The sequence below is a fragment of the Dioscorea cayenensis genome, chromosome 18 (assembly GCF_009730915.1).
Source record: "Dioscorea cayenensis subsp. rotundata cultivar TDr96_F1 chromosome 18, TDr96_F1_v2_PseudoChromosome.rev07_lg8_w22 25.fasta, whole genome shotgun sequence".
Taxonomy (NCBI): Eukaryota; Viridiplantae; Streptophyta; class Magnoliopsida; order Dioscoreales; family Dioscoreaceae; genus Dioscorea; species Dioscorea cayenensis.
In genome coordinates, this window is record NC_052488.1 from 5,275,369 (window position 1) to 5,347,457 (window position 72,089).

At 35.1% G+C, this 72,089-nt stretch overlaps 2 protein-coding genes across 2 annotated transcripts; both read right to left on the reverse strand.

Annotated features, from left to right (window-relative positions):
• Positions 1–16,541: 16,541 nt before the first annotated feature.
• Positions 16,542–19,859, reverse strand: LOC120283016 (uncharacterized protein At1g66480-like). Its single transcript, XM_039289838.1, has 2 exons — positions 19,066–19,859; positions 16,542–16,911 (listed from the first exon to the last, which is right to left on the reverse strand). The coding sequence occupies exons 1-2, from the start codon at positions 19,594–19,596 to the stop codon at positions 16,867–16,869; spliced, it is 576 nt and encodes a 191-aa protein (XP_039145772.1). The 5' UTR covers positions 19,597–19,859; the 3' UTR covers positions 16,542–16,866.
• Positions 19,860–30,086: 10,227 nt separating this feature from the next.
• LOC120281770 (U-box domain-containing protein 10-like) lies at positions 30,087–33,358 on the reverse strand. Its single transcript, XM_039288465.1, has 4 exons — positions 32,910–33,358; positions 32,321–32,437; positions 31,797–32,240; positions 30,087–31,690 (listed from the first exon to the last, which is right to left on the reverse strand). The coding sequence occupies exons 1-4, from the start codon at positions 33,261–33,263 to the stop codon at positions 30,617–30,619; spliced, it is 1,989 nt and encodes a 662-aa protein (XP_039144399.1). The 5' UTR covers positions 33,264–33,358; the 3' UTR covers positions 30,087–30,616.
• Between the last annotated feature and the right edge of the window lie 38,731 nt (positions 33,359–72,089).

Genomic DNA, 72,089 nt, shown 5'->3' on the forward strand with positions numbered 1-72,089 from the left:
ATCAGATGGTGGTGAAGATCGTCTAGTGGTCGCCTTAGGAAATCCAAGCTGAAATCCCCCTCAAACTTGAACTTTGGGGCTTAAAAACTAATTCTCGACACAAGCACAGCCTTGCTTAATGCCCATGCACTTACAGATTGGTCTTAACTTTGTATCAATTCTAACATTCTCTAGGAAGCAATCTGCACTGTCAAGAAGCATGCACGTGCTTGGGCCATGCTTACATTTGCACGCCCGCGCTCTGGCCACTGTGCACATGCTTATCTTCTTCTAATAATTTCTTCAAGTTCTAGGATTTGCACTCGGTAGAAGCATGCTCTTAACATGCCTGTGCTTCTCCTGAAGAGTTGTAGATGAATTTTTTTGATGCCGAATTTGCTTTGACTCTTGTTCTTTTATCCTAAGACTTGTTAACCTGCACAAATACGCATGTATACCCAAAGTAGCATCAAAATATATAAATTGAATGCTAAAAGACAAGCAAAACATATATAAGAGTGATAAACGCCTAAATGTACATATTTTATACTTGTAGAATATATGCTTTTCACCCATATTTTCATGAATCGATGCCCGTTTTGTGTTTAAATTTGTTTTATTTATATTTCAGGCATCAAAGGAGCCAAGGAGAGCTAGAGAACGCAATTGGGGAGAAATCGACACCAAAAATCGCGTTTTAGGGTTCCAAGCATTAGAGAAACTAAATTTTTGGAGTAATGCTAAAAAGACAGTGAGCTTCACGGGCTTCATGCGCCTGTGAGACACCTGTTGTGGAGGCCGGTACTACAGCAGGATTACTGTAGCACCGGCAATGATTTTTTGGGCGAAAAAAAAAAACAATGAGCCTCACGGGCTCCATGCAGCCGTGAAGCACCCGTGAGGCTGGGGCGGACCTTATTTAATCCTATTTCTGCTAGGGTTTTAGAGGAGGCCACTTTAGAGACATCTTAAGCCCTAGGCGGAGTCATCTTCACCAGTCATTTTAACGACCAGATCAACTGATTTAGAGGGAAAGAAGCAATAGGAGAGAGTCGTTTGGGCAAGATCTGCATCGATTTTACCTTGAGGAAGCTTGGAGAAGACAAGGGAAGCCGCTCCCATTGCGGAGTCCACGCAAGCCACTCCGAGTCATCCTTTCTCCTCCACGTCTTTCCATCATTTGAGGGAGTTTATTATGCTTTTTAGTGTAGATTACATGAACTTGTTTTGTGTTTGTGTTTGTGCTTGTATGGAAGGCTAAGCCCCAAGGTCGCTTGATATCGGTGAACCTTGGGGTGAACTTGTGTATTTGGATGCTTTAATGCATGGTGTGTTCATGGTTTAAGCTTGGTGAGATTTGATGTGTTGATTTACATGAGAACTCTGTTTTACAACTGCTAGGTTGTATTAGGTTGCATGACTTTAGCCCTAATACTAGACACACCTTGCTTAATGAGGATTCATGTATGAGTGCGTTGTAACCATCACATAGTTCGTACCCTCTACATATTAGGGCTGAACCTAGGTTGAAAATCGGTCTTAATTGGGATTTCCCTTTGCACATTGCAATTTTAGGAGAAGGTTGGCCGGAAGAGATTCCGAGTCAACACTCATATGGAATTAGGGGTTGTCACTGTGACCATCGGGACAACCTACTTTCGGAATCTCTTGGCCTGAACACCCCTTTTACTTAGCAGCTCGTGCATTCATTTACCTTGACTAACCCTAAGGGGATCCACATCCGGGACCCCTCTCATCTCTTGATTTTCACCCTCTTGTTTGGCTTTGCACTGTGGTTCTTGTTTTATTTTAGTGTTTTAGTCATCTCAATTTTCAACTCAAATTGGAAGGTTAGACAACGAGTAAAGAGGACGTAAGGGTAGCTCTTTGGGCCCAGGGAATATGACCCTCTCGTGCTTGCGCGAGAGGTATTACTTGACGACCCCGTGCACTTGTTGGCAGTTACCATCAAAGACGTATGTGAAATATCTATATAATATACACTCATCAATATAATTAAAATATAATTTATTTTTAATAATGTTATTAACTCTTGTTCAACCCTGTTCAACCCCTTGACCTCTGAACCTTGATTTTTTTTCTAGGCCGAAGCCCTGTCAAGTTCTAAAAATCTTGATTTTAGGGAAAACATGAAAGTAAAAGCCCTAAAGAGTGGAAAAACACAGCTTCCTCATTTCTAGTCAGATCAATGTGATCTTAGGCTTGTTGAGAAAAGTGCACGAAGTTCTACAAGGTTTTTTTTTTATGTTTTCTAAGAATATTTATCAATTTGAAAAATACTAGAGAAATTAAACTAGCTTGCTAGGCCAAACAAGTCCTTAACCCAAGCCTATAATTGAAACTTAGTAAGAGAGTGAGCTATATAAGCACATCGATTAATTGACAACTAGCCTAACTAATTAAATGAATTGGTTAGGAATAGTGGGATATTTAAATTTGAACATCTTCTAGAAGTTAGATTGCTATAAAAGCTTCAATCTAACTAGAGTGAGACTTTTTGGCAATTGGCAGAACTTTTGAAAGGCTTGGCTTGAAGAAGACGGAGATAAGGGCCACCATTGGAGGGGATTCAAGCTTCAAGGAGAGTTTATGATCAAATTTTATCCCCAAACCCCTTATGTTTGTTTCTTTTATCTTTTTCATCATGGATTTTTAAGTCACACCCCTATCTTTCATGAATTTCAAACTTTCTATAGAGTAATTGCTTGTTGTTATGGTGTGATTCCTTTTGTGCTTCATCTTTCAATGGATTTTCATGTACAAAGAATTATCTATAAGTTTATGCAATTGATTTGATCTTAGGAAAGTTTGTGATAGTGAATGGATTGATTAGCCCTTATTAGTTGTATTTCTATGATTTATGAGTTTGAATTGGTTTTGTTCTTAAATTATCACACCCCAAACCCAGATAGGAACATAGACAGATCGACACATATGTAAGGGGATAGGCCTCACGGTGTATGCAAGGCCTCAAGTAACATGTAATAGAACAATTTACAATCGAAGTACATAAAAATTATTAAAGGAGTCAAATAGTCATTAGAAAATCAAGGAGATGTGCATGTAGTTCTTTTGAATTAATAAATATCCCAATATTGCTCACTCAATGTATTTTTACAAATAACATGTAAACCCATCATTAGATATTAGAAAAGGTCACACTCCATTTAATTATTAGAGAAACATGAGCTATAAATGTAAATATTTAAAATAGTATCTTTCAACAAAGAAGCTTCAAGTAAATTGATACAAATAGCTAATACTTTTCAAATATTTTAGAGCAGAATTAAATATAATAATAAACCACATCTTCTATTAAACATAACCTAGTCCTCCCAAATGTGCCACATATAGAACCCCTTCTGGATTGCACTAGCCAGAATGACAGACACCATCCGCACCATCAATATAGTCTACTAAGGGTGAGCGAAAAAAATATGGATGTGATGATCAGAATTTTTCGGTTACCTAATTCAAAAAATAGATCAGGTACCCAATCCGAATTTTAAAGATGAAAATTAAATTGGGCGTGGGTCTGGAGAAAACAAAATTCAGGTACTCGAATCCAATATGGCTTTGAACATACTCTATATGTTGGACTTTGGAAATAATATGAATATTAAATATGAAAGGGCCATAGGTTGTATGGGTAGTGCAAATAAATCCAAGGTAGCAAAGTAATCTGAGCATACACGAGAACCTATGGAAACAACTTTTAATATATTGCAATGGTGGAAGAATTCCAAAAATAGATTTCCCACTCTTGCTTTAATAGCGTGAGATGTGCAGATGTTTCTATAATTGCTTAAGAGTCCCTTTTTAGCATGGAAGATCGTGTTCTTAATTCTCTTCGCACTTCTTTGACTACAAGAATGATAGAAGCTTTTATTTGTAAAGAACGCTTCTCATGCTCCACTCTTCATAGTGAAGAACTTATTTGAATCGGAGAGAATGTAAGGTTAGTTTAATTCCATTTGTTAATTATTTTTTGTTATTTTGTGTTTATTTTTTTATAAATAGTCTTAATTTTAACTTCATGTCTTTTGGATTGTAGGTATAAAGGACTTGACTTTGGAGCAACCAATGGTCAATATTGATGAGATACTTTATGTTTCAAAAGACATTTAAGTTCTTTTCTACATTGGTTGTGACTCATGAGATTCTTTATTGTTTTTGGTATGGATTTTTTTTATTTTGTTGTGTAAAGAAGAATAGAAGACTTCAATCCTTTTACAAGTTTGTCATATTACCATTATGTAATGTTGTTATATAAAAAATCCCACGAAGTAGGTAAAACTTAAATTCAGATCCAATTTTTTGACATCCGATCTAGTTTAAAATGGAGTGGATATGGGTTGAGTATTTGCTAATCCAAAAAAAATCTATTACCTAATCCATTTTTAAAACCAGATTGGGTACCCTGTTTTGCTCATCTACCACCATCCTGTCACACTATCACATCATCACATCATCACACCATCTCCAATCACACCATTACAAAATTCTCATAGCAAAATTCAAAACAACTACACCTCAAACATATACACAAAACATGTTACTTCTCCCACATATGTCAAAGCACTATCATTTTTTGTTTATCTAACATATACACACAAAATGATACCAAAAAATGATACCACATATGTCAAAGCACTATCATGTTTTGCTCACCCCTATAGTTAGATACCAGAATCAGATTATCAATACCTATTTAGATTATCAAAATTTCAGATACCAAATATTAGATACCAAAATCATACTACCAAAATATCGCAAACCAGATATCAGAGTTAAATTATCGAATACTAGATCACCAAATACTAGAGTCGGATTATCAGAATATCAAATATCAAAGTAGACCAACAAATACTAGATTACTAGATTACTAGATATCATTAGTGGTTCCGAATAGGATCAAGTAGGATTTCTTTGGTACCTTAATCATAATGTTGGATATATATATATATATAGTTGCATCAAAATAATAGGATCTCTTGAAAATACAGTCACATACAACACACTTTCCAAGAAATAAATATAAACATTTATATACCCACTATTCTAAAGTACCTAAATGAGACAGAATCCAAAAAGTCCCAAGACTGCCATCTAATTATACTTGAATGTAAGGATCTATTAGCATATATATATATATATATGTTGAACAACTTCCCAAATATGATAGAAAGAGCACAAACATATGTGACTATAAATACACATTTACTAAGTCAAGCAATCGAACAGTTGGCATAACAAGTAACAACATTGATTATAATTATAAAAATGTAAAAATTCACTTTATACATCAATTTAAACACTACAGAGCAAACAAATAATTATAAAAATGTTCTAATTCACTTTATATGACATTGAAAAATTAAGAAATAAAACCTTCTTTAAGTTTGCCTTGCATTTAATTTGTCTATCAATCGAATCAAGTTACTAACAAATTCACCTTGGGAGATGAATCAAGTCTCATGTAGTTCTTTATACACAAATTATTCAAGTATACACATATATATTTATGCATGCGACCTATACAAAAAGTAAAAATAATCACCTACTATTATAGTGACACTCCACATCAACTACTTTAGCATCTTGCTATAATAACATAGTAATTGGCCAGATTGAAACAATAATACTATATTGTAAATTTAGGGGTACTACCATATACTCAGATGTTTTGTTGGACCACTCTCAACTTAAGGTCTTCAACACTTTTCACGAGGCTCTTAGAGATCTAATTCAGGGTTCTCTCCATAACTTCTTGACTACATGCATGCACACAAACAAATGAGAATCCAAATAAGCAATAACATCACATGGAAGTCACACCAACCCTATGAATTCACGAGCAACATCATATTAGCCCTAGTAGTTCCTAGCTTCAACAAGACCAAATTCTAGCGACCGTTAGTAGCCTCACCTTTGACTTTGACTCTCTTTTTCTTCCTATCTTCCTATTTTCCTCTCCTCACTCTTCTTCCTTATTTCCTCTTATTGCTCCATCAAGACTAGGATTTCTCCCAAATAAACACTAAATCCCAACTTTCACTTAAGACAAATCAACATTACCTGGTGCTCCAGCCAACATTTCCAATATTCTTGTGAAAAAAGAATTTAAGACCACAGTAATCTATGTGCTAGAATACTATATACTACAATGCTATAGGTGAATCTAATGCTATAGTGTAGTATACAATAGTGCTCATAAGTAAGCTGTTATAGCATTGCAGCAATGGATCAGATCAATAATTTATTATAAATCACAATAATAACCTACGTATAGGAATAGAAATTAGTTGTAATTACAGCGTCAAAATATGTATGGAGTCATATATATATGTATATATATATATATATATTGATGGTAAATATATTTCTACATGTATATATATACTTCTACTAAACAAGGGGGCCAAGATAGCTCAATTTATGCAAATAGTTTCCTTATTCAATGCATGACTCTATATCTACGCATTTCACTTAATCATAAGCTTTCCCTCTAAGTTAAACATACAAGTACATGCAAACACGTTTTCTAGTTCTTCAGTGCATACTAACACTCATAAATGCATAGTCACACTTATGCTTCAAATTATAGTCCTCTACACCCTTATGAAGCCTCTCGAGCTTCTAGGCCAATAGCATATAGGAAACATTTATAATTTTAACTAAAGAGACTTAAGAAGCAAAGTTAAAACATATAAGCCACTAAAGCCAGTAACAGTAATACTTTGAACAATAATAGAAGGAACACCATCATTAGTATGGCGATCATTCCCCATATACATCAAGGATTTACTACTAAGTTTACCTAGCTACTAAAGACACTTGGAGATGGTAGCTTCCAACTTAGGTGGCCTTCACTCTGAAGTGTCGAGTAGCTACATTGCCCTCTGATCTCCCAATTGGCCTCTCCTACCTTTGCCTCTCTTTCCCTCTCACTCTTTCTTCTTTTCTCTTTTTAATGACATAGTGGAACTAGAAAATCCCAGGCTATAGTGACTGTGTACTACATTATAGTATAGTATAATACCATCTACAATAGCTTGCTATAGTGTTACAATAATGGGTTGAATCAAATATACAATATGATCCATAACAACTAACTGCAATGCAGTTATACAAATCACTATAATTGCTATGCCTAAATATCACCATTTCAACTCTCAAGGTGCAACTCACTCTTAACCATATCACTAGGCTTTAGGAGTTCCACGAATATTCCTAGAGAAATTTATTGCATCAAACCATAAAATTCTAATTGATAAATAGCCACAATTCATACTTATAGGTCATGCTTGCCGATGTATATAAGGCAATGCCTATTGACCTCCTATCTAAATATACCCATACCACCACCCTAACATTATTAGTATTTTCATCATTCTAATCATTCTCAATATCAACATTATTTCCATTTTAGCCCTAGTTCTCACTTAGCCATCAAATACTTGCATTCAAACCTTAGAGGCATATCATCAAAAGCCCTAGATATATTCCAACTAACACCCATGTTAATACATAATCTCACTCATAAATTTTAAACATATGTATTTCTACTTCTCCACACCATCTCCCATTCAGACATTTCAACAAACACCTTATACATGTGATAGAAATGCCCAACTTATGATGCTCTTAACTCTATGGTTAAAACCCTTATGAGCATTCAAGGGCGGAACCAAGGGGAGGCAAGAGGGGGCTTCAGCCCCCCGGCTCCGGCACCTGTGAGTTTATCATCAAGTAGTCATAAAAAATTTTATGGTTGTTCAATTAAATAAATCAATAATATTTATTTGTATGGAAGTTACATAAAAGAATTATGCATGTGGTAGAGTGGTTAGTGGGCTCTATTCTAAATCAAATGCATTTTTATGACCTTGGTTCGAATCCTACCACTTTCAATAGGCCATTAATTTTTAAATTCAATATTTATTTTAAACATAGGTCATTATTTTTTAAATTCAATTTTTTTTATTTTAAGCAAATTATAAGAGTTTTCAAATTTTAATAAAAATTTATAAACCTTAAAGAAAATATTATTAAATTTATAAAAAAATATAATGTAAAAAAAAATAATAATAATGCCACTTCCGTAGTTTTTGAGTTCCAATTTTTACTTTAAAAATATTGCATGAATTTCTAAATGTTAATAAAAATTTATAAAAAATTTAAAAAATATTATTAAATTTTTATTAAATTTATAAAAAAAATTTAGTAATTAAAAAATTTAAGTTGATGATGTTCTATGGCAAATTGCAATAGTTGTTATAATATAATAATAACATAGATATTAAAGTAAATGAACAATAGCTTGATTGTTTAAATCAAGAGTGATTGATTCTATAATATTTTAAAAAAACAGAAACCAGTGAGATGCATTGTCTTCTCTTAGCTTGATTGTTGAATGATTTCTTTTTTTAAAATGCTTTGCCTTCAACTCCCCCCCCTTTATTTGTTATAATATAATAATAACATAGATATTAAAGTAAATGAACAATAGCTTGATTGTTTAAATCAAGAGTGATTGATTCTATAATATTTTAAAAAAACAGAAACCAGTGAGATGCATTGTTTAAAAAGACACTCAAGAACTCACTCTAATATTGGACACACACACACATACACAATCAAGCAAGAGAAAGAAGACAAGCAAGTTGGTAACCCAGTTCGGCACAACCTTACCTACATCTGGGGGCCAAGCCCGGAGAAATAATTTCACTAAAAGAGGTTATAGAATAAAGAGTACAACACTCCTTTCCTCTCTCAAGACAAAGAATACCTTTTTAAGATTGCTCGATGCTCACTCTCCTCAACCCTCACCAAAGGGTCTCTCACTCCGTGGCTCATCCTAAATCTTCAAGCAAAATATCTTATATAGACGCACCGACGTCCAAATAAACCTTCATCTTTTAGAATTCTCCGCGGTTTCCTAACTTGGACACCTTCCAAAGTCAGATATTGCAACACCCAGTTGCAATATTGCCCATTTTACTGAACATGATTGAGTTCTAGCCAGTTACATCGGAATCTGTGACCTTCAACCTTCCAGGTTCCTTAAGTCTGCCTCGTAGCAGTTGACTCGACCCGAGCTCCTCCTGCCTACAACTGCTTCTTTCCTCACGTTACTTCAGCAAGTCTCCTCTTGCAAGGAATGTGCCTACCAAGGCACACGCAATCATCTCACCAAAGATGGTTACCGAAGATCTCCCGATCTTCTTTCCAAACTTGGCCCAAGTTTGGTCTTCCCAAATAATCTTCGTTTAACTCATGAAAATATTGTTACTAAACTTAATCTCATCTTCATCCAAGTTTAGCCTTCAAAATCTTCAAGCATGATCTCCAATCTTCCATGCTTGGATCTTCAAATCTCTAATCATATCTCATGTAATCTTCAATCAATCTCCATATATGGTTAATCTCCTTGAATAGTTCCACCCATAATTAGCTCTTGAATCTTCCTTCAAATTGTGTTGCTAAATATGGTTTTGATAATATCATTGGCTTATCCTTGCCTAACTTAGTTTGTGTCTTCAAATAGCTTCACACCAAACTAAGTTTGTCCTTTCCTATCTTAGTTTGTGCCTCCAAATAGCTTCATACCAAACTAATTTCAATTCAATCTTCATGATCTTTTATTCTTGCCAATGATAGAATATTCCTCTCCCTCTTTAAAATAGATCTTTCCAAAAAAGAGTTCTATCAAAGATATGATTTATCATCCCGGATCTTACAAAGGATAGATAAACATACTTTAAATAATATTTACTTTTCTTGAAGAGATTCTTTAGACTTGATGCACTTTCCAAAAATAGTTGATCATCACATGACTCTATTGAGAGGAATATCTACTAAACATAATCTTTATCTTGATCTTCTAACCCTTATAATTTCACATGACATGTCACCAAGCTTTAGCCACATTATCATCCTAGTCACTTCTCCTTGTTGTCAAGTCATCATTGCCACATCATCTTCCTTGTGCCATGTCACCTCTTGGCTTGTCAAATAATGCCAATCCACGTCGTCAGACCTAACAGTTCTTATCTTCCTCCCACCCATATCACCTCCACCTTCTTATTATCCCACTACAAACATGGAAACAAATATATAATTATATTTGCCTCTCAAAATACATGAAGATGCATCCTTTCTAACGCCCAATCATATATTAACAATTAAGCACGCACCCACATCACATATACTCAACACCGACAACAATAGCCTTATATAATCGAATTTTAGATACTAAAAACAATAACCAAATCTTCACATACCTTTGTCTCCTATATTGCAAGGCTATCGTTATCATCATCATCATCATCATCATCATCATCATGTTCTCCTTCTTCTCTTACTATTTATTGTTCTTAATTTTTTTTTTTCTCCCCTTCTATTTATCCAAGCCTCCTCATCTATTTTAATTCCCAATCCTAACTCATCCATAAAGATCCCCCAACTTTAGAAGCTTAGAGAAATTAAATAACAATCTTAGGTCTACAATGGCAATGATACAATATAGAATCTACAATATTACAGTAATGCACCAAAGTTAAATACAGTAAATTTAGAAATATTTATGTCAACTGAAAATGAGTATCTAGGATTTTGATTTAAGGTTTTGAATTTGATTTTGAGTTTATTCTGAAGATCATTCACAATTCCAAAATCCTCTTAGCTAAATTTCTCTGATATGAGAACATTAAAGCTTAGGAGACCTTAAAAAGGTAATATGCTAGGAATGCCCAATATGGAAACCCTAGTGTTTGAACTAAAAGGACAGATTATCTCGATCGAACTTCTATCACAAGCTGGGTATTTTAACCTACTTTGCTCGGATATGAGGATTTAGTATTAGACTAGATCCTATGATCAATTGCATGACACTTCAAGAATCAAGATGCCTGAATATGGGAGTTGATGATCTTAATGATGCGGTCTAAATGAAGTTAGTTAGGTTACCCGAATATAAGAGGTTAAGGTTCAAGCTTCACATATATCTTCTCAATAATTAATCTAAGATGGTCAGATATGGGACTTTTGTGTTGATTTGAAATTTTTAGAGAGTTTTATTTTGTTTAATGCTCTATTTGGATGCTCTATATTTACAATTGAACTTAATATGCTTGTATATGAGACTTTGAGTTGAGATCTTTTTAGAAAATTATGTCAATTCATAACCTGATTTTGAAGTTCCAATACTTCAAAATCATAAAAGGTGAGTCAAACCCTAATACTTTTTTATATAGAAAATCTCCTTCAAAAGCCTTCATGACATTTTTTTATTTTTTATTTTATTTTACTTATGCACAATAAACTGTGATTCAGTTTCTCAAATCATATAAAATTAGTATTGTATTGACATCTTGGATACTATTATCCTCGTGGGAGTGATAAACTTGACTCATCTTATATTAATAAATTGACTAGTGTGCTTGCTAATATATGTAGATTATCGCATCAGCTACAAAATCTATTACTCGATGTGGAACTATCATTGTAAATAAGGATAAATTTTGAGGGAAAGAGCTCTTTGAGCTATTTTATTAATATAGAAAAAAAAAGGTACAAAAGAGTTTAAGAAACAACAAAAAACAGAACCAACAAACAAACAAATACAAATCAAAACCCAACAGACTAACACACAAAACCAAACCAACCTGCATGAAAAACAAAGAGCAAATTACAACAAGAAACCACTAAGCCTAAAAGACTTCATCAACCATTTGGGAAGCTCCCTGCCAGAGTGAAACAGAGAAATATCATGGTGATTGAGGCCAAGAGTAGCCAAAGAGTTAGTGGGCCTGTTCCAGGTCATGGGAATAACCCCCAGCTTAGGACAGTTTGCCTCCTCAATAAGTCCTTTCATGATAATTATCTGCCATTGAAGTCTCCATAATTCAGTCCAAGAATCAGATGCCACTGCATCGATCAGCTCTGCACAAGGGGAAAGGATGGTTTTGATGTTCAGTCCCTTGGTAATCTCATCCTGAAGAGCAAAACAAATTGCCTTGGCTGCTGCCTCCAGGTGAGAGTTTGCAGAGCACCTACAGCATCCAGAACGCAAGAAGTTAGCTTTGTAATCAGCGACAAAGAAGCCAATCCCAGCTATAGAATTGTCTTCATTGAAAACAGAAGCAGTAAGGAGAATTGGGCTGTCAGCAAATGTATAATTATTCAAAATAAAATTCCTCCCCAAATGGAGATATGAGGCATAATAAAACTCCCTGACATGCCCAATTGCCCATTGGGAAATCTTAATGCCATCCAGCTGATCATTGTTGAAAATTTTATTACACCGAGCTTTCCAAATGGACCACAATATGGAAGCAATAAGTGACTGGATATACCGATCATTGCCAGACACCTCTTGATTAAGCCACAAACCAGAAGAAATCCCATCATAAAGGTTAATGGGCTTACCAACCTTAGTGCAAGCGATGCTCCAAATTTCCTGAGCTTTACCACAGTTTAGAAACAAGTGCTCCACAGATTCAGTGTATAAATTGCAAAAAGTGCACAATGTTTGATGACCTAAGTTCAGCCGATGTAGATAATCATTGGCCTTAACAGCATCATGGAACAATAACCAAATAAAATGTTTTACCTTTGGAGTGACCTTGAGCTGCCACAAATTCTTCCAACCCTCCCAAAACTTACCAGTACTCTTATCAAGTTTCAAGAATGTATAAACGATTGTGGATAATTTAGAACCATTTGATTTGGGTAACCAAACCCAATTATTGCCTGATTCATAATCAATACTGCTATGACTCAAAACATTATCATTCAGGAACATACCAAAGATATTATGCATGCAAGAAATATTCCAGTGAATATCAACCAATAACTCAGAAATTTGCACTTTATCATAATCAAGATCCATATTAAGATATGTAGGTTTAAGAGCTAAAGGAACCTCAAAGTACCAAGGATCATTTAGGAAAGACGTCATACCCGGATTAAAGGAATTCATCCAGAGATAAGGTCTGATAACTAGAGCAGTGCGAAACATACCTCGGTAAACCCAAGAGCATTTCATGGGGATATTACCTCGCCAGATATCCATATGGCCATATTTATCTTTCATAATGTCCACCCACCACTTTTTATTATTGTTTAGCAAACTCATGACATTCTTAGCCATAAGAGCAATTTTAGAAAGGCCCAGATTCCTAATTGACAAGCCCCCCTCAGATCGATCAAGCATAATTTCATTCCATCCAACTGAGTTGATGCCCTTTCGATTGCTATCCTTAGCCCAAAATAGGGTCCTGGCTGCCTTGTTGATCCGATCAAGAATAGATTTTGGAACAGGGTATACCGACAAGTAATACAAAGGCGCAGTCATGATAGAGGCATTTATAAGAATGGTTTTCCCTGCTGGAGTAATTTTAGATTTTCACCAAAAAACAATTGACTTCTCAATCTTGTCCACTATAGAGGAAAAACAAGAGAGTGCCAATCGTTTAGGAGAAATTAAAATACCCAGCTAAGTAAAAGGGAAAGAACCAATCCTATAGTTAAGAATGCTAGAAATTCTGAAGGATAGGTATTTATTGAAGCGACTAGTGAAGATGACTTCTGATTTCAAATTATTAACTCTTTGCCCCGTCAAATTACCATAGAAAGCAAGACATCTCTTAATATTCCTAGCAGATTTTCTAGAAGCATTCGAGACAAGAATAATGTCATCCGCATACATCAAATGGTTGAAATTACTTTGGAGATTGGAGTTAAAACCAGGGATGGCATTGATACGTAAAGCATAATTAAGCATGGTAGTCAAGTTTTGAGCAACGAGAATAAATAAGTAGGGGGAAAGAGGGTCTCCCTGTCTAATGCCCCTACTAGCATTGAACCAAGAAGTATGAGTTTTGTTGATCAACAAGGCATAAGAGACATTACAAATACAAGTCTTAATCCAGTTAATCCATCTACCAGGAAACCCCATTTTGGACATAGTAGCAAGAATTGCAGACCAACTCAGTGTGTCATAAGCCTTAGCAATGTCCAGCTTAATCAACATCCTAGGGGGAAAGCATCATTGTCAATAGAATGGGCCACTTCTTGGAGAGTAAGAATGTTATCAAAGGGAGTTCTACCGTTAACAAAACCGCACTGTTCTTTACCAATCAAATTAGGAAGGATCCCTTTTAAACGATTGGCAAGAATTTTAGATATAATCTTATAGCAAACATTGCACAGGGAAATAGGACGATAGTCAGCAGCCACATTAGGATTTGGTTTTTTTGGAATTAAAGCAATAAAGGTCTTACCCCAATTGTTAGGTATGACCGAGTGACTGAAAAAATACCTCATAGCTGAGAAAAGGGCATCGCCAACCTCAGTCCAATAAAATCGATAGAACTCTACGTTGAAACCATCTGGACCAGGACTCTTACCAGCCGGTAAAGATTGCAGTGCCTCAAACACTTCTTTTTTTGTTACTTCTCTGATCAAATCCTCCCCTTTAGTCTCAGTTATCTTCGGGAGATCATCCGGGAGATCAAATGCAATCTCATGTTCCAGCCGTCTGTCCGGATCATTCCAAAGATCTGAGAAAAAATCAATAAGATTCTGACTAATACTCGGAAGATCAGTATACACTGTACCATTCGAATCAGCAATATTAGTGATAGTGTTGGAATGATTGCGAAAGCGAACAGAATTAAAAAAGAAAGAGGAGTTATTATCACCATTTTGAACCCACATTAATCTGGCCCTTTGGGCCCATTTAGTATTGTTCTGACGATGCAAAGCTGAGAGGTTATTATACATAGCTGTAAGGGAATGAGGGGAGAAATCATTAGAAATACCTGCTCCATCCTTACCTTCAGCTTCCACGATGGACTTCTCCAGTTTCTCTATACCAACCTCAATTGGGTGAAGACCATCTTTCTTCCAATCCAACAGAAAGTGTCTGGTACGAGATATGAGATGAGAAACTCCCTGCATAGGGTTAGAATGAGGCGAAAAATTCCAAGCCTTTCTAACACTCGCATGGCAATCCAAGTATTCCATCCAGAAGTTTTCAAACCTAAAAATTTTCTTTTTACCAACATTCCTGGGAACAAAGGTCATAAGAAGAGGCGAGTGGTCCGAAAGAAACCTAGGAAGATGGCGAACGAGACAAGAATCAAAACTGTTAGACCACAAAGGATTCACCAGACATCGGTCCAAGCGGGCCCAACGCCTAGCAAGACCCTGTTGATTATTGCACCAAGTATAAGAAGAACCAACAAAATTAACATCCAGCAAGTTATTAGAGGCAATAAATTCAGCAAAAACAAAAGCCTTTCTACTGTAATAATAATTAGAGCCACCCCGATGCTCCTCATTAGAAACGACCGAATTGAAGTCTCCCATGATAACCCAAGGAAGGTGATATAATTTTGTTTTAACTTAAAAATTTTGTTTTAATCATAAATAACATAACCAAGTTAAAGATTTTTAAGTTAAAACAAAATTATATCACCTTCATATTAAAAGTATGGTAATTTTTTCTCATGCCAAGTGAGAGATTAAGGGATCAAATTCCTCTACACGCCGGTTGCCAAGCCCAGAGTCCGATCACTTTATGTGTTTTCGTTAATAACTTTAAGTATTGCATTGAATTGTTAATTTTTTTAGAAAATTTCTAAAAAAAAAAACCTTGGCGTTGTTGAGATTTGTGAAAGAGGGACTGTATGTGTTTTTTTTCATTTTCAGGATATGTGGTTTCTAAAATTAACAAAAGAACAAAAAAACATTAACGGTGTTCATTTGTTCTTATTTGGTAAGAACAAATTTGTCATTTCATTTTAAAAAACTGTCTACGTGGCATAAAAATATTTTTAGTGAACAATTATAAGCCAAAAAATACGTGAATATTGCTCTAAGTTAGATTAACTATAATGAAAAAAATTATATTTATTCATGTCAAGTTATTGCATCTACCACAAAGTTTTTTAATCAATTGATAATTTTTCCTTTGCCAAATAAGAAAATATTCACATTCACAATCCCACTTTTTCAAATCTATAAAACAGTAAGGTTTTTTTTTTAAAAAAATCCATCTTTTATAATATAATTAAAATTTCAAAGGTTTTGATGTATGAAGAAAATTTTAAGATAATTTTAACTTTTGCTTCTATTTTTTTTAAAAAATTAACCTTTTATATTAATTTTTAAACTTAAAATAAAACCTAATTGACCCTAAAAGATAGGTACATGGAGATCCCTAATTTAGATTAAAATACTTGCAACAAAAGGTCCACTTAACCCTTATTATTATTTAAAGGCACTAGTGGTCGGTTATAGAAGGGAGATAATTGCTTAGTCATGCTAATCAAATAATAAATATCTAACTTTGTCATAAAATTAAATGGAATTTTCAATTGAGTCCTCATATATCCAAATCCACATTAAAATTAAAATGAATAAATTTACTCAATTTAGAAAATAATTAATATATTTTTATTTAAGAAGTTCACAATTTTTTTTATTCTCTCCGTCAGCAAGCATGCTGGAATATACTTAAAAGAGAGATGGAAAGAACTCTGAAATTAGTATATATTTAAAAGGTCACAGCATCAAACTCTTATCACATGGGTTTCCACCTCTCAACCACACAAATCCTCTTCAATACATGTTTCCTTTTTCCTAATTGTACAAAAGTATATACTTCAAAGAATAAAAATAAGGAAAACTACCCAGTAAACTCCAGTACAAGCAACAACTATGGAGTAGGAAGCAACTAGCAGCTTCTCATTCTCAACCGTAGCAAATTATTATGCTTATAGAACCTAGAGATTCATTCTGCTTCACTGTCTTTACATGATTGATTCGTATGCAGCTCGATGAACTGTTGATTATTTAGGTGATAATCTCTTCTGGCATTGGAAGGAATCTTGTTCGTTTCTGAAAATTAGCAACAAAAGTCAATTAGTGACTGCATTTCTTGAAAAAGTATGGGAATAAGTGAATCATGTAACAAGTAGCAGCAATACAGAATAAAATGGCCAAAGGAAAGCATGAGAATTAGTTCGAAATTACCAGTAGATTTAACAGCAGACTTTGTGTTAGTTAGTTAAGAACCTAGAAAATCAAGTAGTTTCCAGAAAAAGAAGAGTGCCAAAACACATGCGACCAACTGATGGAAGAGTTAAAACCCAGCTGCCCTTCATGCATGATCATGTTCAACCATGACATGTGAGGCATCAACAGATTTGTAGGTGATTTTTAAATTTTATATTCATTAACCAGTCGGAAATGTTTCCTTATGCAATAGTGTCGACAAACTTAGGAATTGAAAACACGAAACTAGTTTAATGATGAATATTGAGTAGGCACAACAACCACCCATATGCAAGACTCACATGTTATAAGGAATGCACAAAGGATCATTACATATTGTTGTCATAATACTTGAATGATATACTTTGTAGTCACATAATTTTAAAAAGTCTAAGAAATAAGAATATATCAAAAATAAAAAATATAAATAAAAATACAAAAACTACAATTTCATAATAATTCTTTAACTTTCACTATGTACCAAAAGGAAGTGGTGTTTGGCTAGCAATGGTCCATGTTACTGTAATAACTTGGATTTGGTCAAAGATAGAACAAAATCGAACAAAATCTCACTTTAGTCCTCTATATGTTGACATTGCACAAAGACATAAATAAATTACTGCCTTTGGTGTAAGCATAGCGTTCACCGCCAACCCAGAACTTGCACCATAATGTAACAATTTGTGTGCCCCATTACTTCATTTAAATCCTTTGAGGTTAGGCCATTTTCTCTTTAATGAATTTCAGGTAACTTTAGGAATAGTCAGCAAATGGATCATGCACAAACAACACGCGATTGCACATATACCGACAAAAATAAACCAAACTAACGCAAATGGTATGCTTCAAAATCAATTTGATCTAATAATATAATAAGAAAAAGATAAAACCTAAAACTTCATCTTGGACAAAAGAAAAATCTCAGGTGTACAATAAAGGGTTTTCACTAAAACACTCACACATCACTTGACTTAGAATTGGTCATACACTAAACATCAATACGTAAGTCAGTCTACCATGTTCATGATACAAATACATTCTCAGGCGTCCATGTCTCATGTCAATGCTAAATAAAAGTAACCTAAATAAATAACCTCCGTGTAAGCTTCTTTGACCTTTCTTTCTTCTTCTCCAGTCACATTCGAGGTCCTTTCAAAGGTTTATCCTCGATGAACAAATCAAAGGTGTACAAGTGAACTTAACATGTGCTAGCATTCATTTATCCAGCCCCACAAATATGAATAATGAATATAACCCCTTTGTCGAATGGCCTTCTAGTGGTTGTCTCAAAAGCCAATATTGAACCATTCATGGCAAGCATTAAATCACACATTAACAACTAGACAACCCCCAACAGATTAGAAAGGTACCCATATCAGCAATAACCATGCATCTCTAAACAAGTTGTCAATCTTTGAGCACTAAATGATTTCTCACAACTTGTGACTAAACTGTGAAATTTCCTTTTCTGCTTCCAAAGTTAAAAAGTTTCAATCAAACTTTTGTCTCAGCCACTTGAAATATCAGTAACACAAATTTCAAACGTAGCACTAACCTTTTGCATATAAGATAGGCAAATTGGCCACTATGTCTCTCTCAAAAATACATAAATAAAAAAAAAAAAATACACTTAGAGTAAAAATGCCTTCAAAATAAACTAGATTAGCATATATACTAAATTAATCCACAATTTAAACTCCTCTCAGGAACCTGTATTCTCACAAGCACAATAATCCATCCATACAAAAACAAATGACAAAAATTTCAAAATCAATATAAAATTAAAAAATTTATTGAGTACAAACAGACAAAAAATAAAATAAAATATTCTATTTTTCTATTCATCGGAAACAATACAGCCTAACGAATTTGGATCTTATCCTCACGGCAAGCAAAAACCAAAATTAGTAACCCTAACCCTAAACAAACAACGGTATCTCTACCACCAGGTAAGCAAACCGCTAAACAAGGTACAAGATTCAAAGAAGAAAGCCATACCGGAGTTCGATGCGCCGGCAGAGACGACGGAGAGGCTTCGTTTCCGGCGACATAGAGCTCCATGATCTTCTCCGCAGCATCTGCAGGGCTAGCACTGCGCTGAACGAGCTCAGCGACCTGGGACTTGGGAAGCCTCAACTTTACCCGGACGGAGCCCTCAGCCATGATCTCCATGGAGGGTTTACCAGGTGTGAGATCAGAGATTGCGCGACGGGAGAGCATGAGGTTCTCAAGGCGGTCCTTGGCGGTGACATGGAGAGCACCAGACCAGGCGCGACGAGGAGCGTGTTCTTCAGGGAGACGAGGGAGTTCGACCAAGAAGTAGACCTTGCCGGGTTTGAGAGGGTGGTCAGGGTGGAGAGGGCGGGCACGGATGCCGAGGAGACGGACCTCATCGGAGTCGAGGAGGGAGTAGGAGGGGTGAAGGCGGAGAACATCGTTGGCTTGGGCGGGAGGAGGGAAGCGGAGGGTGGTGCCATCGATCTTCATGACCTTCGAGGCTTTCTTCTTCCCTCCAATGTGATTCCCCATTCTCGCTTGCTCTCTTGCTCTCTTGCTCTGTGTCAGTGCTATTTGGTTTTGGAACTTTTTCTTTAAATTGTTTTTATGCTTTTTGGGGGGTTTAAATAGAAAGAATCATTGGGAGTGAAAAAGGTGAAAAAGGAGGGTAGTCGAGGAAGTGGTCCGAGACGAGACGAGACGACAAACAAACGCGTTGCTTAACGTTATGTATGGGGGTCGATGGTGGGGACTGGGAACTGTGGAAAGATTATCTTTTTGAGCTTTTTACTTTTAAACCCTTGAAAGATTGAGAAATTATTTGTTGCCTCTTATGTTATTTTGGGATGTGGATAAGCCATACAGTAGTAGCATTTATGGAATTAATATTTTAATAAATCCATGTTATCAAATTTGTTTTTATAATTTCTCTAATTTTTTATTTATCTATTTTAATTAATTGATATGGTTTAAAAAAATTGGTTAATGTTAATTGGTAATTTAAATTTTATATTAATTTTTTAAATATTATTTTATTTAAAATATGATTTAATAAAACAATTAATTTGAATATAAATATTGAAAATTATAAATTAAATTAAAAAAGGAAAAAAAATCAATAAAATATTGAGAATATTTTGTATTTTTATCAAAACCTAGTGATTTTTCATTAAAAGTCAATAAAATCGTTTTTGTTTTAATTAAACTAATGATTTATTTATTTAAATTAATTATATTCTAATGTTTAATGAGATTTATTATATAAAAGATTTATGTAAATACAAAAAGGGGAAAATGCATTTTTTTTAACTAAAGTTAAAACATCAAAAGTTTTTATGGCTAACAAATATTATTTAAAAGTCAAAGACGCGTCAATCATTGGATAGCCCAATGGTATGACATCAAAGTGTAAAAGGGAGGTCATAGGTTCAAATCTCTCCCCCAACAGTACTGTTCCCTGTACTGTTCATACATTGTTCACCCGGGATTCTTATACTATTCTCATATTGTACATATACTGTATATCCGGGTTCCAGTACTGTTTAGTACTATTTATATTAATAAAAAAGGGGCGCTTGTCGTCTATTATTTAAAAAAAAGTCAAAGACGCTTCCTATTGGTGTGAGTAAAAAATGGGATCTCAAATTTCATAGATTTGATCTGTATTTGGTCCGCATTATTCTTAACATGACCAGTTTATTACATTTTGGATTGGATTTGGGATTTACTGTGAAAATATAGATTTTGGATTGGATGCCCCAAACCCAATTCGGTTGATATATTTCGATAATTTCCGGCATGAAACACATGTATGCCGAAATCCCGTAAAATGCAAAATGTAACACTGCAATTTTAAGGCTTTGGTGATTTGCCGAACAGAAAATAAATTGAATCGAAAATTTGAGGGTGAGACATGTATATTGCCTTTCTCTAGGATGAAAATGGTAGCTCCATTTGGTCCAAAAATTTAATATAAAAAAATAAGGGGGACAGGTGGTTCAATAAACAAAGAAGAATTGTTGGAAACATGATCTGTGACTCTTGTATCAATAACTTATTCAGTAGGCAAATGAAAAGCAAAAGAAAAGGCAAGCGACTTACTAGGAAGGTTTGCTTTGGGTTCATTTACCTCCGGAAGAAGATGGAGCAATTGTAGAATAGAATCTAAAGAAAACATATCTTTAGTTTTAGTGATAGTCTGAGCGGTTGTGGCATGGGAAGCCTAGGTAATCCTTTTTTTTATAAACTTGTGACCTGGTGGATAGTCATGTAGACAGTAACAAACTTGGTTAGTGTGACCATGAAGGCCATAATGAATGCAACGTGGCTTTGAACAAGAAGAATTATAGTGAGCAGCAAGGACTTGATGAGAGCCAGCAAATTTATTTGCAGGCTTGAGTTTGTTTCATAGGTGCTATGAGTCTGGAGGGCTACGTGCTTAATAGGCTGAAATGGTTAAGAGGGGTGTCGTGTTTCATCTTGGATCAATAAAGAATAAGTACAAAAAACAATAGTGAGTTCTACAATGAGTGATAATTGACTCCGAGGTTGAGAAAATGTATCATGCAAGCCCATTAAAAATTGCATAAGCATGTGCCGCTTAATCTAGGCAATATATTTGTCTTTGGCTTCACAAGAGTAGGGATGGGCACGGGGCGGGCCAGGGACGGGGAGTATCTCCCCACTCACTCCCCCATTTCGGGCGGGGATTCCCCGTCCCCGCCCCGGTTAGGGAATCGGGAAGGAGGAATCCCCCACTCCCTGCCCCAGGGGGCGGGGATCCCCGCTCCCGCCACCCAACACAATTTTTTTTAAAAAAAAATCCACTAATCTAATGTTTAAATTCATGAACTTAGAATCTTAGATACCAATTAAGACCCATCAAAAATCCATAAAATTAGGTATTAATTGAGACTAATCATTATTAATAACATACATTGTATTATATTATATATATTTTTCATTTTTTATTTCAATAAATATATCATTATATATATATATATATATATATTATATTTTGGGGCGGGGACTCCGCGGGGTGGGGAGATCACTCCCCGCCCCCGCCCCACTATGGTGACCGGGGAATTTTATTCTCCGCCCCCGTCCCAGCGGTGGAGAAAACCGGGGATTCCCCGCTCAAAACGGGGCGGATCCCCTAGTCCCTGCCCCATGCCCATCCCTACACAAGAGCATTGTGGTGGAGAGTCTTTGAGATTCAATTCATCCCAATATCCTCTAAGTTTGTTATAATAAGCTATACTAGAATCATCATTTTGGTGTAACATTCCAATGCAACATTCAAGCTCATAGATGTGAGGACCATTGATAGTAGAAAACCAAGATTTGAGATCGACCCATATAGTTGCAACATCTTTGGCGTAGAGAACTATATGAAGGGAACGACAAATGGAGTGTAGGATCCAAGACATGACAATATTGTTGACACGATGCCATCGAGTATAATTAGGATGAGAGCTATCTGACACAGGAAGACTACCATCAACCAAGCGGAATTTGTTACAACGTTTGAGAAACATGGTCATTGCAAAGGCCCATGGATTGTAATCGTCTATGCTAGTAATTAGCACGTCGTAGACCAACTTGTCCACTAGCTGTTTTACATCAAGCAATATGTGAAGTAACTCCCAATATAACAATAAAGCAAGACGTGCACACTAGTGCTTTCAGATGGGTGTAGGTAGTATGGATTCTCCAAATTAAGGGTAGCAGGTGCTATGGTGGTAGTGGAGGAGGCTTCGGTAGTCATGGCATGGCATAGGATGTTGATTCGTTTGATATAATGAAAGACTTGTGGGAAGACGGAGATTTACATTGATTTAGTAATGAATATATCCAAGCATAAGTACAAATTAGTTGCTTTAATAAAGAAGAAAATAATACTAAGTCATTCTATCTTAAGAAATAGCCTACTATGTGTGATTACCAATCTTTATAATTATGTACGTAGAATATATGGTAATAAGAATAAATCTTCGCAGAATCATATATTTACAACTATGATACATCGCAATCAATGGTATTCAAAAACCAATTGGAAGAGCAACATCAAGAAGCTCCTCTATTAAAGGTAAAATTATCAGTGGAGTTTCTTCCGGTGTTGATTTATCTTTAACAAAGATATATGGAATGATCTTTAAGATGAATCAAGATGAAACTTCATATCTAAGTATGGACGATCTTGTTGATTTTCATCTACATTAGTTCTTCATAATTTCTTGCTTTCTTCTCGGGTTTGGGAATTATGGAGGTTGGTTTTCTCTTGGCCTTGTAGGAGGTCTAAGGTTAGAATATCATCGGTTAGAAAAGCTCAGAGTAAATATCTTTCTATAAAATTATATTCTAATTTAACAACATGAATAATAACAAACAAGTTTATTTTAACACAAAAATCTAATGGGGAATTTATTAAAACATATTACTGGACAAAATATAATATTAAGCTAAGATATGTTGTACTAAAATATGTATGTCAAAGTTATTTATTAAGGATTATGACCTCTTTGTTGGCATGTTAAAAGAAGGAAGAATAAGTCTTCTCTTTTGAAAACCAAGGTAGGTTATTAATGGTCTTATCGACTACTTATATATATGAATATCTATCACTGTATATATTGGATAAACCAATAGGAATTGGTGCATGTGGAAAAGTAATTGTAACCTTGCTACTCTCACCTCCCCATACATAGGTTTTAATTTAGATATCTTATGTTTCCTTGAAACAGATACACCGCTCTGATGATTAATAGTTTTATCAGCCAGTATTTTGTTGGAAATTAAAGTAATTTTAGCTCCAAAAGCTAAATAAATACAAATTTTTCATTAAAATTCATTCTAAATATCTTGCGCATTAAAAGCTTAATTTCTTTGCTTATTTTGAAGTCTCTCAAGCAAAGATACTTGACTTTCCTAGCAAAAAGAGGACTTCTCTTCAACTATACAACATCTATTTTCTTCTCATTGACAATTATGGGGCATAAAAGGTCATTATTCATTAATTTTTTTCATTTCATTGATTGGGACAAGGTTCAAGACTTTGGTTTTGTTCCAAGTATGAAAAAAATATAAAAAGTAAGTTTTCTTATCATAAAAGCATATTTGAATTGAGATCAGTTTGAAAGAGTGAACCAAAAAAAGTATGGATTAGTAGATAATAGACTTGAGTGTAGCTTTTACTATTGTATTTATGTATTATCCATTTTGATCCTAGAATTAAATTTTTTTTTAATACAGTATTTATATTTTGCCATTTTGTTCACTTTCATCTTAAAAGAGATATAAATTAATATGCCTATTACTCGACATATGATCAAAATCAAACTATTTTTTTCTACTTTCCCCAATATGCCTTTTTGATTTCATTATTTTTTTCCTATCTTTCTAAATTCCTCACATAAACTTTTGATATTTTTCTAAAAAAAAAAAGGTGTTCATGTATTAGAAATAAAGTAGAGATTATTCAATTTTTGTAGAAGTTATTTTAGTGAACATAAAGTAAAGTTTTATCCATCCTATAGTGCTTTAAAAATCTTCTCCAAAGCTTTTTTTTTTCCTTTCTTATAAATTTTGTCCTCACCCGAAATCTACAATTATTTTCAAACAATCTAGAAGCTAATAAAGAAAAAGAGTATATTGGAACAAGCACTTTCAAATAGTCATCTACTCTAGAAGCTAAGAAAGAAAATAAGCAAATCTAAATCAGTTTTTGATACCATCAGAAAAAGAAAATTTGCTATAAACACTTTTTTTAATAAAATAAATTTATAGTTTAGTATATATTATAACATTTGTAATTTTACCAACGTTCCACATAAGAGATTTTCAAATTGTCACTTTCCTTTATTTATCACAGCATTACTTTAGTGTTTATATTTTCAAATCGTTCAATGTAGTCTATTTATTTGCCTAGTCAAAACATATGGGCTATGTGCTCACCAAGTTAAAAGATATTTATATGTACACTTTTCTTCTCATTTGACAATAGAAAGGAGATTAGAAGTCCCTCCAAGGATTTAGGAACATCCATAAAAGTCATTATTACAATTTTTGTTTTTTGTTTTCCATTTTCTATGATTAGGATAAGGGTTAAGACTTGCCTTAGCTTAAAGACATTTAAGAAAAAAAAAACTTATTCTAATAATAACGTGTTTGAATAAATGATTTTTTTTTTTTATTAATTTTTATAACTTTGTTTTTGTCTAATCTCATAAGAATTATTGCAATAAAAAGCTATCATGTTGAGGGTTAGATGAAGGTACAATTACTAGAAAATGCATAATATAATGAATATAAAGCTAATTAAATAGTTAAATAGAAAAAAATAAGTTGAATGTTGAGAAACTAGTGATAAACTCACATAACTAGCTTATAATGTTACGTTTCTATACATTTCCCTATTGAACCTAAAAAAATTCAAGGAATAAAATATTACTAATTTAATTTGATAACGAAAATGATTTTAAAAAAATGAATTTAAAAAATAACTATATTTTAATATTTTTTTCAAATTAAAAAATATTTACAAGTTACTTTCAATGAGGGAGAATCTAAACCTTGATATTTAATTAAATCAAAGAGAAAGGGAGTGAAATATGAACTTTTTTTGTTAAGGAAATGGCTAGTGAAATACAAATGTATATATATATATATATATATATATATGTATATCATTTGCATAATATGAGGAAGTGGTTCATAAGATAAAGATTTGCAACATATAAATAAATGAGATTATAATTAACAAACTAGATTCTTTGTTATTACTTATGCAACATTATACAAATTAAATAAGACTTATACAAGTTTAATGAAAGCAAGCAAGATATTATTCCAGTCCACATGATGTCAGCCATTCTACTGGATTCTATATTATGACTAATTGATAATTTCTTATATATTGTCTGACTTGTAAACTTCACCAAATATTCCAAACTCAAGTTGGACGGTTGGAAAGAATGAAATTGGTTTAGAATTATAAAAGACTTTTATTAAAACAAGGCAAGAGTTGGAAAATAGTGGAAATATTATTTTTGAAAATGTTTCTTTCTAAAACATCACTTATTCAATACCGGAGAAATTATTTTTTGAGTATTTAATTCGTACCAAAAATTATATTTTCTTTGTTTTAAATATCAATTTATAACTATGAGTCCACTGATACCATATTTATTTGAATTTTACTCGTTTTGTAGAAATTTGATCTCACATTTTTTCCTCTCATGGTATTTTTGGTTATTTTATTTTATTTATTTATTTGATAAAAGATACTCCTTGCTAAGGTGGCATGAGTTCTCAAATAAATAATGACATTAACTCTAATCTTTTATTAGCAACATCCAGATCCGAACCTCTTTCTTTTTAAAAAAATCATTTGTTAATAAGTGATAACAAATATTGCGATCATTTCTCTTTGGTTCACCATTGTGTTAAAATGTGCTGTCTTTCCACACCAAACATCATGCTCCTTGCAATATGATCCAAATCTATTGTCCCAAAAAAGAAAAAGACAATAAAATAAAATAAAATAAAATTGTACCTGAAAGGTTTCCAGCTCTTTATAGAGGTAAATTTTTATTAGGTCACTAAATTTTGACTTATCTTTATTTTGATCACTGAACTTCAATTTTCATCAATTTAGTCACTCAACTTTAATTTAAATTCATCGGGCAATAAATCAAAAATTTCAACCTGCAATTGATTACTTGGCCGTCTGAAAATCAGAGTCAGTCCTCCCCATGACACATTATTAAGTCTATTGGAGGTGTCCATATATTAAAAAAAATCACACCATTCATTTAGGGTCAAAATCTCTTGATTTACTACTCAGTGAAATTAAATTAAAATTTAGTGACCAAATTGATACAAATTGAAGTTAAATAATGATAATAAAATTGAGCCAAAATTTAGTCACCTACTAAAAAATTTACCCCTTTTTCTAAACATTGATATAAAAAATCCTTATATATATCAAGAATTTTACTTTTATGGTTGAAATACAGACAAATATTCATATTTTTTTTAACTTGTGGTTTTGCTAGTTGTGCAAAAAACTATGTGATTTCTCGAGTCTAAAAAAAAGAAAAAATTCTTAACAAATCTTTAATGGTGTTAACTTACAAGGGCTAAATAGCCAATTTATTATAAAAATAGCACATGGCATAAAAAAAAAACATGATTTTTAACATGATTTTATTTGGTTTTTGAAATTCAAGGTTTTTTTTTTGTTTATTAAAATTTTGGGAAAGATTAATAGATTTTTAAAAAATATATTTTTTATACCAAATGAGACTGCTTTTAAATAAAATGACCATTTACCCCAGTGAGTTAACACCGTTAAAAACTCATCAATGATTTTTCTCTTTTTTGCAAGCTGGAGAAATCACATAGTTTAAGAATTAAAAAAATAAATAAATAAATCTCTGTTTTTTTTTAATTGGGAAACCACAAGTTTTTTTTAAAAAAAAATTATTGGACACTAGATTAAACAAAGCCTAATGCAACAAATAGTTCTCGAAAATCTCATGGTTTTTTTTTTAATTGGGAAACCACAAGTTTTTTTTTAAAAAAAATTTATTGGACACGAGATTAAACAAAGCCTAATGCAACAGATAGTTCTCGCTCCAAGCACAAACATTCAAAGTGGGCTTGTTGCATTCCTTCCCTTCTCTTGGTTGAGAAGAACAACACTATGGGGGCGTTTGGTTGAATGTAGTTGAAAATGTAGTGGATTTGTATTTACAATTCCTTGGATTTGAAAATTCAGGAGAGTCAAATCCAGTGTTTGGTTAGATGTATTTGTAATACTGGATCACAGAATATTGTGTTTGGTTGAAAGGATTTGTAAATTTGGATTTAGAAAACATGTGTCTGATTTGATATAATAATTAATATATACATTATAAAATATACACTTAATTTATTATAATAATTTATTAAAATAATTAATATAATATAATATATCAATTATATATTATATTACTAATATTAATTACACTGTATTATATTATATTTCATATTTTACAAAATATAATTATAGTGTAATTAATATTATGAGTAATTAAAATAATTAATATATACTTACTTTTTTATAATAAATATAATTTATTAATAATTTATTAAAATAATTAATATAATATAATATATCAATTATATATTATATTACTAATATTAATTACACTAGAATTATATTATATTTAATATTTTATAAAATATAATTATAGTGTAATTAATATTATGAGTAATTAATATAATAAATATGAATTCAAATTTTAAATATTATAAGTAATTAATATAATTAATATATACTTGCATGTGAGGGATTCATTGGATGGGATTTTGGAATTCGGTCATTTTGGCCGAATTCCATAATCCCATGACTTTTGGATTTGAAAATACAAAGTAAATTCAAATCCTTTGAAACAAACAAAGGATTTCTAAAATCCAAGGATTTTCAAATTCTTTGACTTTCAAATCCACTCAAACAAACACCCCCTATAACAAAATGGGAGAATTGGTTATAAACCCCTCAAAAGTTCTATAATTGCATATTTACCCTCCGAAAAAACATAATTGTATATATACCCCTGAAAAATATAGATAATTGCGAATATGCCCTTACTGTTAGATTCCGGTAATCAAACTTGATTAACTATAGTTATAACTTGGATTAAGATATACAAAAGGTCCAAAATAACCCTTGTACAACTTAAAAAAAAATTTCAAGGGTATATATGCAATGGTATAATGGTAATTATATATATATGTTGTTTGTTAATAGATGGTTTTTCAACTAATTTGAACCCCAAGGGTATATACGCAATTATGTATATTATTCAAAGGTATGTATGCAATTAATTTTTATTCATGAGCAAATATGCAATTTCAAAATTTTTTAGGGATACACCTGCAAAAGCCCCTAACAAAATCTATCTGCAAAAAAGCTTCCATTGACAAAAGAACAAAGAGGATGACAAGAATAATTAAAAGAAGCGAGGCAAGGCCGATCTCAATCAACAATGAAATTATCATTAATGTCATCTTCATCACTTCAGCTAACTTGCAGATAGTGATCTGTCCCAATCCCTCATTGGACAGATTCTCGTGTCAACAATGTCCATCACGAGAACCATAATTTTATGAAAACATTTGAAGTTATAAAGTAAATAGCTCCTTCAATGGATTTTACTTGCATGGATCTTTAAACATCCGAATGAACAAATTTCACTTTCTAAAATAAATATTTTAAAGGAAACTCTATGCTACATACCAAGAATCTAATGTGTGCAAAGATTCAAAGAAGTACATATTTCCACCAAAAAGAACTTTGGAAAAAAGTGAGGATATTTGGATTGAATGCCCAACACTTTCTCACATCTAGGAAAACTCAAAGTAGATGATTATATTTAACTAACCAATTGATCAAGAACAAGCAAAACAACACCAACACGCACCATAATGATAACAAAATTTACGTGAAAAAATCCAAATAAAGAGAAAATTATGGGACGAATTGATTAAGTAACGAGATAATCCGAATGCAAGAGGGCTGCACTATGAATAGTACAATCTCACATCCTACACAACAAAAGTTACCTTCTATAATATATCAAGAATCTCAAACCTATTAAACCCCTAATCCTAAATGAATTAATAAGAATCCATAGTGCCTTGCTCTTCAACTCCAATGCTTTCAATTAAATCGAAACACAGTTTTATATATTAAAAACACTTGATCTTCTATTATTTAGATTTTAAGAATGCACTGTCTCAACTCATCATAATGATCTGCATAATTTGAACACATGTTTATATAACTAAAACCCACTCAATATGGCCTTACCCAACTTGCAACTTGTAAATGAAACAGAATCATGATCCTTCTGAAGGATGGAAACATTGGCAGTTGTAGAATCTTATGTAAGAAGACTAAGAAATAACAAGCATATTTTGTTCTAGTAAAAATGAAACATATAGTTTGCCGTGACAGTTATGTGTGAGGGAACAAATCAAGCACAAATCATTCACGCTTTCACATTTCAGCGTATCTTTAAACAAATATTGACATGCAAAATGCAATTGTACAGAAAGGAATTTGTAAAATGAAAGTATAGGTACAGTTTGATGATGCTCTGCATGGCATTAATATTTTCTTCTTCTACAGTTTCAGAAATGCATTTCACTCATGAAATTGGGCATCTAATTCTATTTTTTCAAGATTAGCAAATTCTATGCAACTTGTGATGACAAGTGAGAACAAGCCATAACCAAAACCACTTACATCCAAGACAAAAAGAGGCTCCTTTATTTCCTCACCTGAGGAAATATATTTCGGAGCAGCAATGTCAAGTTCTCAGTTCCTCAAGCTCAGAAGAGAAACACACAACTTCGCAGTATGTAGCCAACATCGTAATAATGAAATAAGCTCTGTTGTGAGCAACAGCCATGACATGCTTAAATCGACTTCAGTGATCACATACTCATGAACAAAGGCTCAAATTCAGCTTGAAGGAACTGTGTTGAATCAGCAGCAAAAAACTTAGAGCATATGCAATTTCCTAAGGTGCTCAAGCAGAGAAGAAGCTTTCCGCTTGGCTCTATTGGTACCACTCCTTGCAAGCTCTGTTAATGGTATAAACGCACCTAACCTCCCAACACAAGCAAGGTTCTCCCCATCCTTCTTGCAGAGAGCAAGTAATATAGCTGCGGCATTCTCCTTACTGCGTGGCTGCCCGGTCCTTAACAAATCTATCAAAAGCGGGATAATGCAAGCTTTAGCTATAGCCACCTTACCTTCTCGGTGACTCACAAGAACTGATAATATAGTGAGCACCTCATCTACCATGCAATAGCTAGAAGAATCTTTGAGCATCTTCAGCAAAGGGGTCAGAATGCCCACTCGGATGGCACGGGCTTTGTTCCCCTGGTAAACGCACAAGTTGAACAAGGCTGTTGCAGCGTCTTTCTTTCCCCTTGAGCTCCCGAAATTCAGCAACTCCACCAATGCTTCTATAGCACCTGGTATACTTCCAATGGTTATCTTGTTCTCATCAATCACAGATAAGCTAAAAATGGCTGCTGCAGCATTCTCTCTAGCCTCCATGCTACCAGTTTGAAGAACTTGAATAATTGGATCAATAGCTCCTGCTAACATTATTATTTCCTTGTTGTTATCATATATAGAAAGGTTAAGGATTGATGTCACTGCATGTTCTTGGATCTTTGGATCACTGTCTGAGAGGAGATCAACAAGAGTTGGAATAGCTCCAGCTTCTGCAATAAGAATTCGGTTGCCTGAATTTCTTTTTGCCAGTGATCTTATATCAGCAACAGCTGACTTCCTCTCCTCATTTGAACTACTTGAGAGCTTATGAACCAAAGCATCAATGGTAGTTTGATCCCCACAAACTTCCATAAAGGATCCATTGCATTTTCTCAGCTTCCCACTTATCCTGCATGGCTGTTCAACATTGTGAGTCTCACACCATTGCATAATCAGGCTTCTGAGAACATAATTAGGAGTAAGTGTAAGGTTTTGGAGTTTCTGCTGAGTCTTTGGGCATGTTTGATTGCCACAATCTATCCACCTCTGGATAGAGGATCGCTCGTAGGTCTGCAAAGTCATGAAGGTGGTAAGTGTGGTTTCAGGAACTGCTATTGTTAACAGCATGTACAATCAAATACAAAGTTCCACACTGAGTAGTTTTATTGTCTCATACCTGTCCAGTTGATACAATAACAGGATCTCTCATTAATTCCAGGGTTATTGGACAACGAAAATCCTCTGGAATAGCAATATGATTAGAACAAGTGTCTTCTTTCATTTTAGCTTCCAAAATGGGATTGGTATCAGTTACAATAGCTCGAAGAGGACCACTTGGTCTGGTTGTTTTAGGACTTTCTGCAACATTGCATTGCATTTGATCAGCATCACACTTCGACTTGAAATTAATTTGTGTAACCAACACAAATATATCCCGGAAATCATGATAATCATAGCTTGCATTATCAATCTGAAAGCATCCTGACAAGCTTGAAGACAGGTGTTTGTATTCTTTGCCATGTGCATGTAATTGGATACAATAAATTTCAGAAAAAACTTTGATATTTAGTGCTCCAATTTTCTCTGTTGCTCGTCTCAGCTGCGAGAGCACAAGCTCGACCTAAGAAAGACTCAAAGCAACATCATGTTTGAATCAATAAACTTTGATATAATCAGTGCGGGCATGAATTCAGTTGTTACCTCTTCTTGGACTTCATCCGATATGCCAAAAAAATCATATGGCAAGTTTCTTAGAACCTTTTCCAATTGCCATGTTACGTACTGAAGCTGTAGAGCAATGTTCTTCCATGCAAAATCCTTTCAATTGAAAAGAAAACAAATATTTCAGCATTTACAATCTAGAACAAATCAGAATTTCTTCGTTCAAACTCTAATCTAGCATGCAAAACTATCACCCAAAAAAAAAAAAGTCTTGACGTCACCAATGGCCGTAAAGTTTGGTTCACTGTGATTTTTTCACATGAACTGAACAAAATTATTTGTTTTGATTTTTAAAATAAAAATTAGTTCCTTTTGGTCCTAAACTAAATAAATATAATTGTTTGGGTACTTAACAACATAAATTTGTTGATTTTAGTCCCTCCATCCAACAAATCTATATAGTTTAGAGTCAACATGAACAAAATTTTACTAAAATTTTTCAAAAAAAAAAAAAAAATGACACTAAACAACATCAGCACTCTCAGGCAAACTAAATAAACTGCTAATGAATTAAAACAAAACTCAGTCAATAAAACTATCAAACAGGTGATAGGCAAGAAACGCTTACAGAGACAGAACCACAAACAAGCTGAAGAAAGCGCTTGACAGCCTCAACAGCGAACAAGAGATCAGCCAAACACGAGACCGGACACGCAGCACGAGAAGAAGAAGAAGAAGAAGAAGAAGAAGAAGAAGAAGACGCCACACAAGCAGCCCCAGCATTGCCAGCCGAGTCCTGAATCTCCTCAAGAAGATGAGAAAGCAAAGAGACGTTGCGTACTAAGCGCACACATTCCAAACGGAGAGCTCCGGTTGCGCCAGTGAATTCCCTCATAGCCGAGACATCGCGCACAAGGACTACCAAGGCCTCCGCCAGCGTCGCCATCTCCGGGGGCGATGCTTCAACTAATGCAGCAGCCATGTTCGATGAAATGCCACTGAGATTAAAGAGAAGGATGGTCAGAAAAACAGAGAAGCAAATGTTGTTGGTGTGAGCTGGTGGCTGGCGGGAACAGCGGAGAGATTACCAGATTCTTGGTAAACAATAAGCATAACAGTGATGTGACTTTTTATAACAAGTCCCTTGAAAAACTTATTATTCTATATTGTCCTGCACCTGCCATAATAACATATGGCAATAGGGTCTTTTTCCAATTAATTTGCCGCTTATTTATACTTAAATAAAAAATAAAATTATAAAGTTGTGGGTAATTTCGCAAATTACTATCAAAATAAAATATTTTATCATAAAATATAATTATTTAAAATAAATTTTTAATCATAATAAATTGAAATTAAATTATTTCAATTACGTTTATATCTGAGGAAGTGTTATGCTTTGCTTTCCCCACTCTTAGTGTTCATTTGCCTTAAAGAGAGAAAGTGGTCATTTCCCCTAATTTAGTAATTTTTTTTACTTAAATAAATTTTTAATCATAATAAATTGAAATTAAATTATTTTAGGAGTTTTCATTTCAAAAGATGTGGAGGGAAGTGGTATGATTTCCCCTACTTCTAATGTTCGTTTGCTTTTAAGAGGGAAAAGTAGGCAAATCCTCTAATTTAGTAATTTTTTTACTTAAATAGGGGAAGTTAGCTATAAAAAAAAAAAGTAAAAAACCAACTTCCCATCTCATAAAAATCCACACAATTGCCGAACTCTTCAGTTCTATTATCACTTTATCACAAATGAACATTAAAACCGTTATTTCAGAAAAGTGTCATTTCCTCCGCTTATCTATTTCCCCAAAATGAGCATCTATGGAACAAAACCCATCTTTAATTTGCCTGGTTAGACTATTATCAAAAAGTTGAAAATTCAAATTTATTTTATTTATTTATTTGTTTCATGAATCAAAATACCAGAGTTCAGAGGGTCAAAATTGTCATCTCCATTTCTATATTACACAACAAATGAATAAATACAAAAAAAAATGATCATTCAAGAAATGTCTAATATTTATGTTGGATTATGCAGGTATATATCTATCTACTTTCATTAATTTCAGTAGTACATTGTTAATCAAAAATTTTTTTAAGGAAGTCGATGATGATAGCCATGCGTCTCATTCCCAATTTGCAAATTCTCAAGGATTAATTTACAAATTGGCACTTATAATAACATCATCAGCCGGTCAGCATCGGGTCTCCTGCATTGGTAAGAACACGATTTCCAATAACAATTGATTTCTATAAACCACGTGTTCAGATTCTGAACTTAGTGGATGACGTGGCAGCTTCTAAGTAGAATTAGTTCCAAAGCGTTGAGGACGGCCTTGGACGGTAGTTGTTGGATGAACTATATAAATATAAATTAAGAAATAGTTGTCGAAATTGAAAGTGGGCCCCAAAAGGGTAATACGGTTGGTGAAGGTTCCAATGACGGAGGGAGACGGCGTGATGTGATGGAAAGCTTGGACATCTGTTCACAGCGTCGCTTGTGTTGTTGGTTCTTGAACTAATTTATTAATTGAGTATATATTTTTATAGCTAAAAATACAAAGGTGAGCATGAGGTAGGGATGTGGACAGTGGAACTTGCAGGAATTCACCCGGGGACACATTCTCCGGTCCCAGCCATGATTTTTCACTCTCATCCTTGACGCCAGCCCATGAACCTGAATACAGGGAATATTTTTTTCCCCATCTTCCTCATCGTGAAGTTTTTGGTTTCGGGGATTCCTCGGCCATGATTGAGAAATTAAAATATTATTATTATTTAATATAAATTTTTATATTATATGGTAAATTTCTCATAACTCAATGAAAAATCAACAACTCTACTTGACACAAAAAAACACCCTTAAAAGCAAAAAAAGAATTATGTTAGACAAGTCATATAATTGAAAGATAAAAAAAAAAACATTTAGTGGTTCAAAGGAACTAGTAAAAATATCTAATAAAGGAGTAAATCTAGTTTTTTCACTCAGAAATGAAAACATCCGATAATAAGCCAAATTTAACATCTCCCATACATAGTTAACAAAAAAGGTAAAAAGCAAACATAAATCAAAACCTTAGATTATAAATTTAACAAAGCACTTGAAACACCATTTGTCCACGACAGCCAGTTCAAAATGCATATTCCTATTTGGATTTAATGAACACTCTGCAGTTGTAAAGCAAGTACCTGTTGTAGTAGTAAACAACAAAAACAAATTTATATATATTAGTAATAAATTGTGATGAGACACAATATTAGTAATGATACATGATAGGTCAATCATCTAAATGTAACTCCCATGATGACTACATAGTATAATTAAAATATACCTTTATTTATTCCATCTCTTATTCACTCTCAAAATCTTCATTAATAGTGCCATATGTATCTTCTGTTTTGGAAAACTCACCTATAAAATAAAATAATATTCATTTAATACAAAATAAATAAAAGTTATAATTTTTTGCAAGTAAATTTGATTACCTTCAATATCTTTCAACAACCAATTTTGCGTGCACATCAATACTTCCAAAGTATTCGCATGAAGCCTACTACGATAAGGACTCACCAATCTAGCACCAGTACTACAAGCAGATTCTGAAGCCACTGTAAAAATTGGAATAGCCAAGTTGTCTTTAGCAATTATTTGCAAAGTCGGATAATGAAGTCTACAACTTTTCCATCAAGCTAAAATGTCAAAATCCGGAGTTCTTGGCAAGACTTTTTCCTCCAAATAATGATCTAACTCCGACTTCAATATATTTTTGTTTGAATCACTCACATAGGAATCAAAACCATCAAGGAAGCTTGAATTAATGATATCATTCTCCTTTTGACCATTACATGAAGTTTGCTAGGTAATTTTGCTAATTTGTGTAGAACTTTCATATTCATATAACAAGTCATAACAATAACTTGTAATCCTTTGAATTTCATAATCGGCCAAATACCCATAAAGATGAGAAAAAAATTATTCCATTAATTTCAACTTATATCTTGGATCAAGCAGTAGCTACTCCCATGATTCCATGAACCGTTTCCCAAAATTTATCAAACTTTATTGGCATACTTGTGGCCATATTTCTAATAGTTTCAAAAGGAGATTTTACCCAAGTGCTCAAAGAAACTTTAATCTCACACATCAATGGAAAGAAAACATTGGATGTGGGATATTTTCTCCCCGAAAATGCATTTGAAGCGGAATAAAATACATGCAACTTTTTACAAATCTCTTCGGCTAACATCCAATCTTCTTCGGTTGGTGTAGAAATAAAATGCGGTTTCATTTGTTACAAACGATAAAAAACATCTTTATATTCCAAAGAAACACTAAATATCAAATATGTAGAATTCCATCGAGTCTTGCAATCAATCATCAATTGTTTGGAATAGTTTGTGTTCAAAATTTGCACATTTTCCTTGTAAGTTTGTAGCCTTTTTGGTGCGGCCGTCCAAAAAGCAACACTATCTCTAACCCTCTCTATTCCATCACCCATGAGCTTTAACCTATCTTGAACAATTAAATTCAAAATATATGCACAACAACGCATATGAATTAATTTTTCATGCAACAAGAGGTGATTAGGGTTGAGCTTAGACACTAGGATATCAACCATAGCATCATTATTAGTGCAATTATCAACCGCCAAAGTGGACAAATTTCTTTCTATGTTCCAATCAAATATGCATTTCAACAATTCTTTAGAGAGAACGACTGACGTATGTGGACAAGGCACATAAAGAAACCTAACAAGTTAAGAAAAATTGCATAACTATAAGAAATAAAATGGTATATTAGCTTACTTTTATAATTATAACAATGCAAAATAAATTTAATAAAATAACTATTACAATGTCAATAAATTAAGCATACCTCAAAACCAAACTTTGCAAATTCCAATTGTTGTCAATAAAATGTCAAGTGATAGCCATGAATCCTTTCTTTTGATTTGAAGCCGTCCACATATCGGTAATTATTGCAACCCTATTTAAATTCTTCTTCAAAAGGTCTATGATCTTGGATTTTTCATTAGCATATATCTTCATGATATCATTTCTAATTATATTCCGAGAAGAAATTTTGAACATTGGTTGAAGATTTGCCGAATTATTTTTGAACCCATAATGTTCAACCATTGAAATTGGATATTCATGCATTATTATCATGCTAGCAAGATCTTTTCTTAAAGATTCTTGGTCAAATGTGTAATTGCTTACACACATTTTCCCATCCGCCTTCCATTGTTGTTGCATTAATGTTTTTTGTCTTATGTTGTTAAAAGGTCTCATTTTGCAAACTTTATGATGGTCATGCAAATGTCTTATTCCATTTTTGCTTCTTCCACCAAGCAATTTTTTACAATAACTGCATTATGCTTTATCGGATTCATCAGCTTTGATCTTTTTAAAATGTTGCCAAACAATTGATTTCAATCTCTTTTCACCAACTTGTGTTGTTTCTTCACTAACTTGAGTAGAAGTGTCTATAGGTGACTCATTTGGTGACTCCATAGGAGAATCAAGTGGAGTTAATGAGCCATCAATTCCTATAGCATATTGACTACTACCAATCGGAGTAGAAGAATTACCACCCTGAGATGTCACCATTTCTCTATAGAAAATATATGCATATATGTTAATTAATTGTTTTAATTAGAACTTATTAGTAACCAAAAAAGATAAAATATACTGATCATTATAAACAAAATGAAAAGCATTCAAAGTAAATTATATTCATAAAACAATTAAAAACCTAGAATTTTAACTTCTATGGATTATTATTATTATCAAACAAAGTACATTATACTTCATTCAAATCATCCAATCCACCAATAAGAACCAACAAGACTACCCTTTTAAACAATCATTAAAAGCAAGAAGGCAAAAACAATAATAAAAAAAAACACAACATCATATAACAAAATGACTTCAAATTGAACCAATAAAAAGGAATAAACATCATTTAAATGATCCATAGAAGGGAACTGGAATAATGGACCAAAAATCAGTTACCATCTAACTTGAATGGAAATAAATTACCGGCATCCTAATATTTCAATGATATTACTAGCATCATAATAAGCAAACACCACTTAATTCTATTCCAGACATGATCAAGAATGAAGAGATATGATATCTAAAATATGAGTAATATAGATGAAACAACGAATAACAAACCTAAGTAGGAGATCATATCATATGTACATAAGAAAGATCTTTTAACTAGAAATTTAAATTATATATATATAGAAAAAAAGGAAAAGGAAAAGAACGACAGACAACAGAACAATAAGCAAATTGAAATGAAAAAGAGGGATCGGAGAAAGGCGCAGCGAGTTACCTGGAGTTGGAATAGAGGGATTGGTGGAAAGGGGAGAGGTGTTTGAAGGTCAGAACGAAAGGAAAAGGCTTCACGGTTTGGTGAACAGAAGGAAGAAGAGTTAAGTGTGTTTTTTTTCTTGTTGCTAAAGAGTAAAGTCTGTAAAGATAGATGATGGATTCGGGTTAACGGGTAAAAGATCCGATATCGTAGCAATTTATCCAAAGAAGTTCTCACATTTTTAATATTTTTTCTAAAAGTTTTAAAAATGAACCCAAAGATCTTTAAAATTTCTTTTTTATTTTTTTATATGCATATAAAAATTCTTTTTGTTTAATAATATCGTTAGGATATAAAAATAGATGCACTTATTAATTATTTCAAATGACAAAAAAATATCCCTATATATTATGAGTGCTAAATTTTAATTTTAAAAAATAAATTTTTTATTTTAAAAGTGAATAAATTAGAAGTATATTAAAGATAAACAAAATCACAAATATTCATAGGGGAGAGATGAAAAAGTCTATATCTTTCTTTTATTTTGTTTGGTTTATTTGGTTTTTATAAAATTTAAATTATCGGTTATTGAAAAAATAGCCAGTTATTTGGATTGATCACTTATCCGGTCTGTTGGGTAAGGGAGAGATGGAAAAAGACTGTATCCTTTTTTTGTTTCGTTTATTTGATTTTTATAAACAAAATTTAAATTATGTTATTGAAAAAATAGTCTGTTATTTCCATTGATCTTATCCGGTCTATAATGTCTACTCATTATTTCATCTAGGGTATTGCTTTATCGCCTGTGAAATGTAAATTGTTAATCAATTCTATTTCTTAATTATTATAAATAATTTTAACTTTTTTAAAAATAAATACATAACTTTCTTTAATTCATTAGATTGAGACTCTCTATTCTCTAATCTCATCTCTTAATCTCACAATCCCTAATTCAATTATAATTTATAATTAATTAATATAATGAGATTATGGATGGGATGGTTGCATTGATCTATTCAATTTCTTAATGTTAATCTATCAAATTTATTATCTTCAATTGTATATATATTTAATATAAATAAGTTTTCAACTTAAAAATAATAAATAAAAAGCTTTTTTTAATATATGGAACTCACCACCTCGATTTTAATATAACTTTTTATTTAGTTAATAAATTATTTTCAAAATTTAGAAAAATTAAAAAAATGCAATATAATGAATATAAGTTTACGATTTTAGTTAATTTTTATACTAATATCCATTTAATTATTAATACTTTTCTAATTAAATAAATGTGTGGGATTTTGCCTTTTGTTCAATTTTTATTTAGGTATTTCATATTTATAACATATATATATATATAATATTTAAATTAAATATTTAATATTTCGGGGCTGGGACGGGGAGGGGTGGGAGGATATCCCCCGGCCCCGACCCCGACGGAAATTTTTTTTTCGGCCCCGGCCCAATTCCCTACCCCCGAAAAAATTCCCCGAATCCGGCCCCGACGGGGTGGGGAAACGGATTCCCCGTTTGGGCCGGGTAGGGGTGTAATCAATCGAGTTCGAACCGAGCAGTAGCGAGCTCGACTGAAAATTCGGTACTCGATACTCGGCTCGAGCTCGATTGAGTATTTATTTTATAGCTCGAGCTCGACTCGGTATACAAATTGAGTTACTCGAGCTCGCTCGATTAAGCTCAAAAAAGCTGAAAATAACCATAAACATTATGTTCGAGCTTGAAAGTTTTTCCCCTTGATTTTTATCAAATAAATCTAATATTATATATATACATACATGCTCGATTAGGCTCGTGAGCACTTGAGCCAAGTATCACAATACTCGAACTCGGCTCGCTCGACTACTCGAGCTCGAACTCGGCTCGACTATGATCGAGCAGAGTTCGAGTTTTCACCGAGTCGAGCCCGAGTAGCTTGCAAGTAGAGGTGTATCATTTACACCCCTAGGGCTGGGGCCAATTGACATCCCTAGCATGGGGTAACTGGGTAAGGTTGGATTCCTATGTTTTGAATACTGTAGCAACAATGCGATATAACATTATTTAGCGTATTATTTAAATAGGACTTGTGGGTTCTTAGTGAGAAGTGTTGTATCTTTCTCTTCCGAGGTTGTATGTAAAAGAATTTATTTGCTTTATTTGATTTTTTAAAATTTTCTGAACTTGTACATGATTGGGCTTTCATCACTCTATGTGATGTCTAACTAGGTTAATAACTTTTTAAATGGTCGATAACTGATGCATCATTGTATCTGCTTATCCCTTCGACATCTCTTTGTGAGCAGCACTTGTCGCCTTTGTGAAAAAAGAAAAAAATTTAACTTGTTATTGTTTTTTTTAAGACATTTTTTTTGTGTTGGTTCCATGGTGTCTGATCTTTGTTATTAAGTTGATTAAAGTGGGAAGACGAACTTTAGGTTATTTTTAAGAGTTTATGTTTTCTCCACCTTGTCATAACCAAACTTCTATCCAAGGTCATTTTTGATTTATTATTATTATTATTATTATTATTATTATTATTATTTGAGATATAATAAGTAGGACTAGCTATCAACAAAGATGATAATGCTCCTAATTAGCTAAAATGGATTAACTCTTTGATTCCGCTTGTACTATTGGATTACTTTAAATCAAAATTCAAAGTTAGGTTTGAAGATCTTGCTTGCCCATGCTTAGCTATTGTGGTTTCAGTACATTCATATATATGAAGCAAACGGTCTCATTAAATATTGGGCAAATCACACTTTTAGTTTGTATTATTTTTCGATCTTAATGATCAAGACAATGTCCATATAATGATTTTATTTGTTTTGTTTTGTTTTTATTTCTAACGCGGATGTGTATGCCCCATCACACATGTATGTTGATGCGGCATGTTGGTTGCTATGTAATAAGCATCCACAAGATAAAATAATAATACTTTCATTCATTAGGCGAAGGTGAGCTTTTATTTTGTTAGATGATGAATATATATATATATATATGTTCTTGTTAGAAATGCAGATAGTAGATATATCAGGACAAAAGACTTAAAATAAGGTGTTGATTGCTTTCCTAAAAAAAAAAAAAAAATATTTGCATCTCTTCCTCCTGAGATCACCATAGGGTTTGATGCAAATAATTTTAGTAGATATGATAAACTTTTTGATTTTCTGCACCCAACACTAGTGAAGAGAAAACTGAATTGGATAAAAAGAATTTTGGTTTTGATCACTTTTATGCTCTTAATTTATTTATAAGAGATGATAGATCTCTTGTGTTTTCTAAGGGTTTAGTTACCAGACCGGTGGGTGAATCGGTTGGCCAACCGATTCGCTGTCCAACTGGTCCAACCGCTAGGTTCAATAATATTCCTTTTTTTTAATTTTTTTTTAAATAAATAAAACTTAAAAAAAAAGGAAATTTCATAAAATTATAAAAAATTCAAAAAAACAAAAAAATGGGAAAAATAAAAATTTAATAAATATAATTATATAACTGTAAAATTAAAATTTAGTTGAAATCAAAATAATATTCAATTCCAATATAAGCAAATTACAACAAGGCATATACTAGAAAGTTTTTTTTTTAAAAAAAGGAACTAGAAAGACTTTCTATATGTTAAAATTAAACAAAATAAAAAATCAATGACTTTTATATATAAACCATAGTTTTAAAAATTTAAAAATAATTACACAAATACAAAGATAAAAATGAAAAAAAATTTGTTATTCGCCAGAAAAGTAGGATGGAAATAAAATCAAAACAACACTCGTTTCAAATAATAAAATTTAAAATTTAGTTTATAAATTAGAGACATAGATCCGAATTAGAGAAATAAAGAAAAAAGAGAGAAGGATATAATATCACTGAAGGTCTACTTCCTGTTTTAAAAATTCAAAAATCATGATAATCATAAAAGATTAAAAAATTCAAGTTGAAATCAATTTCAGATCCGTACCGCTGTGACGGGATCTCAACGGCAAATGCAGTATGACAAAGAACAGAAATCATCTCCAAGATCCCAAAAACAACGAAGGAGATAACCAAGGCGTGGCTGGCCTCAGTCTTTGCTTCAGGGCCAGTGAGGTCGAAGATCCCGACGCCGATCATGGTTCTGATCCCAAACCAGATGAGATCCCAGCATGAGAGGTTCCTCTTCATCTCATGTTCGCTTTGTGCACGCACCTCCGTCAGAAATCTCAGAGAAAATCTTTAAAATATGGCCAGTCCGGTCGAACCGGTTCACAACCGATTCGATCAAGACCCAGTTGAAGCCATATGAATGAATCGGACTAGCCGGTCTGGTTCAGTTTTTAAAACCTTGGTGTTTTCTCTTAGTTATACGTGCTATCAAATAATTTATGTTCCTATTCATAGGTTTTGAAAAGCTGTGTTTCAAAATACATGGTCTTTTAGATTATCATACTTTTTTTATATGATAGATATATTATTTAAAAAAAACACACAACTATTTAATTAAATACATATTCCTATTATTTTTTTTGATAGCAACGGTCTCATTTAAACCGATAAGAGAACTTCAAATTTGAACAGTATTTATTTATTTATTTTAAATAATTTTGTTAATAACCATTATCGGTTATTATATAATGTTCTAACAATGTCTGACTTATTGAAACTTTTATTTCTGCTCTAAAAAGTTCAAATCATGGCTATGCATAAAATATCTTTTGATTTGAACATTACATTAGCATAACATCATAAAGTTAAATCAAAATCTCTTATAACATGAATCTTTGAATTAGTTATTCCTTATGGTCATGAAATCGGTGCCATTATACACAGAATGATTGCATCCTTTTATTCCAATAAAACATTGCTTAGCATTTATTATCGCCATGTGCTATCCAATTTTTTATAAACTTTTACAAAAGCGAACTTCTAAACTTTAAATCAAAGTGGCAATACTTCTAAATTTACATAGGTGAAATCCTTCCAGTATTTTTATCACTTTCAAAACATTTGTTCCTAGAACTGAAATCATTAAGAGTTTTGATACTCAACACTCGAGATATTGACAATTAATACTTACATCATATTTTGGCCAATCAAGTTTAAGTACTTAAACATCCACTTATCATTGACTTGTTTTTACCCTTTAAACCTAAGACAACTCAATTTCATAATATTAGGTAAGGTAATCATCATTGCTGAATAAATCTAGGAGTCTTAACCCCATCATCTTAGATGTCAATTGACGCAACGGGGATAAGGTTGAAGACTTGCTTAGTCTGAGAATGCCCAAGTCAACAACAAAATAACAAACCTAAATCTTGTTTAGTTTAAGAATACCCAGGGATTTAGAGAAAAGAACAAACGAAATGTTATTTCCTTCAAAAGAACTCCCCTTTATAGCCCGAAGGCTTACAATTAAATAGACCAACAAGAAAACCCTCAAAAAACATAAAAAAGGAAACAAATTGAAAATTTGCCAAAACTGAAAAAATTCCAAATTGACATTATAGAAATAAAAATCATAACTAAACAAAGTGAATGCCAAAAACGGTGCCTCAATCAGAGATTCCATAAACAACAAAATTGCTGTTTTCGAGGCCCAGATGATGGAATTTGGCCGAAAACTGATATGTGTAAGTTTGTGACTTGTGTTTGCAAACCTATTTTCAATCTAATGGGACCATCTGATCACCAAAATTAGCCATTCAGAGAAACTACCAAAATGACCCTGCCTAGGTCATGTTCCACTTGTCTAAGTAGGTACATGGTAGTTCATCAATACGGCTTGCATCATTCTCCCAAAGTTGAATAGAATTCGCCCCCGAATTTTCATCATCTGAGGAATCACCATAGTAAGGCATCAATTGTTTGACATTACACATATCAGCGATTCTAACCTGGCTTGGTAGCCTAAGTCGGTAGGCATTGGAGTTGATCTTCTCAATGATTTCCACTGGTCCAATCTTCTTGGCAGACAACTTGTTGTTGTATTCTCCCACAGAGAACCTTTCCTTGGTCAGGACGACCCACACATAATCACCAACTTCAAATTCCAGATGCTAACACTTTTTATCCGCATCTTCCTTGTACTTCCCTGCAGCTTGTTCTAAATTGGCCTGAACTGTTTTGTGAACTTCCTGCAACCCACCCACAGAGTCTTTCTCTTTCCCATGTAGTCTGGTCATGCTTGGTACTGGAAGCAAGTCTAGGGGACCCCTAGGACGAGAAGCATACATTACTTGACATGATTATGAGCAAATTCTACTTGGCATAGTTTCTGGTCCCAACGCTTCACATGCTCCCCAACAAGACATCTCAATAAATTTCCCAAGGATTTGTTCACAACTTTCGTCTCGAAATCTGTCTGAGGGTGATATGCACTGTTGAAATTTAACTTGGTGTTCACCATCTTCCACAAACTTCGCCAGAAATGACTCAAGAATCTAGTGTCCCTATTAGAAATAATGGACAAAGAAAGACCATGAAAATGATATATCTCGCTGAAGAATAGATGAACCACGTTCACAACATCTATAGTCATCTTGCAAGGGATAAAATGAACCATCTCAGAGAAACGGTTAACAACTACGAAGATGTAATCATTTGACAAGGTCCCCTTGCGTATATCCCGCAAGTGCACGGGTTTGTCGAAGTAATAATCCCGGATGAGCGGGTATCGAATCCACAGGGAGTAGGGAATAAAAACATTTAATCCGCTTCTTAGCTATGTGAAAGATCAGTAGTGATAAGTGTGACAATAATTCAATTCTCAAAAGTAAAAACAACAAGTAAGAGAGCACGAGTAAAGGAGGAGGTAAGGCAATTGATAAAGATGGGGTACTCGGATAATGCTCCGCTTAGGACAATCGTTTTAAGTGCAAGACCCTCTATTATGCTTCCTAATCAATGCAATGGTGAGTCATGAAAATCCTTAAATACATAGTGCCAAATCTAAGGTCAACTATTCCTAACTCTATACATGTCCCAGAGGAGAGATTAGATAACCTCTCAACCTCGCACTCGAATAGAGTTGCAATGAGCTTTGGGGATTCCAATTGATAAATCTCTTCCTAATTATAGACCTAACCCTTTGGTCCAGGTGGAAGGTCCCTAACCACGATTAAGCCCTAGATACTAAGATCACCTCAACGCTTCACTCCGTTGCACGCGCAACTAAGCCCCAGCGGAGAGTCATCCCTTAGACCATTCACTCTATTATGGCCACAAAGAACTCGAGGAACGGAGGTAGAATCTATCACGTCGAAGGGGAAAGGGGACGCTCCTGTACCTCTCGACTCACCCTCTCAACCCTCTCCAACCTAGATTTTTCTAACGCTCGTGGTGTGTCACTCACTCACAAGGTTACCAACAAGAATTCTCAACCCTAGTGTCACTCTAGGGGAAATGTTCATACAATCAGGCATTCAAGGTTGGAACTCACAACAAACATCAATTAATTGAAAGCATAATAAAGAGATTCAATGAAACAAATACATCCTAGGGTTCACAAATACCCAAGTACCGACTAGGGGTTTAGCTCTCCATGGAGCTAACTACAATCAAAGAAATAGAATGTAAAAGCAATGAATCCATAGAGAAACCCCCTCGATAGTCGTGTCGATGGTCTTCTGGAAAGTCCTTTACTCGTCGTCCAAGGATTCCCTTGTCCGATGTAGGATACGTCTTGACAGAAGCTCCCCTACCAACCTTCTTCCAAAGGAATGATGATGTAACATAAACGGGCACACGTTTATGCCGTGTTTGCTATAGTACTCTGCCAAAAATACTCCCGAATCCACTTTTCATCGAGGTAACATAAACGGGCACACGTTTATGCCGTGGATCGCTTTGCTTCTTCAATGACGGATAAGTTGATGGAGATCTTGTTCTATGTGTATAAGTCGGAATGCTTGAGTGTGACTGCCCTTGTGCCTCTCCAAATGATTGTGCTAACTCAAATACGGGGTGGTTGGCACACACTCTAGCATCTCGCACCCGACTCATATCTTCGCCTTTGAACTTTAGCAAGATTTCCTCTAAAATCGGTGCATTGTGATCCACATTGGCTTCTTTCCTTCATAATTGGTTTCACAACCCAACCTGCATAAAAGTAACATAAAAACACACATATTAGTTTAAAAAACCCGAGAAAAGTAATGCTCAACATAAGGAAAGAACGCTTCGCATTCATATCGCACAAGCACTTATCATCATTACCTCGCTGTGTTCGGGGTAACCCCATCACAAAGTCCATGTTGACATCTGTCCAAGGTTGAGAGGAATTGGAAGTGGCATGTATAACCATGCATTGGTGGTTGTGTCCTTGGACACTTGGCAAATTCGACATCTCTGTACAAATCGTTCTATTTCCTTCCAAATAGTTGGCCAGGGAACCAATTGTAGGGGTCTATTCTGCCCGACATGACCCTTCCCATGGAGTTCAGTAATGGTTAGGGACCGCAAACTACAATCAGGGATACATAACTGATTTTCTTTGAACAAGAACCCATCATGGAGAAAGAACTCGGTATCCTTCCCACCTTTAAATCTAGCCAGAACACTAGAAAATAGGGGTCAGATGCAAGTAAGTCACTGAAAGAGTCAAATCCGGGTATCTCAATATGTATATTCTGGTCAAAAGGGCCTTCCTCTAGCTCAATGCATCGGTTACCTTATTTGTCACCCTAGATTTGTGCTTCATTATGAAAGTAAAACGCTCCAAATAAGCCACCAATGAAGCATGCCGTGCTAACACCTTATCTTGCCGATGTAGATGCTTCAGTGCCTCATGGTCGGTATACAAGATAAACTCACTGTAAAATAGGTAGTGACGCTAATGCCTGACAGCCTGCATGATGGCATAGAACTCCACATCATATGTGCTATACCGTGTCCTAGCACCTGATAATTTCTCGCTGAAATAGGCGATGGGCTTGTTGTTTTGGCTTAAGACTGCTCCAATCCCCACCTTGGAGGCATTCGAGTGTAATTCAAAGGGTTGGTGAAAATCTGGTAACACCATGATTGGAGCCAAAGAGAGGGGCAATTTGATCACCTCGAATGCCTTCTCTGCCTCCTCAGTCTACAGAAGCCTTCCACCCTTAATACAGTCTGTTAATGGGACCATGATGTTGCTAAAATATGGGATAAATCACTTGTAAAATGATTCCAGCCCATGAAAACTATGAACCTTCGTTATGGTGGTGGGTTACGACTAATGGTTCACTGCTTCCACCTTGTATTCATCCACTTGTAGCCCTTCCCCAGAAATCACATAGTCAAGGAATGATACTTTGGATGTCATAAACACGTACTTCTTGGCCGCAGTGAAGAATCTCTCCTTGCGAAGAACTTCAAGAACTTCTCGCAAATGCTCCAGATGGTCATTGAGGTTATCACTATAAATTAAAATATTATCAAAATATACAACAACACAGTTGCCAATAAATGGGGTTAAAACCTAGTCTATCACACGCATGAAGGTGCTAGGTGCGTTAGATAACCCGAAGGGTATCACCAGCCATTCATAGAGCCCTTCACATGTCTCGAACGCCGCCTTCCACTCATCACTGGGCTTCACTCGAATCTGGTAGTACCCGCTCTTCAAATCCAGCTTGGTAAATATGGCCGCTCCACTCAGTTGATCAAGCAACTCATGAAGACGGGGAATAGGGAATTTATACCTGACCGTAATCTTGTTGATGGCTTGGCTGTCCATGCACATCTTCCAGGAACAATCCGTTTTAGGTGTCAAAAGGGGAGGAATTGTACAAGGGCTTAAACTCTCCCAAATATGCCCTTTCACTAGTCTTTCTTCTATTTATCGTCATAGTTCTTCATGTTCTGTAGGACTCATTCGATAGTGGTGTCAATTTGGAAGAGCCACACCAGGCTCTAAGTCAATATGATGCTAGATATCTCGCAATGGTGGCAGATCATAAGGTAGTTCTTCAGGAAACACATCCTTGAACTCATCCACGATTGGCTTTGTAATCTCTGGAATCACTTCTTTAGTTGCAACAACCTTCCTTATCAGTGCAAAGACCACATCTGACTTTAGTATCTCCTCCTCGAACCTTGCCAAGGTTAGTAGATTGGTACTATCCTTAGAAAGGTTTTGATTGGGTTATGTCCCTGCTAGGTAGTAACACAATCTTGACTCCATCTTTGGTAAAACTGTAAGTGTTGGTCCTTCCATTATGCACAATGCCCTGATCATATTGCCATGGCCTTCCAAACAGTAAATGACACGCATCCATAGCGACCACATCACACCAAATTTTGTCATTGTACTTTGATCCAATAGAAAATGAGATCAAAGCATACTAAGACACTGTAACCTCGCCCCCTTTCTTGAGCCACGTAAGATTGTAAGGCCTAGGATGCTCCTTAGTTGCGATCCCTAATTTTTGAATGGCTGTTGCAGACAAGATATTCTCAAAACTTCCTGCATTAATCACAAAGCGACATACCTTTCCCGAGATGGTACAGGTGGACTGGAAGATGTTGGTTCACAACCAATCTTCCTCAGCGGCCCGTGGCGTTAGGAAAGATCACCTAACAACCAATGTAGTCCCCACATCTCCTCCAATAATATCCTCATCATCGGGTTGCTCTTCCACGGCCACTTCTTCATCCTTCTCCTCGAAATCTACTGCTTCAATGAGAAGGACTTTCTTGCCGGTGGATTTTTTTTTGCATTCAGATAGCCTATGTCCTGATTCTCCACAACCAAAACACCAAAATGTGTTGTTGATTGCCCTACAGAATTGGACAGTCACTCAGTCCTTCCTTCCTTCAGCATGATTCACGCCACTAGGGGGATTGCTGTTGCTACCACTCTGCTATGCATCCCAAAAATACTAGGATGACGCCTCCTTTGCTTCTCCACCTGTAGAGCCCTCTGATGTGCTATATATACAAAAATAGGATCAAACATGTTAACAATATCCTGAACTTGCATCCTCAACCCTTAAATGTAACGTGCCACCAACTGATCCTCACAAGTTGGTAAAACTCCATGGTGTAATCATCCACCGACTTGTTACCTTGCTTCAAATTTTGCAGGCTTTGATACATCAACCTCTGAAAGTTATAAGGAAAGAATTGCTCAAGTAGATGCTTCCCATATACAGATCTTTGGCTTTCCCAACTGGTTCCATGTTAGCTTTAGTTGCTGCCACCATGCAGTGGCTCTGTTCAGAAGCCTGGTGGCCACTAAAGGCAAGCGTTTATCTTCTGGCACGCCTTTGAATTCCAAGATCTCGTCCATAATCATGAACCAATTAAGGAACTCCTCTGGTTGTAGGCCTCCATAGAATTCAGGAATCTTGGTGCGTATTCCTATCTCCCATCACCTTTGGTCATATTCCGCAGGACCTCTCTTATATTAAGTCACCTCCTCACCAAGACCAATATTAGTTTGGGGAACATTTGGTACCTGGTTACTCATCATCTCCACCATTCTTATGGTCATCACATCCATCATGCCCTCAAATCATTGATCTATTAGTTGCACCAATTTTTTATCCAATTGATTCATTTGGTCGAGCTCATAGATGTCTTGAAGGTTCTGCTCACATCTAGGTGCGAAGTCACCTCCAAGAACGAGCAAAGCTCTAGTACCAACTGACATAGTAGGGATAAGGTTGAAGACTTGTTTAGTTTGAGATGCCCAAGTCAACAATAAAGTAATAAACCTAAATCCGGTTTAGTCTAAGAATACCCAGGGATTTAGAGAAAAGAACAAACTAAATGTTATTTCTTAAAAAAAAAAACACCCCTTCATAGCCGAAGGCCTACAATTAAATAGATCATCAAGAAAACCCTCAAAAAACATAAAAAATGAAACAAATTGAAAATTTGCCAAAATTGGAAAATTTTCAATTGACATTATAGAAATAAAAAACATAACTAAATAAAGAAAATGCCAAAAATGACGCCTCAATCAGAGATTCATAGCCTAAGATATGGCTGGACAAAATCTTTCCATTAATGGTAAAATTGCTGTTTTCGAGGCCCAGATGATGGAATTTGGCCGAAGACTGATGTGCGCAAGATCATGACTTGTGTTTGTTGACCTATTTTCTATCTAATGGGACCCTCTGTCACCCAAATTAGCCGTTCAAGGAAATTACCAAAATGAAAAATGATCCTGCCTAGGTCATGTCCCATTTGTCTATGTAGGTACATGCTAGTTCATCAATCCAACCCGCATAATTTTACTAAGTCTCTTGTAAAAGGTTTAGTAAAGAGATTAACCAAATTCTTATCAAATTTTACAAATGTAAGGGAGATAATTCGATCTTTGATTAATTTCCTCTAATAATCATGCCTTAGACTCATATATCTAGACTTCCATTATAAACAGCAATATATACTTTTGCTAAAGGAGCTTAACTATTACAAAATATTGAAATTGATTTCACACTATTTGAAGTCAACTGAATTTCTAAAAGAAAGTCCTTTAACCACTCAGTCTCTCTCCTAGTTTTTGCTAAAGCAGCAAACGCGGATTCCATGTTTGAATAAGTTATAAAAACAAAATGTAAGAGACCAAATTGTAACTTTTTAAATCTAGATGACCGAAAAAGAAACATGCAAAAAGGGAAAGGACTATTAAAGTTTTTTACAATTCTTAAAAACATTAATAGGTTCATCATTATACTTCGACAAATATACGCAACTGTATCTAGATAAATCATCAATGAATGTTATGAAGTATCTGTTTTTGCCTCTGGTAAGTATGTTATTTAAATAATATATATTAGAATGTACTAATTTTAACAAATTTGGAATTTCATTCTATACTTTATATTGGTTTCTTGGTTATTTTAGACTAAACACAGTTTATAATTATTAAATTCATTTATATTACATTTGATCATGCCACATTGTACCATTCTTTTAATAGTATTCTAACTAACATGTGCAAGTCTTTTATGTCACAAAGATGTAGAATCAATAATATTAGCAAAATCAATTTTCTTATTATAATTATTATCAATTACAACAAATAAATTGATCATCCCATCACAACAAAATCCTTTTACTATAAACATGCTATTTTTGGAAAAAGAGTGGTTTTCCCTATTCATACACAAATTTCATTCAAGGTTTGTTTAATAAATCTTCACACACCAGATTCATAATCATGTTTGGAACATGAAATACATTAACGAGGATCACTTTTTTTTGGTAGAAATAAAAACAAGTTCTACATTTTCCTTGCTAATTAACTTGGTTCTAACTTTATTTCTCATTTGGACTTCTTGTCAATCATTGATAAAGATATACATCTTGAACAAAGATTTACCATAGCAAACATGAACTGTAACAGTTGTGTCATTGATAGGGATGCAAGTGTACGTGCCGATTCCGTAATAAAGTGTGCATAAATCAGAGTGTCGGTCCATAGGAAAGAAAGTGAATACTAGTAATAACCCTTATTTTGAAAATTAGCCTAACTAATGAAGTGGTGTGTGTGTGAATAAAATAAAGCAAAAACAAGGAATACGGAAATAAAATTGGAGAGAAATCATGGGAAGAGACGATATCTGAGCATAGTATTCATCTAGGGTTATGAAGTACAAAACAAAGGTTGTACAGGTATGCAATCCTATTTGAACTGAGAGGTTTCTAGAATTATACTAAACCCTGATTTATTAGGTGAAGAGTAACTGAATAGGTGTAGAGCTGATATAGACATCTACACAATCGCATTAACATTCTATAAAACCTTATTGTGAGCTAATGACAATATCTTAAGTAGATAATCTCCCCAAAGAGAGAGATTATCCCTAATCTAAATACAGAGCAAAAATGTGATATCTCCTAAAATCCACTCCACATGATTGCAAAGAGCACGGAGATTACCAATAACTCACTCGGGAAAGTTGCTGGAGACAGAATCTCTAAATTACCTTATACCCAGACTTACTCACAATTCTCTCTAATCACCGCATGTCTATGCTAGGTGGGTATTTCTACTCATCACGTAGCACATCAAACATGATTGCTAGGGCTTACGCCTCGTTAGCAATCAAGCATTCAAACACGCAATTAGATTCAAATAGATATGATTGCAATTAGAAAAACAATTTAAGCATCAAAGATTCAATAGCCAATATCAAAGAAATAAACCCTAGAGGTCAACTATACCCAAACACCATGAAAATTAGTTCTCCATCATTAGAGAACAAGAATACAATCTAAAGGAATTAAAACACATAAAGAGAATGACAAAACTCAAAGCTCATAATCTCCTTGGATGGATGAAGTTCTTCAAAGATTCCCCAAAATCACGAACAGCTTATGGCACTATTAGGGGCCTAGATCTCTCCATGAACAGCTTCCTTGAAGCTTTGAACCTTGTCCTAATCTCTCCGTATTGTTTTCTTTCTTCTCCGGTAATATATCCAAGGAAAAACTCCCCAAATCACCACCCAAAGAGTATAGAAGAAGATTTCCCAAAGCCCTAATTTATGGCTTTTATAATTCATAAAACGGGGGTTCTTACGGCAGCTACAGTAATCCTTACGGCAGTAACAATTGCCCGTAAGGTTCTCGGGTTGGAGCTTACGGCTATAAACAGTAGTAACAGTACTCATGAATAGTGGTTTACTACAGTATTATGAATAGTATACTGCTACATTATCCCCCCTAAGGCCTTAGACTTACGATTGTAACAATGCCCGTAAGGTTCTCAGGTTGGGGCTTACAGTCGTAATTTACCCCTAATAGTGCCATAAGCTCACCCGTAAGTCACTCTAAAAACTCTATTCTTCTTCCAAAATTAGCTCAAATTGCCCCAAACTTGTTTCTCTTGATCAATATGTCCTCATTCTAGCCTAAATACAAAATAGAAACAAATTAAGCACCAATTCAATCATATATTCAATAATTACATGCAAAGTGCAATGAATAATAATAAAAAAATACATTTATTCAAGCACTTGTCAAATTCCCCCACACTTAAGCTTTTGCTTGTCCTCAAGCAAAAAAGAAAACATTACAAACCAAGAGGGAAAGTGCAAGACTTTGGGTGCTCAAGAATTTGGGGAGTTCCACAAGTAGTTTGGCTTTCAACAATACAAGAATGATAAAAACTTCAAGTTCCAAAAATAATGAACACTCTATTCAAGGTTATCATTGTGTGTGTGTCACAACTCTCTACTTTGCTTCTTTTGACCTAGAGGACTTCACTAGCAAACATTCCACAAACAACTTCTTATTTGCAAGGTGGTAGCTTCACACAACTCCTAAGGTAGCCTTTTCCCTCGAGCTCTCATCAAGCGCCTTTCACACTTAAAAGAGATAGCTCTTTCCATATCTTTAGTAGAAAACATTAGCTTTAACTCACCTAAAGAGGTAGCTCTTTCTCTCGTTAGGGCATACATAATATCCGACTTATTGAGAGTAGCTTCACAATTCTAATAGGGTTAGCTCTTTCCGTTTCTCAACTCTTCTCTTTTTTTTTTCAAAACAAATTCTTTCAAATTTGCAAAAGTTTTTCTCAATTCAACTACATGAAATAAAATGAACAAAACTAAATGAAGTCCAACACGGTCTAAGTTGCTACAATAGAGAAGTTGTATGCTCTAATTAGGTGAATAACTAAAAATAGAGTGTAAACTAAAAAAAAAATAGAACTCAAAAAGGAATAAACTCGCATGTGTCCACCATAATACTAGGAAACTCCCACTACATTTCAAATGCACTGTCATAAATCACAACTTGGCATGTAAAAGAATACAATAAATCCTAGACCCCTCCCCCAACACTTAAATCATACATTTATGCAATAAAGCATAAATAAAGCAAAATATGCAATGAAAATTCAAAGCAAGAGTGAAACTATTACTTCCCCCGTTTATTGATGATGCTTTGAATAATTGAACCTCAAGCCTTGGCGTGGGTAACTATTATTCATCCACTCTATGAAGCATAGGTCTAGCTTCAACATTCTAGACTAGCTGCCAAATTAAAATACCTTCACCAATCATTTTTCATTAAAATACTACAAGATAAGAGGGATCATTATAGCTCCATAAAAATAAAAACAAACTACAAAAATAAAAAAAATAGCAAAGAAATGATAAAAGAAAAACTAAGGTGACGATTGTTTAAGCTTCAGGCTACAATATCCTCATTCAGTGTCAGTTGCTGGCTTTGTTTACTTTGGAGGTAGATTTGCCACCTACCTAGCTTGAACATTGACGCAAATAAGCAATGATGTCTTTGTAATTTTTGGATAAGTGTTACAGTACTTGCTACAATGATTTTTAAATAGTGTATTGCTATAGTGTTTGCATCCAGCTTATGGGCATAAGCCTGCTGGTAAGACCTGGAATTTACTTACTTTTGAGGTTATGGGCCGTAAGATTACCCATATGATGTTTTGTGATATATTATGGTCTCTCTTATGGCTGTAAAGACGCCCGTAAGCCCTTATGTATCCTTATTACGGCCTTTATTACGGGCGTAAGTGTGCCTATTGATAAGTGCTTGTGCAATAAGAATACAAAGTATTCTTTTCTTGTGTTGAACATTACTTTTCTCGGGTTTTTAACACTAATATGTGTGTATTTATGTTACTTTCATGCAGGTAGGGTTGTGAGGCCGAATATGAGAGAAAGAAGCCAATGTGGGTCGCAATGCACCAATTTGGAGGAAATCTTGCTAAAATTCAAACGCGAAGACATAGGTCAGGTTCGAGATGCGGGAATGTGTGCCAACCTCCTCGTATTCGAGTTAGCACAACTATTTGGAGGGGCACAAGGGCAGTCACATTCAAGCATTTCGACTTGTGCATATAGAACAAGATCTCCACCAATATGTCCGTTATTGAAGAAGCAAAGCGATCCACGACGTAAACGTGTGCTCATTTGCGTTACTTCGATGAAAGCATGGATTCGGGAGTATTCGGGCCGGTATCGTAGCAGGTAATGTAGCAAAAACTGTAACAAGAAAACTGTACCAGCATTGTTCACAGCCGGCCGAGAAAATAGGAAAATAGAGAATCCACATGGGCGTGTGGAAATTCCACACGCCCGTGTGAAAAATCCACAGGGGTGCCCACACGGGCGTGTGAAATCCCGATTCCAGCCCTTTAAAAGCTGATTTCAGCCCCGATTTTAGCATTTTTTTCTCCATCTTTTCCCCAACTTGAGAGAGGGCGGCGGCTAGGGTTTTGAGAGGTATTGGTTAGGGCTTTGGAGAGGTTCTACGGCTCTGACATCGCGCACCATTTGGAAGAAGGTTAGTGGGAGAGCTTTCGTCGGCACCGATTCGGCGAGGTGTATCCTAGGCCAGACAAAGGGACCCTTGCGACGAGTAGAGGACTCTCCACAAGACCATCTCCATGACTAACGAGGGGATTTTCTATGGATGGTTTGTTTTTACATTCGATTTCATTGATTGTATCTAGATCCATGGTGAGCTAAACCCCTAGTGGGTACTTGGGTATTTGTGAACCCTAGGATGTATTCGTTTCATTGAATCTCTTTATTATGCTTTCAATTAAATGATGTTTATTGTGAGTTCCAATCTTGTAGGCTTGATTGTTTGAATACTCCCCTAGAGTGACACTAGGGTTGAGAGTTCTTGTTGGTAACTCTTGTGAGTGAGTGACACACCATGAGAGTTTGACAAAGCTAGATTGGAGAGGGTTGAGAGGGTGAGTCGAGAGGTAGCGGAGCGTCCCCTTTCCCCTCCGGTGTGATCTGTCCTATCTCCATGTTCCAAGAGTTCTTTGTGGCATAGTAGAGTGAATGGGCTAAGGGATGACCTTCTGCTGGGGCTTAGTTGTGAGTGCAACGGAGTGAAGCGTTGAAGTGATTTTAGCATATAGGGCTTAATTGTGGCTAGAGATCTTTCACCTGGACCAAATAGTTAGGTCTATACATAGGAATAAGGTTTATCACTTGGAATCCCTAGAGCTCATTGCAATTCTATGCGAGTGCAAGGTTGAGAGGTTATTCAATCTCTCCTCCGGGACATGTATAGAGTTAGGCATGGTTGACCTTAGATTTGGGATCATGTAATTAAGGATTTCCATGACTCATTGTTGCATCAATTAGGAAGTATAATTGAGGGTTTTTGTACTTGAAACGATTGTCCTAGGCGGATCAATATCCGGGTACCCCATCTTTATCGATTGCCTTACCTTCTCCTTTACTTGTGCCTTCTATCTCGTTGTTTTTATTTTTGTTATTTCATATTTTGTCACACTTATCACTATTCATCTTCTACACTAGTTAAAAAAACAACTTAAGTGTCTTTATTCCCTACTCTCTGTGGATACGATACTCACTCATATGGGATTATTGCTTCGACACCCATGCACTTGTGGTTTACACGCATATTCGGACGTGTCACCTATAAACTCTAATTTTTTTGTAAATATGCTGAGCACACTTCCCTTCCAACATTCTAATGAAAAAATATACACTGTTTGGGATCAAAATTAAAAGCTAAACATGTAACAATTCTGTAAAATCATAAAGGAACAAAAATGGTAGTCACAAGATGATCATCAAGTTATTCAAATGAACATATACTAAAACTATAATGAATAAAACTATCTAAGACGTAAAAGATCAAACAAACACTTGGGTTGCCTCCCAAGAAGCGCTTGTTTTGCATTGCTAGCTTGACGTAGCTCTTCTTTACTGTATGGAGGATTGAAAAGGGTGTGCTCCTCCCGACTATAGCTTACATAGCTACTTCCTATGAACACTATTTTATCCGGCCAGGGATGCACTTTTGTTGGAGGTTTGAACAATTTTACTTTAGGCCTCCACAAAAATAATTTGGCCTAGGAATTGGTCAAGCTAAGCATAGGTGGGTCCTTGGATGGTTTGAGCCTCTTACCCACATTTTCTTCAATTCCCATAACCTCTTTCTTGCATTTTGTTGGTTAATCAATTCCAAGGAAAGCTACTTGTTTCATTGCCTTGGGGGTTGCTTCTTTTACATGTTCAACTTGAAAGAGACATGGCTTCAACAAACCCTTTTCTTCCTCCTCACAAGCATGTTGTCCATTCAATCATTCATCATTCTTAAATTAGGGCTCTTCTCTCTCCATTTGATTCTCTACAACATTTTGTTATTTCTCCCCCACTTTCTCATTGTTCTCGCATACTTGTCATTTCCAAAGGGAACTTCCTCAACAAGTTGCTCAGTTTGTTTCTCTAAGTCATGAATGGAATCTTATTGATTTTTTTGTGAAATCTCAAAAGCTTTGATGTTGACTTCAGTGTTCTAGATAAATTTAGCCAACACATCCTCTAAGTTCAAATTTTCCTCTTGAGATTGTTCCTTAAAAGGAGCCACATCTCTTGAACATATCTTGCGAACAGATCTTCTAGGCTAGGATCATGCTCTTGTGGTGGAATATACTCTTCAAATCCGAATTGTGGGTTTTGCCATTGTTGTCCAAACACATTCCATGAGATATTAGGGTAGCTCTACTAACTTGGATGATATGTCTTATAGTAGGGATAACTTTGTTGTTGTGTAGAGATAAATTCATCAATCTTTGTATTGAGAGCTTCAATTTGAATGGACAAAACTATAATTGGATCTACCATCCTTCAAGTTCCTTGCACAAAAGAGTATAAAAGAAAATAAGTAAATAAAATAAAATGAAACAAAATAAAAATAAATGGCTAAAGTGATGGATATTCAAGTGCTCCTAATATCACTAATCTTCCTCAGCAACGGCACAAAAAACATGATAGGGACGCAAATGTACATGCCAATCGCGTAATAAAGTGTGCGTAAAGAGGAGTGTCGGTCCACTGGGAAGAAATTGAAACATAGTAATAAGTGTGTGTGAACTAAAGAAAGCAAAAACAAGAAATACGGAAATAAAACCTGAGAAAAATCAAAGGAAGAGACGATGTCCGAAAATAGTATCCGTCAAGGGTTATAAAGTATAGGACAAACGTTGTCTAGGTATGCAATCCTATTTGTACTGGATGTTTCTAGAATTATACTAAACCCCGATTTCTCAAATAAAGAGTAACTTAATAGGTATAGAGCTGATACATACATCCACACAATCGCATTAACACTCTATGAACACTCACTGTGAGCTAATGACAATCTCTTAAGTAGATAATCCCCCCAAAGAGAGATTATCCCTAATTTGAATACAGAGTAGAAATGCGATTTTTCCAAAAATCCAATCCACATGATTGCAAAGAGCACGGAGATTGCCAATGACTCACTAAGGAGAGTTGAGGGAGACAGAGTCTCCAAATTACCCTATACCCAGGCTGACTCACAATTCCCTCTAATCACGGCATGTATATGCTAAGTGGGTATTTCTACTTGTCATGTAGCACATCAAACATGGTAGCTAGGGCTTTTGTCTCGTTAGCAATCAAGCATTCAAATATGCAATTAGATTCAAATAGATATGATTGCAATTAAGAAAACAATTTAAGTATCAAAGATCCAACAACCAATGTCAAAAAAATAAACCCTAGAGGTCAACTATACCCAAACACCATAAAAATTAGTTCTCCATCATTGGAGAACAACAATCCAATTCAAAGGAAGTAAAATACATAAAGAGAATAACAAAACTCCCTCAAAGATTGTAATCTTCTTGGATGGATGAAGTTCTTTGAAGATTCCCCAAAATCACCACCAGGATCTCTCCACGAACGGCTCCCTTAAAGCTTTGAACCTTCTCTTAATCTCTTCCTCTTGTTTTCTTTCTTCTCCGACAAGATATCCAAGGAAAAACCCCCCAAATCACCTCCTAAAGAGTTGCCAAAGAGTAGAGAATAAGATCCCCCAAAACCCCTAATTTCTGGCTTTTATAACTTGGGAATTGGGGGTTCTTACTGCCGCTATAGTAACTCTTACGACCATAACAGTTGCCCGTATAGTTCTTAGGTTGGAGCTTACGGTGGTAACAGTACTAGTAAATAGTGATTTGCTACAATAATCATGAACATGGCACTACTACAATACTCTTACGGCCTAAGGCTTACATCCATAACAGTGCCCGTAAGGTTCTCGGGTTGGGGCTGACGGTCTTAACCTGCTCGTACAGTGTCTTAAATAGTAATGTGATGCAGTAACATGGAAAATACACTTCTACAGTAATGGTCCGTAATAGCACCCGTAAGCTCTCCTGTAAGTCACTCTAAGAACTCTATTCTTCTTCCAAAATTATCTCAAATCACCTCAAACTTGTTCCTCTTGATCATTATGTCCTTATTCTAGCTTGAATACAAAATAAAACCGAATTAAGCACCAATTCAATCATATATTCAATAATTACATGTAAAGTGGTATGAATAATAATAATAATAATAAAATACATTTATTGAAGCACTTATCAGTCATAGTACTAACCGGGCATCTTTCCTTGTATGCCATTAACTTCACTAATTGTAGCAATAATGTATGCATTCTTGTCAAGGGAATTTGCCTCTAGCTTATGCACTTTCTTGAACTTGCAATCCTTAACTTAGTGACTGGATTTTCCACAAATAAAGTAATCTCCTTTTTTGACTTTATTGAATTTTTTTATTCCTTTTGTGGACCGAACATGCCTCCTTTGATTTTCTTGCTGCTGTTGGGTTTGGATGACCCATTAATAACATTTGCATTGTTATTTTGATTGAAAATTTCCACATTCTTATCTCATCCCCTTAACTCTTCATCTGCTAGAAGTTGTTTTTGTAACTCTTCAAAAGTAAAGCCTTTGGAATCATGGAGTAACATCTTTTGATAGCCATTTAAAGAACTTGATAATTTCACCATAATTGCTCCAACTTGAAAAGCAATGGGAAGATTGATCTGAATAACTCTTAGTTAATTCACTATAACTTGTAACTTACGTATTTATTGTAATATAGGCTCATTATTATTAAATTTGAAGTAAAAAATATTTAAAAACAAAAAACTTTTTAATACCTACCTCCTCAACCTTTTATATGAATTCTAATGCATTCCAAATGTTGAGTGCAGACTTATCGGAAGTATGAATATCATAAAGATGATAAAAAAAGTATTAAGGATGAGTTCTGATAATAACTTGAACATGCATATTTTATATATCAATTGCACTACATTTAACATGTAATTTCATATGTTTAGGCCAAAATAGTACAAAATTGCATTCTTTTAATCGCTAGAGGTTGTTATTGGATTTTAGGGTCGAAGGAGAGAATATGTAGGCGATTTGAAGCAAATCGAAACAGAATACAAGTTCCAAAACATCACCATTGACTCTTCATGACCATGGTCTGATCGTGCCAGTGCACAAAATCCACAGGAGAACATCACAGGAGCCACAGTGGCCTTTACAACGACCATTGTACACATAATGCCTAGAGCCAGACTAAACCAAAGTGCAACTTATGGCTCAATAAAAAATTTGTGAGCACAATGGCCCAAACAATGGCCATTGTGACCCCTTGGAGGGCTCGGTTATAAATAACCCTAGGTTTTCTAATTCTAGGAAGAGGATTAATTGCCAATTTAGGTTTGAGGAGGCTAGATTTTTGGAGTTCAGCATGGCCAAAGATGAGATTCAACCTAATTTCAGCCGATTTTGGTGAATTTCACAAGAGGAAGTCAACACACATCTATAATAGAGGGCAGGCTATGAGATTTCGCCCTATCTTGATGTCCTTGGGATATTCTCAACCTTAACTATCGGATATTTATTAGAGGGAGTTATATTTAGACTTCTTAATACTTTTCTTATGAATTACTTACAATCTTTGATAGTTATTCTTATATCCATGAGAGGAAAAAATTTCAAGGAGAATTGTATGTTGATGTACTTAGTCTTTGACACACCCCTTGCGTGTGTGAATGATTGATTCCCCGCAAGTGTACGGGATCGCCAAGTAATACCTCGTGTGAAGACACGAGGATCGTATTCCACGGGGTAAGGATCTCCTATTACTCCTTCTCGAGCTATTATCTAGCCTAAGATCTCAAGTGATGGGATTTACTCTACTAGATGCAATTAAACTAAATACGAGATTACCAACAAATTAGAGAGAACAAGCAATGAGCAAGCAAGAAAATCAATGTAATGCAAAGGCCTATGGATGTGGATCCTTTTGAGGGGTTATTATGAAACATGGATGATGATCGAAAGAAGCAAGGGTAAATTGGACTAAGAGATTTCTAGATTAGAACAACCCCAATTTCTCGGCGATTGAACCCTAATCCCATACGAACATTGATAGGAATTTCTTTCAAATCCACGTTCCTAAGATTGCATTAAGTACAAGGAAATCTCAAATAGAAGTAAACCTACTCTTCTTCGGCTTAACCTAACATGGAGGGCTACCAACACCCAATTTCTCGGCGTGATGATATAAGTATCCCATTCTAATCCATTCATGATCTAATACATGTGAGCAAGTTACATCTACATGCATCACTCATAAAAGAGCTACGGATTTCTCCTTAGTGTAGCACTTAGCATGAAAACAATGGATTAAATCTCAAAATTACCCAAGCATGGAATTAACAAGTAATCATTCAAAATACATGATAAAACCCCCCAAGGTTCACCAACACCCGGTGGCCTTGGGGGTCTAGTGTGTCATCATCCCACAATAAGCAATACAATCAAGCAAAACATGAAACAAAAGCATAAATGACACTCCCTAGATGAAATGGTGGAGGAGGAGGTAGGGAATGTGCCGAATGACACTTCCCCCACCAAAGGAGTGCCAAATGACGCTTCCTCTAGCCGCGGGTCTCCTTCCTTCGAATCGTGGTAGATCTCCCCTTGAATGATGTTGCCTTCTTGCCTTGAGAGTCTTGGACCTTGGCCTTGAATGATACCCTAGCTTCCTTGCCCTTCTTCTCCTTCCCAAGGTCGCCCAAAGCCTCTCAAGTAGTCTCTCAAAATATGTCTAGAAAAGTCCCTTGTTCTGCCCTAAAAGTCAGCTTTTATGCCCCTCAAAGCATACGGGTCGTGTAGGGGTCGTATGGGGGTCGTAAGCCACTCAAATAACCTAGATTCACGCCCCATATGGGGTGCATACGGGGTGCATACGGCCATACGGCCCCCATACTGGGTGGTATGGGGGTGGTATGGAAATCTAGGCAGACATCTTCAAATCATTTCGCTGCTACAGTACATATGGCCCCCATACTGGGTGGTATGGGGGTGGTATGAAATTGATGTTTTCTTTTCTTTTCGCCTAAATGATATCTTCTTGTTCTCCATGGCTTTCTCATGCCCTACAAAGCAAATAGTAGACTATTAAGCGCAAAATGGGCATCAAACCTCACAAAATACATGCAAAGTGAATACGATATATATATATGAAAACACCTACATTTAGACACTTATCAGTGTACCGCAAGTGCACGTGTTGTCAAAGTAATAAAATACCCCGGTGAGTGGGTAGTCGTATCCACAGGGAATAGTGCTCGGAAACATAAGAATTGCTATTTAACTATAGTGAAAACGATTGGGAAGTTGTGTGAACAATATCAATGCAATAAAAGTAAAGAAAAGAAAAGAAGCGCAATAGGGATAAAGAGAGACAATCGATAAGAAAATGGGGTACCCGGACATTGCTCACCCTAGGACTATTGTTTCAAGTGCAAGACTAGTAATTATGCCTCCTAATTGAAGTTTAACGAGTCGTGGAAATCCAAAGACACATGGTCCTAAACCTAAGGTCAACTGTGACTAACCCTTACACTATGCCCCCGCGGAAAGGGATGCTCTCAACACCTCACACTGTACGGGGTTGCATGACGCTTTAGAAACTCCAAGTGATAAACCCTATTTATTCCCTAGTATAGATCTAACCCTTTGGTCCAGGCGAAAGACCCCTAGCCACAATTAAGCCCCAGCACTAAGGATTACTTTAACACTTCACTTTGTTGCTTGCGCAACTAAGTCCCAGTGGAGTTTGTCTCTTAGCACTTCACTCTATCATGACCACAAATAACTCTTGGAACGTGGAGGTAGGATAAATCACATTGGTAGGGAAAGGGGATGTTCCGCTACCTCTCGACTCACCCTCTCGTCCCTCTTCAACTTTGCTTTGTCTGATCCTAATGGTGTGTTACTCATCTATAAGGATTACCAACATAGATTCTCAACCAAAGTATCACACTAAGGGAAAATCAATACAATAAGCATTCAAGGTTGAAACTCAATTAAAACATCAATTAAAGAAGCAAAATAAGAGTCAATGTAACAAAATCATCCTAGGGTTTACAAATCCAAGCACCCACTAACGGTTTAGCTCTCCATGGAGCAATACACAATCAACAATGAAATCGAAAGTAAAAGCATGGTATCCATAGATAAAACCCCCTCGTAGTCCGTATCAATGGTCTTGTGGAGCTGCCTCGTCTTCTCTAAAGGTTCCCTTGTCAAGCCTAGGGCACACCTCACCGAATTGATGACGATGAAAGCTCCCCCAATAGCCCTCTTCCAAAGGAACGCGATGTCAAATGCAGTAGAACCGCTCTAAAAACCTAGACAAAGCCTCTCCAAACTTTAGCCACAAGCACCTTTATAGATGGGCAAAAGATGGGAAAAGATTTTTCAATAACTCTTAAAACGCGGTATTTATAGAGGCTGGAATTGGGCATCCACATGGGCATGTGGATTTTCAGAAAATGGCTTTCTGCGATCTGTGAACAGTAACTGCTACAGTGATTTGATATAGTAAAATGCTACAGTACTTTACCAAAATATTACCGATTCCACTTTTTTCATCGAAGGCACATGAATAGGCATACATTCATGAGGTAGATAGTGTAGTGTCTTCATTGAAACCACATTGACGAAACTTTTACTAGTATTGCACAAGTCGGAACACATAAGTGTGACTGCCTTTGTTCCCCTCCACTTTGTGTATTCGCTTGTGCAAAATGGAGGTTGGCACACACCCACATGTCTTTGAGCACGACTTATATCTACACGTTTGTTCAATCCAAGAACTTCATCAACAAATGCTTCCACGATCTACTTTTGCTTCCTTTTTTTCCAAAATTATTTCTAAAACCCTAAATGCACAAAAGAACACAAATACACATGCATAAGAAATAAAATCTAATAAAAGTGATGCTTAATGTAAGAAAAGAATACTTCGTATTACTTATACACAAGCACTTATCAAACTCCCCCACACTAAAGCTTTTGCTTGTCCTCAAGCAAAAATACAACATTCAAGCATATAAGAAGGAAAATTGAAAGTGCTTGGCCTTACGTCCACCAAAAGCATGTAAGGGAAGCATTCTACAAGTAAGGAAAAATTCCAACACCGAATAAGAGAAATCAATGCTCTAGCTAAAAACTTGAATAAAAAAGGACAACAACCCGATATCGTGTAAGTGTGTGTAAACTCACTCAAGTCAACCCAACATGTACTCCTCAAAGTTCTTATTAAGAGGTACTTATTTATAAACACAAAGAAAAGGTAGTAGCTTCACACATCCTCTAAGGCTAAGGTGGCTTTCACACTTTCAAGGTGGTAGTTCTTTCTACCGGGGTAGTAGCTTTCACTCATCCTATGAGGTAGCTCTTTCTCTCATTAGGGCATAACTAGTATCCGACTTATGAGAGTAGCTTCATACTTCATAGGTGGTAGCTCTTTCCACCCCCAATGCACAACCAAAACAAACATAACATTTTCTTTTCTTTTTCCTTCATTGCCATTTTTTTTTTCAAAGAAATTAAAACAAGAACAAACTAAAACAATCCCTTAAACGTCGAATTTGAATTTCCACAAGGTTTAATGAGTGAGTAGTGCAACAAGTGTTAATCGGACAAAAATTCCTAAAAATTCAAGTAAAACTAGAGGATGAGAACATTCAATGTTAAAAATTCTCCTAAACTTGAGAATACAACCATTTCAACAAAGGTGAACCGCCATTGGATCCAAGAGCATGAACAATAAATGCATAAGTATTAAACAAGTGTAATGTGAACTCCCCCCACACTTAAGATGTACATTGCCCTCAATGTAGACATGCAAGCACAACAAAGAAATATAACAATCAAAAACATGTGTGTGGAGATGAACAATTGAAACAATACTCCCTTGAACAACTAACACTGCGTTTGATGGAGCTAATTTCATTAAGAGTTGAGTTCCAACGGATTGTGGAGCACACATGACCATGTGAAAAGCAACATGACTGTGTCCATGACTATTCCTCAAATTCCAGACTCACAAGACCATCTGGACATATACACAAGGGGGTTCAGTGAAGGTCAATAAAAACCAAAATAAACTCCAGTCTATAAAGATATAAAAATGAAATACAACTAGAAACAACTAAAAATAAAAGATAAACTCAGAAGGAAGATCCTTTTCGAGTGATATAAGTCCAAAATAAATGCATAAATAAAATACGAAAAACACGAGACAAGTAAAGGTAAAGATGACTCAAGTGTCGGTGTCAGTTGCTGGTGCATCTGCTGTTGCTGCTGGTGAAGAAGATGCTGGTGCTGCAAAATAAATGAAGATTGGGCGAAGAAAAAAGAAAGAGAAGCTTACCGACGAAATGATAATGAAAGACTTCGAATGCGGCCAGAAAACTCACTCAAATCTCTATAAATAGATGGAGAAGGGCCAGGAAGGTGAAGAGAGTCTTTCTCTGAGCGTTTGGGTTTTAAAGGAAAATCGTGCATCTTGGCGTTCTGTGCATCCACACGGGCATGTGGATATTACCCACGCTCGTGAGACTCCCACAGGGCCGCTAACAGGGGCATGCACACGCCCCTGTGTGCTCTCAGGATAGCCTCTTTTGCCTCTGATGCATCCACACGGGCGTGTGGAAATTCCCCATGCTTGTGTGCCCGACCCAAGGGGTACCCACATGCCCCTCTGTGTTCTCTGCTCTCCCGAGAAATCGACTAAGTGTTCCACATGCTCCTATGGAAATTCCACACAGGCGTGTGGATGCTCACAGGGGCACTCACACGCCCTTGTGTCTTCTCGAGATGGACTCTGAACACTCTGCAGAGATTTACACACCCATGTGAAAATTACCCATGGGCGTATGACTGTCACAAGGTCCCTTATAGGGGCGTTCACATGCCCTTGTGTCCTCTGGAGATGAGCTCTGAATGGAAACACACTCCTGTGTGGAAATTCCACACGGCCGTGTGTCATCTCTAGATGACTTAGAAAATTTATAGAATCTGCAGAAAATTTTTGCAACACTCATACACATACTGAGACCGCATATACATGGAAAAACTGACTAGAGAAACATGAAAACATGCTCAAATGACTTAAGAACTTCGCCAATCACAATTAAGCACACTAAAGCACCAATGATTCACGAGAAAAACACAGCAATAGCATATAAAAATCAAGACACCAACACTCAAGCTCTTATTCATGCAAAACTAAACTAAGACCTAGAATAGCAATAAATGCTTGGGTTGCCTCCCAAGAAGCACTTGTGTAACGTCACTAAGCTTGATGTACCTCTTTATTTACCTTATGGAGACTTGAAAAGAGTGTGCTCCTCCAGGCTAGAAATTGCATAGCTACTTCTCTTCAACCAAAAATCTATTTGCTTGGGTGGAGCATTTGTTGGAGAGTTTAACCATCTTACCTTTGGCTTCCAAGGGAACACTTTGGGGTGGGAGTTATCTAAGCTTAGCGAAGGTGGGTCTTGGGAGAGTTTAAATCTCCTACCCATATCTTCTCCCATTCCCAAAATCTCTTTCTTGCAATTTATGGGTTGATCAATCCCAATGAGGGATGCTTATTCCATTACCTAAGGGTTTTCTTCTTCTTCCCTTTCAGCATGAAAGCAGTATGTCTTCAACAACCCTTCTTGTATCATTTCTTGCCCATAAACACACTGTCCATTCAAGCAATCCTCATTTTGCAAGAAAGGTTCTTCTTGTATCCTCTCAATCTCTACAACATCATACTCGTTTTGCCCCACTTCTTCATCGCCATTCACTAGCACATCATTTCTATAAGGAACTTGAATTGCTTGCTCAAATACTTCTTGTTCCTTGGAGAGTGTGTCAAGTATCTCTCCTAATTGATGCTCAAGATTTTTAAAGGAGACTTCATGACATCTTAGTATGGTCTCAATGTTTTGGAAACTGGTATCGGATGCTTCAATAAAGTTAGCTAATACCTTTTCCAACTGAAATGTATCCTCTTCAAGTATCTCATCTTTTTAAAATTCCTCTTGAGTTGCTTCCCAATGTTGTCCATCACTATTCCTTAAGAGGTTTGGGTAGCACCATTTAGTTGGATAATATGTGCTGCAACATGGATTGCTCTGTTGTTGTGAAGTAACAATTCTATCAACTTTTTCACTAAGAGCTTCAACTTAAAAATATAGAGCAATGAGTGGATCAATCATCATTTAAGCTCCTTGCAAGAAAAAGTAAGACGTGACAAAAGAAGACAAATGAGAACGATGGAAGAATAGAAGATACGAAATAGAATAAGTGATGAATAGCTAAAATAGCAAAGTGCAAAGCTTCCAAAACGCCTATTCTCGGGCAACGGCGCCAAAAACTTGACACACCCCTTGCGTGTGTGTATCACAAGTGCACGGGTTGTCGAAGTAATAAAGTACCCCGGTGAGTGGGTAGCCGTATCCGAAAGGAATAATGTTCAGAAACACAAAAATTGCTATTTAACTATAGTGAAAACGATTGAGGAGTTATGTGAACAATATCAATACAATAAAAGTAAAGAAAAGAAAAAAACGCAATAGGGATAAAGAGAGGCAATCGATAAAAAAATGGGGTAACTGGACATTGCTCACCCTAGGACTATTGTTTCAAGTGCAAGACTACTAATTATGGCTCCTAATTGAAGTTTAATGAGTCGTGGAAATCCAAAGACACACCGTCCCAAACCTAAGGTCAACTATGACTAACCCTTACACTATACCCCCTTGGAAAGGGATGCTCTCAACACCTCACACTGTGTGGGGTTGCATGACGCTTTAGGGACTCCAAGTGATAAACCCTATTCCCTAGTATAGATCTAACTCTTTGGTTCAGGCGAAAGACCCCTAGTCATAATTAAGCACCAACACTAAGGATTACTTCAACACTTCACTTTTTCGCTTGCACAACTAAGCCCCAGTGGAGTTTGTCTCTTAGTATTTCACTCTATCATGAATGTAAAGAACTCTTGGAATATGGAGGTAGGATAAATCATGTTGGAAGGGAAAGGAGACGTTCCACTACCTCTTGACTCACCCTCTTGACCCTCTTCAACCTTGTTTTGTCTAATCCTCATGGTGTGTCGCTCATTCACAAGGATGACCAAGATAGATTCTAAACCCAAGTGTCACGCTAAGGGAAAATCAATATAACAAGCATTCAAGGTTGAAACTCAATTAAAATATCAATTAAAGAAGCAAAATAAGAGTCAATGGAACAAAATCATCCTAGGGTTTACAAGTCCAAGCACCCACTAAGGGTTTAGCTCTCCATAGGTTTACAGTGATTTGCTATAGTAAACTGCTACAGTACTTCGCCAAAATGGTTATGATTTCACTCTTTTCATCTAGGCCACATGAATGGGCACACATTCATGCGTTAGATTGCGTCGCCTCTTCATTGAAACCACATTGACGAAATTCTTTCTAGTATTGCACAAGTCGGAACATATGAGTGTGACTGCCTTTGTGCCCCTCTACTTTGTGTATTCGCTTGAGCACAATGGAGGTTGGCACACATCCACTTGTCTTTGAGCAAGACTTATGTCTTCACGTTTGTTCAATCCAAGAATTTCATCAACAAATACATCCATGATCTATTTTTGCTTCCTTTTCATCCAAAATTATCTCCATAACCCTAAATGCACAAAAGAACACAAATACACATGCATAAGTGATAAAATCTGATAAAAGTGATGCTCAATGTGAGAAAAGAATACTTCATATTACTTATACACATCACTTATCAGTAGTCTTTTACTTGTGAATATCAATTTTATTGGTAATATATTAATCTTTCTTGTTAATTGAGATTCATTGCATGTTTTCTTAATGAATAATGTGTTGATGGTGTGAGGAAGAGATTCCCACTCATTAAAACATCCATGTTTTGTTAGATCTATGCATGTGCTAAGAGATTAGACATACTAGATTTCTGGATTAGGATTTGATTAGCCTTTTAGTGGTGTTCTTGCTTTTAAGACGGATATAGGAGGCTAGGTTGGAAGAGATTCTATCTTAACTTCCTAGTGCTGTAGACTTGGTTGCCAAGAGATTGGGACCAGTAAGCCTTTGAATTTCCCAGACCCAACACTTGATAACATAGCCATATTCTATTTCAAATCACAAGTGTTGAGGGAATCCCTATATGGGTAACCATTTCTTCTGATTTCACCTTAAGCTCCTCAATTAAATATCAGTATTTAATTTGTAGAAGTAGATTTATTTTACTAGATTTATCAATATAGATGTTAGGCTATTGATTAAGTGGAAAAAAAAGTAATAGGAGCCTCTCATCCTTCCTTGAGGAATACGATCTCCGTGCTCACTCACGAGGTGTTACTTGATGACCCGTATACTTGCGGAGTTACACATGTTAGACCACTCACATTGGTTTGTGCGCATCAAGTTCTCTACACACAACTTTGTCTTTCTCTCTTTTCTTTCTCTGAGCAATTAGATTCATTGGAATCATCATCATTTGGTGGAGGAATTGGTGTTAAATTTGGATCAAGTATGGAGAAATTCTTCAATGCAGTGAGTCTAAATTTTAGCTTGTCCTTCCATCTTGTGAAGTTTGCTCCATCAAAGTGATCAAGGTGAATGAAATCTTGATCATCATTTTGATAGTGTCAAAATCTATTATTGTAAAATATTCTAATAATTCTATCATAAAAGATTATTGAAGTTAAATAATTTTTGTGCTTGAACATTGTTAAGATCTTTTATAACTTTTGAGAGTTGATGTTATATAATGCATATGATATAATGGGGTTCAAACTTTAGGAGATGATGGGTGAAGTCGTTGTTGTAGGTGTTAGTGAACTAGGAAGGTAGCCTATTCTTTGACAAAATTGAGCCCAAAAAAGTTGACAGAAGAAAGTAATGTGGAAGACATCAATAGGGATAAAGAGATGGTGTCTAGAAAGAGGAGTTTTTTTTTTTTTTTCTACTAAGAGAATGTTATGAGAGAGAGAGAGAGTGTTAAGAAAGAGAAAGTGATGTGGGTATCTTGTGTTGGCATCCACATCATTCATAATAGTGTTTTAGGAAAACTGTTAAATAAACATAGCATTACTCTTTTTTCTTACTTGTATCATGATTAGCCTACAATTTAAATTCTCTTGACATCTTACTTCCTATGACTGAAATTTTGACACTTATAATATTTGACTCTTTAATAGATATAAAACTATTTCAACTATATGTTGTCTCCAAATGACCTATGCTTTGACCTTAACAATGTGGGTACAATATTAACCATATCAACTTGAAACTCTAACAAATGGAAATAGTTTTGCACCAAGCCATTAGTAAATAATAACTGAGATTTTAATAAATATTGTAACTTGTGGGTATTTTGAGTGAATCTAGGAAATCTTTTTATTTTAGGTTGCTTGGAATTGTTATCTTCTTTTGCAATTAGTGTTCTAACATGTTAAAACCTTGCATGTTCATGGGGTTCACCTTATAGGTATGCGGCTATTTATTCTACATTGGGCTTGTCACTAGGTTCTGACATGACAATCATTTACTTCAATCCACAACAAAATTGATTTCCTATTAATTTACTACTACTAATAATTATGTATAAGATATGTCATTTGTTTTTTTTATACATTTAAATTTTATATTTAAAATGTAAATATTTATATCATATTTAGGAATGTGATATGTAAGTTAAAAACAAGAACAAAGTTTGTCTAAGCCAAAATACAACAAAACATTTAAGGGTCACAACACACCCATGAAGTCCTCTTTAAACAACATTTTTAAATGTGCTTAAAAAGATCAAGCACAATAATGTTGGGTTATCAGATATAAATTAGATTATAGTTATAGAAATCTTCAAAATTCTTTGAATTTCATACTATTTTACTCAGCCCACAAATGGAAAAGCATTTAGCCTAGTAGGAGGATAGCACATTTAGCCTTAGAGAGGATGTTTTTGAAGCCAAGATCAAGGACTAATTGATAGAAAGATGTAGTAAAAGTACAAAAATTGCTGACTCTTGGTCAAGATTATCATGCCTTGACTTGTGTGTCAAGCACGTGACAACCACAATGAGTCTTGGTGTATGTGACGCATATATTCACCTAACTCTAGAATACTGCATGGATTAGTGGTACCTCATTTGCTGATACATCAGAAGATAAACAAAATTTACCTGGAAAACAAATATAAAAAGAGTGGGTAAATAACACAGTCACTTCCTGAGAGGTTCAAAAACATTTGAAGCCCAGAAGAAATTTCTATAAGAAAATCTAAAATAAGTTTCAAAGCCATCTCTAATATAATAGTTACATTTCATGCAACTAAGTCATCTTTAA

What these genes read in the sequence shown, in the direction of transcription:
- LOC120281770 (XM_039288465.1), bottom strand. Translation starts at nt 33,263, where the DNA reads ATGGCTGCTGCATTAGTTGAAGCATCGCCCCCGGAGATGGCGACGCTG. An exon ending in CGGATGAAGTCCAAGAAGAG is followed by an intron (nt 32,241 to 32,320) that starts GTAACAACTGAA and finishes AGTCTTTCTTAG; the next exon opens with GTCGAGCTTGTGCTCTCGCA. An exon ending in TTATTGTATCAACTGGACAG is followed by an intron (nt 31,691 to 31,796) that starts GTATGAGACAAT and finishes ATGACTTTGCAG; the next exon opens with ACCTACGAGCGATCCTCTAT.
- LOC120283016 (XM_039289838.1), bottom strand. Translation starts at nt 19,596, where the DNA reads ATGGGGAATCACATTGGAGGGAAGAAGAAAGCCTCGAAGGTCATGAAG. An exon ending in TGCCGGCGCATCGAACTCCG is followed by an intron (nt 16,912 to 19,065) that starts GTATGGCTTTCT and finishes GCTAATTTTCAG; the next exon opens with AAACGAACAAGATTCCTTCC.